Raw genomic sequence first — 71,101 nt, 5'->3', positions numbered from 1 at the left:
CTTACAGAAACAAAACGATCTGCGCAAGGGTAAATTAAAATATTTACTCACCAAATGAGTGTGCCAAGCACAAGAATCGCTGTTATGCTGACGATAATCACAAGTGCCGTTGAAGCGATGTTTAGGTCCAGCTCAATGATATCCAGCTTCATCTGGTCGGTCAGTTGCGGGCAAGACGTGACATACCGTTTGCAAAATTACGAATCCCGCCACGCCAAGACCCGCCTTACGAAGCAGCTTGATTGGTTGGGGATGATTGATTGATCTGCGCATGCTCACAGTGTCATAAACTTACTTTTTCTAAATGAATCCAGCTCAAGTAAACTGAGCTGGTAAGATTTTTCAACCTCAAAGTACAAGTAACTTACTAAAAGTGAGTGTTAATAGCAGGTTGATAAAAACTGATTAAGGTCAATTTACTATTTTTAATTAAATACCATGTTTGCATTTACAGTGTAGACTTTGTATGAAATTGTGTAGTGCAAAGAATAAATTACAGTAATTTATTTTATGTACTCATTACAGCTTTGACAATAAATAGCAAATTACTGTTCAACCATTACTGTCCCATCCACTCTGATGCTTTATGTTGCTAATTATAGAGACGTGCATTTTGAAGGCTGAAAACAATGATTTGGGCATCACCACACACTCCCACAGGCTGTCTGTCTTAAAAAGTTTTCAGAAAATGCTGGCCCTTTAAGGGAGTCAGGTGTTTGATTTGTTTACTGCTGAGTGTGCTTCATTCTCTGTCCATCAATTCAGATGTAGAGTCTGATATGTTTTAGGCTTTAAATAAGAATCTACAATGAGTAAGTAAAATGTGTTCAAATGTTTTTAAGGGTTTCTAAAATAAGGCTGTGTTTTAAGTTATATTGTTGTTATCTTGAACTGTGTACTTGAAAGCTACATTGTTAGCTAGTTAGCCCCTCCTCATATAACTTCTTACATTTATTGTATATTGCATACTGCCATAATGTACAGATGTTAACAGTTTTATGTATCTTTCTGGCAACTAAGCCAAAATTAAATTCCATCGCCTCAGTAAGGTAACATGTGCACAGAAATCATCACAGGGAATCACAAAAACATATGATACACTTAACCATCCACACACAAAAGCTCCACTGTCAGCTCCCAGGTTGTGAGTTTGTTGCTAAGTATTTTTCAGAGCTGTGTTTCCACCTATGAATTTATATTAGAAACAATAGAAAAGTTTGTTGTCATGAGATTTTTTAAGTAAATAATAATTATAACAATAAAATATTGGATTCTTTGGTTTTTCGGTGTTGCCGACTTTATTTTTGTTTATATAATTATTTGTAACTTTTTATTGAGAATTGAGTTTTTAATTATTTTAAACTTTAACATTTAAAATAATTAGTTTTTTTTTTTTTTTTGCATGGTCAGCATTGAGGAGAGAGTAACACATTTCACCGCAGCACTTTGTGTGTGTGTTTGTGTATAATACCTATACCTGCTGCAGTCAACCTAAAACCTACAGTAGGTTGACATAAAACGAAAATAACACCCATTCTTGTCTTAGGACATTTTATTTGGCAAATTTTAAAATGTAAGTATATGTGACATGTTAAATATATAGTATAATTTGCTGGTTTTAAACATACAGAATAATAATAAATATAGTTATGAAACAACCATAACACCAAATGTTGACTAATGAAAGTACATTTATAACAACTATTTATTTGTTAGACTTCTGTATTGTCAAACCATGTTGCATACAAATGCATTCAACAGACCTATATGACAGTGCATTGCTGTAGAGGACAAATAAAACACGAGACAGGTGTTTAGAAAGAGTATAGTTTATTTAGTTTGACATGCAAACTTATCTAAACAAGACACACTTTCAGAAAACAGCCCGGAAACATTATAATGCGCGCGCTCGTGAATATAACCCGCGGTTGTCTTCAACTGTTGTCTTCAATAGTCCTTCTTTGCTCAACAACTGAGCTGAAAAACAAAGCAAAACATTACAACAGTCAGACATGGAGCAAAGAGCATAGAATTACCAAGAGGCGACACTCTACAATTTGGGAAACAATAACGCGCTTTTTGAATAAAATAAATAAATAAAAAGCAGCTGCTTTCCATCGCGACAGCAATGACGAGCGATCGCTATCACTTGAAACTGGCGGAATCCGGGTCTGTTGCTCTTGGTCATTCTAAGCTCTTTGCTAAAGGTTTAATCATAACAGTTACCATGGTTTCTATTTCAAACTATAGTAAACTAAAGTTTGAAACTATAGTTTAAAATAGAAGATGAGTGGGCCTCGCTACTCCCACCCACCATAACCCTCGCAGCGAGGCCCCACTACCGGCCGCCCGTGTTTCCCCGAGGGTCCTCGGGGGTTGTGTTCTCCCTGCCTAGGGCTCAAAGGCCGCCTCGCTGACAGAGCACACGAGCTTTATAGGAATGCATATGCAAATTTTTACAAGGCACGTCACTGTTGTCTCGCTGTCATGGCGAGCGCTGAGGAGGGCTCACCTGATTGGACCAGGGAATCTGCGTCAGGGCGGGTTGCCGTCTGCTGTGGACAAAAAATATATTAAATATATTTAATATATATTTTTACATTTTTGGTGCTGTGTAATATTCTGAGATACTTTATACGGTTCCTTTTACAGCATCCATGGTGTAAATTAAGCGTTTCCGGCGAATTGAATGCCAATGCAAAATCCGGTGCGTTTAAGGTCTGTTTTCTTTCAAAATCAGCGATCTCCACAAGCTGAGTGATATCCGATTTAAAGTGGGTCTCAGATTGTACAAGAAGCACTGCATTAAATTACATTTCCCCCGCCATATCCTTATAATATGAGCAATATATTTTACCCCAGTATATTCAATGGAGCTTCTGCGTTAGCCTGCCGATTCTGACGGGCGCGTGCGAGTAAACAGCTTTTTGTCTCGTTTTACGCTTGAGCAACTAAATAAATGCAAAAGTTTATTTAACTGAATGTATGTTAATGACATTACAACATCGATGCTGTATAAGGAACCGTATAAAATGGAAAAAAAGTTCACAATAACAGGTCACCGGAAGTGTATCAGCATGGAAACAGCACTAGCTCGGCATATACCCTATTTAAATAGGAACTTATATACATCTAATATATCTAGAAAACTACAGGAGTATTACATACTAAGCAACAGAATCCTGTGGTGCCACAGAAATGTTTAAGTGATACCACACACTACCACAAGAATACCGCAGGAGTATTACATACTGTACAACACAGAATCCTGTGGTAAAACATCCCAAAAAAACAACAAAGTACTACACAATCATCACATGGTTTTTGTTTTGTACATTTGAAGGTTTACCACATGAAATACCACATGCTACCACAAAAATATTACAGGAATATAACAGTAATACCACACGCTCTACCACAAGAATATCCCAGGAATATTACATATTGTATAACAGAATCCTGTGGTAAATACTACCACAATATGAAAGTGATACACTACCACAAGAATACTACAGGAGTATCACATACTGTACAGCACAGAATCATGTGGTAAAACGTCCCAAAAAACAACAAAGTACTACACAGTTACCACATAACATTTGATGGTTTACCACATAGAATACCGCAGGTAATGTTTGTAATGGAGGGTGTCGGTCATCTTGTTGTTTCAATTGCAAATTTATTCCAGTACACAAACATTTGCACACTAAAAAGTTTTTACAATAAATATGAATACATGTGATGTTACTTTGTAAGAATAGGTATTTCTTAATTAAACGACTTAAATGCAGAACATACTGATTTTACCTTGCACTGAGAAAAAAAAAATGTTTTAGAAAAAACAGAACAAAAAAGCTAATTCTTGTGATATTGTACTGCAGAAATTGCTGTAGCAGTCCTGTGATATTTAGCTGTGTTGGTATTACCACACAAAAACAACAGAGAAACCACATACTTCATCCAATGGTAAATTCCTGTGAAATTTCACTGCAGAAAGTGCTGTAGTAATCCTGTCATATTTAGCTTTGCTCATTTTTTTGTGTGGTAAATTTATGTTGTACTGCTGAAATACCACAGGATTACCACAGGACATTTTTGTAAATCCGGTCGCACACCAGAAGCGAACTTAAGTCCAACTTTTGTGCTACAGAAAAGCCCAACAGTTTGTAACGACATAAGTGCATGTGCTAGCTAGACAATATTTTAAATGTCATCCTCTAGTATTAATTATCATAAAAATTCACATTTTCAAAAGAACTCCTCGTATTATAGTAAAACAGATAGTGAAGGGTTAACTAGTGAGTCTTTTCGTCATTTTATTTGATTTCTTTTTTATTACTACAGGTTTGGAACAACATGAGGATCAGATTATTTATTATTATTATTAATTTATTTTTTTGCTTTGGATGAAGTTTTTATATTTTTATTGTTTTTATTCAATGATATGTGCATGATTGTGATAAATGTAGGCAGTTCCTTTGAAAATATGCTATGTACCAGGGATGTCAAACTCCTGGAGGGCCGCAGCCCAGCAGAATTTAGTTCCAGCCCTGCTTCAACACACTACCTTTAGATTTAGTTTGATCAGGTGTGTTTAATTAGTATAACTGCAGTGTTACCCTGTAGATTGTGCAGTAAATAACTGTAAAATAGCCAGTGTTTTGCTGTAATAAAAGGAAACAGTATTTTACTGTAAAAGGAGTACACTGTAAAATGTAATTAGTTGACCTTACTTAAAAGTATGCAAACTCGTTGCCTCAAAAAAATTAAGCAAAGTAAACTTAAGATTGGTGAGTTAGAAAAGCTTGTTTTTTTTAAGTGTGCAGTACTAAATGAAGTAGTACCACTAACACGTTTTTTTAAGTTCATGTAACTTAATAGCCATGATTAGTGTTAACTTAATTTTTTCATTTTGTGTGGATTGCTTGATATAAATTTAACCCCACTTAGAATTACTAAATACCTACAACTTAACACTTTCAGTTCTGCTCACTAATTTTTCAAGTTCACTTAAATTAAAGAAACCAATTTCCTTTAATGGGTCCTTGTTGTAGCTGCCCAGGTTTGGGTCCAACATGTGGCCTTTTCTCTTCCCCATTTCTTATAAATTTTTGCTGTTACTATGTATTAAAGGCAAACACAACACAAACATATAATATAAAAGAACACTCACTGGGTTGATTCAGCTCCATTACAAAATTTATTCAATGCACATTCAAGTACAAAACAGCAGCTAAACAACAAAGTTGTGGTTTGTTCAACTGTATAAAATGAAAAGGAAAAATATAAAATAATTAAATAAAAACATTTCTGTGAGATAATTCTATGCATGTAACAGTCTCCCAATATTAAACAGGTAACTACTGGATGACTTCAGTGCATGCAAAATCAGTGCATTTCTGATCAAAACCGAAAGTACAACAAATGCTTTTGTTTCCCAAAGTGAGCAGTCAAAGGATTAAACCAACACAAATAAAAACATCACTCCTTGGAGTTTGTGTTTGTACTACATTACAACTATGAAAAGTTTTCCCAAAACACAAATGTAAACAGGATAACCTTGCTAGGTTATTTTCTGACATTATCATCTAATAACAACTAACAACTCATTGCAACACAACGTGGCATTATTTCCACCATTAGCATACCTTCATAACATGGTAGACTTTAATGGAATATTCTTTTTTTTTCCTTTGAGAACGTAAATAAGTGAGAACAGTTGCATGAAAGCATCAAACTTTCTCTGATAAGAGGAGAACATTAATGGCTGCAAAGCTTACAAAGTGCTATCTGACAGCCGACGGCTCTTTACTGTTCTAACCCAGAAGACTGTTCTTCAGAGTTAACAGTTTTGGTGGGAGGTTTTTCTTTCCCAGTCCAAGCATCACAGTCTGAATGAAGTTGAGAGTATTTGCCATGCATTTTGGGTAATCCAAATGCAATGCATATGTAAGACCAAACAAAAGACAAACTGCCTGAGGCAAGTTTTTAATATGATCCATGACAATAACTCCCTCCAGAATGATGGCAGTGGAGATGGGCTGGAGGTCCACTGAGCTTTGACCCTCGTGAGGATTATCTTCACTGACAACTGTCAGCACACCAACAGTGATGGATTCTAGGACCTTGTCTCTCTCTGTATCCTACAAAGACACACATTCTTCAGCATTGCAATTTATGCTGTTCTAAAACATTCTTTTTTTAGTGTTGTATTGTTATCAGAGAACATGGTTTTAAATGTTTTCACACTGGATTGTTACAATAAAGCAAACAAAATATATTTGTAATGGTTAAACTAAAGCTATGGAGATACAAAAAGGTCTATACATTCCCAAAGAGTGACACTGACTTTTCAACCTACAAAATACATCAATCACTGTACAAAATGTATATTGTATATTGAGCAGATAGAATTACACCTGTCAACGCAGGTATAGTTTTATGTTCATGCAGAGTGAAGGATTACAAATTTAAGAATATGTTTAAGATCTATGGAAGACATTTTCTGCCAAATTTAAATAAATTAAAGGACTAAAATGAAAATTTAAACCAGATTAACCATTTCATTACAAAAAACTGTATGCAAAATGTGTGACAAAATTGAGAATGAAATGAAATTATTTCATTCTCATGGTGACAGTGCATCATCCCAGTCAAATTGAAAAATAAAATGCAATTGGTGATTTCACATTTCATTTTTACTGCAGTCTCGAGGCAAGACAGCAAAATTAAAATGAAAAGCCAAACGTGAAAAAGAAATTACAAATAGTTTTACAAAGCTCTTTATTAACGCTCACGCAATAATAGTGACAACTCAAATTCAAATTGTAAATTTTAGTTTTCATTTTAATTCCTCTTTTATTTTGGTAAAGTATGTGTGTGTGTGTGTGTGTGTGTGTGTGTGTGTGTGTGTGTGTGTGTGTGTGTGTGTGTGTGTGTGTGTGTGTGTCTGAGTCTGTGTTTGAATCTGTGTGTGTGTCTGAGTCTGTGTTTGAGTGTGTGTGAGTGTGTCTGTGTTTGAATCTGTGTGTGCAAGTCTTTTTGAATGTGTGAGTGTGTGATTGCCTGTGTTGGAGTGTGTCAGTAAGTTTATGTGTGTCCACCTCCTGGTCCAGGTTGGTGCGAGTGTGTCCACCTCCAAGTTTGTGTGTGTGTGTGTGTGTGTGTATGAGTCTTTTTGAATGCGTGAGTGTGTGTGAGCCTGTGTTTGAGTGTGTGTGTGTGTGTGTGTCTGAGTCTGTGTGTGTTCAACTCCAGGTCGCTATGTTTGTCCATCTCCAGGTCCAGTGTCAGTTTGTGTGTGTGTGTGTGTGTGTGTGTGTGTGTGTGTGTGTGTGTGTGTGTGGTGTGAGTGTGCCCACCTCAATCTCCAGGTTTGTGTGTGTGTCTGAGTCTGTGTTTGAATCTGTGTGTGAGTCTTTTTGAATGTGTGACTGTGACTGTGTGTGTGTGTGTGTGTGTGTGTGTGAGAGTCTTTTTGAATGTGCGAGTGTGTGTGAGCCTGTGTTTGAGTGTGTGTGTGTGTGTGTGTGTTTGAATCTGTGTGTGTGAGTCTTTTTGAATGTGTGAGTGTGTGTGAGCCTGTGTTTGAGTGTGTCAGTAAGTTTGTGTGTGTGTGGGTGTGTCCACCTCCAGGTTGGTGGGTGTGTGTGTAAAATTTGTAGCAATAGCAATGTCTTTAAGTTATCTGACACTAAGTGTTGGCCATGGAAATGTATACTTGTCAATAATATTATATGATATATTTAACCCTTTTCTTGTGCCTTGATCAGACTTAACTGCAGCAGCTCGTGTTCTCAATAAAGAATCCTGCTGAAGAAAGAACCAAGTCTCCTGGTCTTCAATTCTAAGTGTCCTACAAGACCAAACTTTTTCTTATGTGCAAGTACTTACAGAGCAGGTCTTGTAGAATTCACTGGAGTCATCACCGAGTAAAATGGGAATGCCTTTGAGGACAACAGAGCGAAGTACTGTGACGTCTGGTGTCTAATGATACACAGAGAGAGAAAAGACCAGTTAACAATTTGCAAGGCACAAGCAGACAGGAAATAAAATAGGTTGGTCTGGATGGTCTCATTTAGAACTTGATTGATGAACTATCACACAGATCAAAAGCAAAATGAACCTACTTACCATCCAGCTCATGTGCTGCATCAGCTCCCTGAGTTTCTGGCCAACAGTTCCCTTTTTTGTTTTGAAAAGTTCAATGAAACGTGGGGCATACTGGTCCAGAGCCTCAAAGAAGTCTCCCTCAAGATTCTTACTGGCGATTCTATTAAACTCAGCAAACACCTGAAAAAGTAGAGAGGAGTGGGTAGGGATGGAGAGGTGGCAGAGGGATTAACATTTCAACAAGTATTTGGATTTCTAGTCACACACCTTGAATTTATTTTTAATTTTTCATTATTTTATTGGTTGAGAACAAAAATTGCTTACCTGTCTCTCTATGAAGAGTGCTGGCCATCGTTCAACCATGTTCTGTACAGCAGGCACCTTTTTTACAATTTCTTGTCTGCGTAGTGGGAATGATTGGTCCATCATTTGTGAAATGAGAGTGCCATTTGGTTGTTTTTTCTTTATTTCTTCCACTAAAACCATTCTGGCATTTTCTAGACTTGTTTCATCATGTCCTTCAGGTAAGTTAGGCAGGTAGTTTGCTTCACCTCTTCTTGGCCGCTTGATATTCTTGCTTGAGGAATCTCCTTCTGGGTTGCCTTTACTTCTTTTGCCTCCATTGATTGCTACATCCTCACATCCAGCTTTTCGAAGCTTTGTGCGATAATTGGCCATCTTAAATTTAAGGCTATTTTTCCAGCCATACCATCTGTGTGGTCCAGGCTCAGTGAGGCAGGGGTGTTTGCTAATCAGTGCTTTTGCAACACTGCTGAAGTTATCATCGTCAGGGTAAGCCTTGAAACTGTACATCGTCTCAGCAAGCTTTTCTAGTATGTCATGCTTCATATCTCGTGGTAGAGTCATATGTGTTTCATCTTTCATATAGGCAAGATCTGCCTGTCTGAGCCTATACTCAACATCTACTGAGAAATTGGGTATGTCAAAGAACTCTGGCCACTGTTGTCTTAGCGATGGTGATGCTCCTACAGGCGACAGGATCTCAGTGTCTGCTGTGCTGCCCTCAGTGTCTGATGTTGTGGTGGGTGATGACAATGCTGTTAAATGGAGAGCCACAAGAGGGATGATTTTGACTGTAGCTCTTTCAGGTAAATCAGTTATTTCAGTCAAATTGCAGAGGGCATTATTGAAGTCTTGATCTTCATACTGCAGTTTAAAGTCATACTGCAGTGACAGTTTATCCACCAGTTGCACTTTGAATTCTTCAATGGACTGTGGTCTCTTATTTAAAGTCAACTTCCTTATATCATCTTCAGCGATGATGACTCTCAGTAACAACCTCTGGTCCATTTTGATAACTGTTTGACTCTCTCAGCATAATATGTGCCGTTTCAGTGTGACAAGCTGCTTGTCTACAACTCTGTAAAGTGAAATCGGGAAAACATCATTTAATTCAGACAACTGAGTGACAGAGAACGTGGGCAAATGGCTACTACAGAGCTCGTACGCTCTAAGATGCTCATTGTACCATGATTTCATAAGTCTGCAGACAAATATTATGTCTGTATTGATCACCACAATCTTTGCTATTTGTCTGAAATCTGGCAGCCCTGAGCACGATCCAACGGAAATTACCATATTAGCACTGTACTTAATGCCATCTATGCAAACAGAAGCTGCTACAAGGACTGTGTTCTGGTTATTCCTGAGATGGAGACGGTTCTTCACATTTTCAGGAAATGAAGCAACCATTACAGACTTCACTTTGTTAATTTCAACAGATGGCTTGAAAAAGGAGGTAGCAGCTAAATGGAAGGCTATCATATGCTGGTGTCTGAGAGCTAAAGTAAGGGGTATGTTTTTGAAGTTGTGAATGTGACGCACAACTTTCTTGAAGAACTTGTGTTTGCCTTCAAAACGCATTGTCCACACATCACACAATGGACCAAAAGTTTGAATTAGTTGAGGATAGTGCTCAATGTAGTGGTGCTTCGGTCGTAGCTTCTCATTCGGGAAAACTTTCTGAAATATATCTCTATGTTCTGCAATCTTGCAGTCAAGAAAGCACACTGACTCCTCTGAGAAGCTTGCAGACACTGACAATTCCACTACATCTTTTAAGTTCATTAAAACCTCCCAGGTTTCATCCCCCTCGGGAATGTGATGACCTATCAGTAGTGGCAGAAGGCGAAGGAGTGTCCAATTTTCATGACCATTTCCTCCAATTGTTGCTTTGGAAGCAAAGTTCTTTGCGATGATCTGGGGTTGGTTTGTTCTGTCTGAAAATGTATATGGAAACTGTTTAATAGCCACATTCAGGATTTCAAGTGAGAAGTATCCCTTTGATATTAGTGCCTTTAAGCACAAAGCCAGTTCAGCCGGAACAACACCCTCCAGAAGATCATGCAAAAGGTCTGGAGGATACCCATTGACAACATGAAAATGTTCCAAGCTTTTACTAAGTGGGCAGCTTCTTTTCACGCCATATTGTTGAGCCATGGTAGGATCCTGCAATACATCTTGCACCTGTCTATCATGATTTTCTTTTGTTCTTGATGGAAATGAGCCTGTCCTCACTTCCTTGTGTTGTATTTCCTCCCGTTTGGCCATACAGAATCGGCACATCTGACTTACTGTGAAGCTCTCAAAGAACCCTCCCAAAGAATGGGCAGCTAAATTATCTGCTGCAACAAATAATACTGTGCCTTTTATGCTGGCTCCTAACTGTTCAACATATACACCCTGTTGCTCAAGAAAAACAAGGTCCTGAATGAGTGGACGGAGAATTTCCCCATAACCATGGTCTTTGAGACTGCTGACCTTGCAAAGTAGAGCAAGCTGAATGGAATGAAGAGAGGAGCGATATTTAGGGTGTAGATTTCCAAGTACCCAGTAAATGGCACATAGCTTGTGTTTCTTTCTGGAGGTTCCTAAGGGGTTAGCCACCTCAAAATCATCTATGTACAAGCAAAGAGCAATCCTGAATTCTTCCTCTGTCAAGAGAGAATTGTCTTTAAACCGGGAACCATCCCTGTGAGATCGGTATCCTTGTGACAAATTTGGCTCAGGTGACATGGCCTTATCTAAAATGTCTCCATTGTTTAGCAATGTCTGCAGCATTTTTAGTACGGGGATATACACAAATGTCTGCTTGTCATCTTTTAGGACAAACTCAACAGGCGTTACCACTGAGAATTCTTTTGAAATGTATGATGTTCGCTTGCTAGTGGTTGACAATGACCCCCCAGTAGAGGTGAATTTTAGGAATACATTATTCTCAGTAAATACTTTAACTATCTCACTCACTAAAGAGTCCTCAACATCTCCACAATGTTGATTTAGTATTTTTTTAACAGATGTATGTAACAATGGCTGTGAAAGCACATAAATTTGATTGATCTGCTCTATAACTTCTTGCAGGGCATTTTCAGAGATGTTAAGAATTGATTTCATTTTCAGAAATAGAGCAGCTACATTATGTTCCAACTGACTCTCCAAGTTCTCCACATCTTCACTGAGCTCAGTAACCTCAAACTCAACCTCATCAGTTTCAGGGGCACTATCCTCGGGTTGAATATTTGTATGAGGTGGAGGTTCCTCAAGTTCATTATGTGACACAATTTCAGGTTTGAATGCCATGTTATTGTGGTCTTGATGTTCTTTGCTTTTATGTGCATTAAAGGTTGAATAAACATTGCTCTGAAAGTTACAGCCTTGATATGGACAAGAAACCTTTTGCTTCAGCTTCAAATGTCTTCGTAAATGGGTAAAAAAGTCAGCATCAGTGCAAGGCTCCACAAAGTCACACAGCTGACAATGGAAAGCAGTTTCACCCACGTTCCCTAAGTCCTTTTGAGTGTGCCATGTTGATAAGTGGACTTTGAGTGCATTGAAAGATTTAAATGTGCACAGGCATTCCTTATGAAGGCATGGTAGTGGTGATATTCGAGTGTGGCACCCGTGTTTTAAGCGGTAATGTTTAAGTAAGTAGCCCCTCTTTTCAGCACAAAATGTGCAGTACTTACATGTCCACTGCATAGGAAACGGTTTGTCGTTTTGAAAAATCTGAAAAGAAAGAAAAGATAATTTTAGCATCAAGCCTAGCAACATAAAAAGACAAAAACACTAAAATGCAGTATCAGATTTGGAATACCAGAGCTATGGGTAAAACTAAATCCTTGCAAAAATCTAATTATCAAGCTTTTAATCAATGAACTTCTTTAAAACTATAGTTAAAAACTATTTGCTAATTTCAAGTTGTTAAATTAAAAATAACATTTTATTGTTACTAATTTTATTAAATAAATGTTTTCTTGATTGAAACAAAGCATTATTACTTAATAATTAATTTATTTTGTTGCAAATAAATTGTGTTGAAAATCATGTATCAAATTTGATACCTGTTGTATAAAATTATTTTCCGAACAATGATGTCACATTTTTGTAATGTAATCAATATAACGCCTACTACAATGCAAAAACACTGTTTTTGGATGATTAAATTAATATAAATAGAAACTGAAATACCATTTTAAAATACATTGTGTGTATTTTTACAATAATTTATAATCGATAAACTATATTGATCAATTTCTGTGTATTTTTAGATGTCAAAAGAATAGAGGAAGATATTACAAAAATTAAAGTGTCTTGAAAATGCCTTCAGCATAATAGTCTATGGCAATTAAAGTGACAGAGAGAAGTTAAGGAAAGAGGAGGATGCCTGACCATGCATGATAATGGTCATTCAGACAGCAGTGATGAGGAAGAATATCAAGAAGAAAATGTAGTTTAGACACGCACAGAAGTAAAGGTCCCAACTACACGAACACAGTCAGAAAGCAGTCAGCAAAGCAGACTCCATCCTTACTTATCTTCCTCTAACTGCACTATGGCACTTTAATTGCCATCTATTATTATGGACTCTGTATATGTAGAGTATTGAAATAGTTTGCCACTGATGAAATGCTACAGGACACTGGAGAACAAATAAGCCTGCACAATATATTCAAAGATGGCAAGTCTATAAACACAGATGCCAAATAAATTCAGAAAGTCCTAGGCATGTACATGAACATGCACCCCATAAAAGGTCCATGTTTATGTACATGTGCTTTTTTAATGTTACAAGGCATGATCCTGATCATTTTCCAACATGGAGAAACCTGACAGAGATAAAAACACTGCACAAGCAATGACTTCTCACTTCTGTGTACCGTGTAAATGTAAAGGGCATCTTTGCTTGAACAAGAACTGAAACTACTAGTGCGCCTACCACAATGTGAAATAATAAAACACTGTAAAATGCTTAATGTAACAAAAAATAAAGAGATAAACTGCCTAAAATGTTCTCTTTTGTCAAAAAGAGAAGGGCAAATTCATTTTTTTGTAATTAAAATTTTCTATGTTTTGAGCAAAAAGTTGCACAAACGCCTGATGTATCAAATGTGATACAAAATAAATATCATGAAAAAAATTTATATTTTTATATTTATATTTTATGTATAATCTGTAGTCCTGGTTATGATGGACTATAAATCGAACCCACAGTATCTATGGAGACAGTCCAGAAATACTAATTAAATCAAATAGTTGAAATTCTAAATATGCACAAAATATTCTGTATGATGAAATATACTATAATGAAATAATTTCAACACACAAGATTTTCTAAGCTTTTGTTGTAATCCAATTGCTCTGATGTAAGCATAACTTTTACTTTAGCATGCAATAATTATACAGTTATTAGTTGAAAATACCTTTTATTGCTGGGATTATGGAATGTGTGGATTGATCACCATCTGCTTGAGCCTGGAAGGGGGCAGTTAAAAAAAAATACAACAATTTAGCACAACCAAGTACATGTGAAACCTGTAACATAGGCCAATAACCCACAATGACAGCTCCCAGTATTAAAATGTACATATTATGTACAAGATGACCTTAAAGAACAATGTAAGCCACTGAGTATGCCAGCAAATATGTTCCCTATCATAGCAGACTATGATAAACTCAGTGTAAAGATCTTTTCAGACAGGTAAACACTCTTGTCTGTAGCGAACCAAGACGGATCTGGGTAGTAATATTAAAATATATTAAAATACTATATTAAAATAAAAGGATACATCCAGACTTGTTCTGATGTTCTGCCTGAGCTTACAAACAACAGTTATAAAACTCAGGAAACTCCCAAACCGCCGGGATCAGTCTCTCATCATCATGCTAGCTGCTAGTCAGTACTCGATGACAAATGTTACTTGCATGGCAGGTGGGCGCGTGCGCGTGACGAGCACGCCCGCGACCGTTAACGTTACTGCTACATTAAAGTTTTTCCTCAATTTTATCGTGACAAAAGTCTTGAAAGTTACCTATTTTCAACACAGAGGAAGTTATGGAAGTTTCATCAAAATAGAGTCACGTTATGTCCATAATATAGTTAGCTAGCGTTAGCCGACATTACTACACACATCATAGCAGGCACAAAACACTGGCGCTAACTTACAGAAACAAAACGATCTGCGCAAGGGTAAATTAAAATATTTACTCACCAAATGAGTGTGCCAAGCACAAGAATCGCTGTTATGCTGACGATAATCACAAGTGCCGTTGAAGCGATGTTTAGGTCCAGCTCAATGATATCCAGCTTCATCTGGTCGGTCAGTTGCGGGCAAGACGTGACATACCGTTTGCAAAATTACGAATCCCGCCACGCCAAGACCCGCCTTACGAAGCAGCTTGATTGGTTGGGGATGATTGATTGATCTGCGCATGCTCACAGTGTCATAAACTTACTTTTTCTAAATGAATCCAGCTCAAGTAAACTGAGCTGGTAAGATTTTTCAACCTCAAAGTACAAGTAACTTACTAAAAGTGAGTGTTAATAGCAGGTTGATAAAAACTGATTAAGGTCAATTTACTATTTTTAATTAAATACCATGTTTGCATTTACAGTGTAGACTTTGTATGAAATTGTGTAGTGCAAAGAATAAATTACAGTAATTTATTTTATGTACTCATTACAGCTTTGACAATAAATAGCAAATTACTGTTCAACCATTACTGTCCCATCCACTCTGATGCTTTATGTTGCTAATTATAGAGACGTGCATTTTGAAGGCTGAAAACAATGATTTGGGCATCACCACACACTCCCACAGGCTGTCTGTCTTAAAAAGTTTTCAGAAAATGCTGGCCCTTTAAGGGAGTCAGGTGTTTGATTTGTTTACTGCTGAGTGTGCTTCATTCTCTGTCCATCAATTCAGATGTAGAGTCTGATATGTTTTAGGCTTTAAATAAGAATCTACAATGAGTAAGTAAAATGTGTTCAAATGTTTTTAAGGGTTTCTAAAATAAGGCTGTGTTTTAAGTTATATTGTTGTTATCTTGAACTGTGTACTTGAAAGCTACATTGTTAGCTAGTTAGCCCCTCCTCATATAACTTCTTACATTTATTGTATATTGCATACTGCCATAATGTACAGATGTTAACAGTTTTATGTATCTTTCTGCACTCTTAAAAGTGATGTGTTAAAAATTTACACAAAATATGTGTTAAACAGGTCGTAACACATTTTGTGTTACTACGGACACATTGTGTGTTAATATTGTGCTTAACTGTTTACACATTGACTGTGTTAAACACATTTAAACAGTATGTTGGAATACAATGCATTTTTGCCTGTAGTCAAATGGCACTGTGTTATGAGTTTATGTAGTTTATTTATCATGATGGTAATATAAAATAAGCATTTGTGAGTATGTGGCTAAAAATTCTATATTTCGGGGTTTATACTGTGAATTTCTGCACGCGCATGCGCAGTGACGTTCTTTTTCAACTGACGCTCTCCCAGAGCTCTATCGGATAACGCACCTCTCTGCCTCAGGTGAGTGAAATTCATTAAAATTCGTCTACGATAGTAAATATTTCTTCCACTCTGCGTGAGAATGTTTTGTGTTAGTTGTCCAAGAAGTTATTTTTGTTACTTTTATTATGTTTTCATGTTTCGTACTCCTGATACACGGGACTTGGCAACTCTGTCATGTAACATTAACTTTAGCCGCGCAAGCTAACGCATCTGGCGCGTCTTTTGTAAAGCTGCGTTGGCACTTGGCAGAATTGTTAATAATAAGTTACATATAAGGCGAAAGACTTACCCTAAATATGTACTGCATTTTGGTGTAAGAGTTGCCGTCACTTTAAAAAGCCTCTGCGTCTCTGACACTCGAGGTAACGCTACCAGATATAATTTATGCATTTAACGTTACGTTATTATCATAAGGTTATTTAATATATAACCTTATATGAAGCTCTGCGGCAGGAATTTAAACATAAATCCCTTGTCGTAACGTTAGTTGGGTGCTTTGTACAGACACCAAATGGCGCCGAGGTGTGAGCAAATTCATAAACAATAGCTAAAATATGAAGATCTTTAATGTACTCAATTTTGCGCGCCATTTTGTGGTACCCTACTAGTCGCATACTATTTAAAAGTGTACTTTTTATTGTCATACACAGTTACAGGTGTTTGTTTTCTCATTGTGCTGTATGAATTTCTCTCTTAGGAGATGGAAGTCGAGGAACAAATTACACCGCGTTCTTGCAACTGTCTTCATAGACAGAAAGGAAATATGGAGAAAACTATTCACAGATGGCAATGTTGGAGATCTGATAGCCTTAGTCAAACAGGTCTCAACTATCTTTTGATTGAATATTGAAATTTGACAGATTTTCAAGTTCATTGACACTGATGTAAATGCAGGAGTAAAGGAGCTTGGCAAATTTCAAATATATTATATTGCAAGCAACACCCCGGACTCATTAGAAAGAAGTGTGCAGGTAAAACATTAATATATTTCTCCCTTTATATTACTATAGATAAACGTAAACAATTAAATAAATAAAATGTTTTGGCATTTCTTAGTGTCCTTTAACAGATTCAACTCAGACTGGCAACACAACTAGTTTGCTGACGCTGCTTGAAGAAAAGCCTCTTCAATCCTGAGAGAACATGAAGACTGTTAAAAAGTTGCTGTCAGTGTCCTTGTAGAGAAACATGGATTGTGAGTATGTGGTTTGTTTATTTCATGTAAGATGTATTTATTTGCAAATTAAATAAATTACATTTATTTAAATAAGTTATATATTAAAATAAATTCTACATTTAAAAAATATTTCAAATAAATACATATAACAATTTATCCCAATCAATTCTGAAGTACCACTGTTTAGTCAATTTTTTGTTTGTCAATGTTTGTGTATAAGCAATTTATGCAACTGTATTTGTTTTTTACTTTTTTAGCTATCCTTCTGGTATAGAAAAGCTGGTACTAGCAAAAGAGATTCTGTCATTGTTCCCCTCAGGTGCCCTTTGGTGAAAATGAGGGACATGAGAATGTAAGAATGTTTTTACATTATAAACTGAATTTATTAGGAATGTGTATATAAGTTGCTCATTTATTTGACTTTCATTAGTTCTGTTTTTACATTACTAATGTCAGGAGGATTTTTTTTTTTTTGCTAGGCCATCACACAGTCGGACGGAAGCTTCAACAGAGCCAATGGGTGTACAGTTTAAAACATCATCATTGTACACCGCAACCTTCTTCACCAAGTCCAGATGAAACCGTACCAAGTGAGTTGTTGTCTCTGATAAAGAAGATGCGACCAGACAATTTATCATCAATAAAGACTGCAATCAATCAAACCTTCAGTTACAGAAGAAGATGGATAACAACAAAATCCCTTCAAAATCTCTTGCTGAAATCTTCAAGGACTATCCCAGATTTCTTGACATGCCAGCTTTGGTAATAGACATGCTCAACTAAGACAGAACTTTACACAGACATTTATTTCATAATTGTAATATTAATATTTCTTTGTTTCTGATTTCTTTCTTTCTTTAAAGATGGACATTGAATTTTCCAAGCTCACAGATAGGAACGAAGACTTGTTTGTCCAGAAAAGGGAAGGGACGATAATTCCAGAACTCAAAGAAATAGCATCTTGGAGAAGAATATTGACATCAGACTCTTACTGAAGATGGCTGACAATCAGCATGATGGTATGAGTTTCAGCCAAAATATCTGTTGCATGTGCACACTTTTCTAAAAATAGTTTAAAAGATAAAACTTAATGTGAATATTAATATTCTATTAAAGATATTAATTTCTAATATATTTTGTTTAAATTCTTATTTTGCATGTGACCTGTATCTTCACTTCAAGATGAGCTGTTAAACTGTTAAAGATCCTTATTCATCTTCTTCCACCCACTGCCTCTGGGAGAAGTGTTGCTGGGAGTAAATGCTGTGTGACTTCTGCTGTGTCCTACCTGTTGGAGCAAGTGCCGGTATAGTTTTTATTGGTTTAGCTTATGATAAATAAAATGTTTCTAATGCAGCAACATTTTCTTATGCTTTTTATTGTTTCATTCCTGAAGGCTGGTACCACCGTTACATCTTTGCTCACTGAATCCATGAAAGGGACCCTGAAGTCAGCTCAGCCGCAGTTGGTTTCTATTGGTTGTCTAGGACATGGATCCTTGTACGTGTACGTGTACTTGTAGCTGTGGCAAAGAATGACTCTTTTGCTCTTCCACTCGATCCTGAAAGCCTGACCTGTGCTGTAGACAGACTTTTCAAATTCTTCTGGCTGTGCAATCTTCAGTATCCATGCCAACTGTCTTCTGTTTTTTTTTTTTTTTTGAGTATATATATATATATATATATATATATGACTTGTCCTTGTCCCAGTCATCTTGCACACGATTAAAGGTCATGGAATTAATTGCTAAGGTGCAGTCTTGTACCTAATTGAAATAAGCATGTACACCTATCCAAAGTGTCTTTAAAATGATTTTGTAATTTGGCATTTAAGGGAAATGCATGCACTCTCTTATAGTCACAACCTAACTTTAATTTGTAGTCAAAATCGTTGCCCTAGAACATATCATAATTTAAATTCCTTTTTAAAACATCTCAACAGATCATTTTAAAATTAATTCATGCCCTTCTGAAGAGTCAGGACACACAGGGAACAAGAGTTTTAAGAGTTAAGTATTTTGATGAACATATTTTTTTCTTCAGTGTTATCAGAACAAATCGTTTTCTCTTTGCTTTGCTGCCTGGGGACTTAATAGATTACAGACCTCTAGACATTTTGTGATCAGCAGTATGTATCTCCTAAATACAAAATATTGTTTTAAACATGTTAGTGATTGAAACTTTGGTAACACTTTATAATAACTACACACTATAAATCATTTATTAAGCATTAGCAAATGGTGAATTCATTAATTTGTAAAGCGTTAACTCTACATTATAAGACATTAGCGGTTTACAAATGCTGTATTCTTGACTTATAAGTAAATGTTTAATGTGCTTAATAATTGTACCTTCACACTTTGCTTCTGATTATTTTTTCACTACTAAATTAAGGACTGCATTATTTACAAACCATTTGTATTTGAAAGTATGAATTATAAAAGTACAATTGTTAGGCACATTATAAATGTGCTTATAAGTCAAGAAAACAGCCTTTGTAGCTGTATTTAGAAACCCATTACTAATGTCTTATAATGTAGATTTAATGCTTAACAAATAGTGAATCAACTACTGTACTTGCTAATGCTTAATAAATAATTTATATTGTGTCGTTACTATAAAGGGTTACCTAAATGTTTGAAGTGTTTTGACTATATTTGACAATGATTTATTTTGTTAAGACAAGCACCTTACATGTGGGTGAATGTATAATCAGTGTGCTATGGTTATTAATTTCTTTCACTAGAGAATAATTTTGAAAATGGATATGTTTCATACATATTTGACATTTTATTGGCATGCGTAACAGATACGAGTTCAATTTAATGAATACTTTTATAAAGTGAGTTTTTATATTATGTACAATGAATTGCTGTAAAACATTTGAATGCATTTGGGAAAATTAAACAGTATGTGAACAGTGTTTAATGTTTCCTGTGAGATTTTGTATATTGATTTTACATTTATAATATTTTTTACATTTAAAATTACAAAAAATGAATAGTAACACACAGTTGTGTTAAACATACAAAAATAACACATCTGTGTGTCAACTTATGCTGCACATTAATGTGTTACATTTTATGACACATTTTGTGTGTTAAACTTAACTCAACATGTGTTGTCCCTGAGCACACTCAGGACATGTGTTGAAAATAACACATGTTGTGTTGTTTTCAACACATTCCTTTTTAGAGTGTGGCAACTAAGCCAAAATTAAATTCCATCGCCTCAGTAAGGTAACATGTGCACAGAAATCATCACAGGGAATCACAAAAACATATGATACACTTAACCATCCACACACAAAAGCTCCACTGTCAGCTCCCAGGTTGTGAGTTTGTTGCTAAGTATTTTTCAGAGCTGTGTTTCCACCTATGAATTTATATTAGAAACAATAGAAAAGTTTGTTGTCATGAGATTTTTTAAGTATAAAATATTGGATTCTTTGGTTTTTCGGTGTTGCCGACTTTATTTTTGTTTATATAATTATTTGTAACTTTTTATTGAGAATTGAGTTTTTAATTATTTTAAACTTTATCCATTTAAAATAATTAGTTTTTTTTTTTTTTTTTTTTTTGCATGGTCAGCATTGAGGAGAGAGTAACACATTTCACCGCAGCACTTTGTGTGTGTGTTTGTGTATAAAACCTATACCTGCTGCAGTCAACCTAAAACCTACAGTAGGTTGACATAAAACGAAAATAACACCCATTCTTGTCTTAGGACATTTTATTTGGCAAATTTTAAAATAACAGTAAGTATATGTGACCTTTTAAATATATAGTATAATTTGCTGGTTTTAAACATACAGAATGATAATAAATATAGTTATGAAACAACTATAACACCAAATGTTGACTAATGAAAGTACATTTATAACAACTATTTATTTGTTAGACTTCTGTATTGTCAAACCATGTTGCATACAAATGCATTCAACAGACCTATATGACAGTGCATTGCTGTAGAGGACAAATAAAACACGAGACAGGTGTTTAGAAAGAGTATAGTTTATTTAGTTTGACATGCAAACTTATCTAAACAAGACACTTTCAGAAAACAGCCCGGAAACATTATAATGCGCGCGCTCGTGAATATAACCCGCGGTTGTCTTCAACTGTTGTCTTCAATAGTCCTTCTTTGCTCAACAACTGAGCTGAAAAACAAAGCAAAACATTACAACAGTCAGACATGGAGCAGAGAGCATAGAATTACCAAGAGGCGACACTCTACAATTTGGGAAACAATAACGCGCTTTTTGAATAAAATAAATAAATAAAAAGCAGCTGCTTTCCATCGCGACAGCAATGACGAGCGATCGCCATCACTTGAAACTGGCGGAATCCGGGTCTGTTGCTCTTGGTCATTCTAAGCTCTTTGCTAAAGGTTTAATCATAACAGTTACCATGGTTTCTATTTCAAACTATAGTAAACTAAAGTTTGAAACTATAGTTTAAAATAGAAGATGAGTGGGCCTCGCTACTCCCACCCACCATAACCCTCGCAGCGAGGCCCCACTACCGGCCGCCCGTGTTTCCCCGAGGGTCCTCGGGGGTTGTGTTCTCCCTGCCTAGGGCTCAAAGGCCGCCTCGCTGACAGAGCACACGAGCTTTATAGGAATGCATATGCAAATTTTTACAAGGCACGTCACTGTTGTCTCGCTGTCATGGCGAGCGCTGAGGAGGGCTCACCTGATTGGACCAGGGAATCTGCGTCAGGGCGGGTTGCCGTCTGCTGTGGACAAAAAATATATTAAATATATTTAATATATATTTTTACATTTTTGGTGCTGTGTAATATTCTGAGATACTTTATACGGTTCCTTTTACAGCATCCATGGTGTAAATTAAGCGTTTCCGGCGAATTGAATGCCAATGCAAAATCCGGTGCGTTTAAGGTCTGTTTTCTTTCAAAATCAGCGATCTCCACAAGCTGAGTGATATCCGATTTAAAGTGGGTCTCAGATTGTACAAGAAGCACTGCATTAAATTACATTTCCCCCGCCATATCCTTATAATATGAGCAATATATTTTACCCCAGTATATTCAATGGAGCTTCTGCGTTAGCCTGCCGATTCTGACGGGCGCGTGCGAGTAAACAGCTTTTTGTCTCGTTTTACGCTTGAGCAACTAAATAAATGCAAAAGTTTATTTAACTGAATGTATGTTAATGACATTACAACATCGATGCTGTATAAGGAACCGTATAAAATGGAAAAAAAGTTCACAATAACAGGTCACCGGAAGTGTATCAGCATGGAAACAGCACTAGCTCGGCATATACCCTATTTAAATAGGAACTTATATACATCTAATATATCTAGAAAACTACAGGAGTATTACATACTAAGCAACAGAATCCTGTGGTGCCACAGAAATGTTTAAGTGATACCACACACTACCACAAGAATACCGCAGGAGTATTACATACTGTACAACACAGAATCCTGTGGTAAAACATCCCCAAAAAACAACAAAGTACTACACAATCATCACATGGTTTTTGTTTTGTACATTTGAAGGTTTACCACATGAAATACCACATGCTACCACAAAAATATTACAGGAATATAACAGTAATACCACACGCTCTACCACAAGAATATCCCAGGAATATTACATATTGTATAACAGAATACTGTGGTAAATACTACCACAATATGAAAGTGATACACTACCACAAGTATACTACAGGAGTATCACATACTGTACAGCACAGAATCATGTGGTAAAACGTCCCAAAAAACAACAAAGTACTACACAGTTACCACATAACATTTGATGGTTTACCACATAGAATACCGCAGGTAATGTTTGTAATGGAGGGTGTCGGTCATCTTGTTGTTTCAATTGCAAATTTATTCCAGTACACAAACATTTGCACACTAAAAAGTTTTTACAATAAATATGAATACATGTGATGTTACTTTGTAAGAATAGGTATTTCTTAATTAAACGACTTAAATGCAGAACATACTGATTTTACCTTGCACTGAGAAAAAAAAATGTTTTAGAAAAAAACAGAACAAAAAAGCTAATTCTTGTGATATTGTACTGCAGAAATTGCTGTAGCAGTCCTGTGATATTTAGCTGTGTTGGTATTACCACACAAAAACAACAGAGAAACCACATACTTCATCCAATGGTAAATTCCTGTGAAATTTCACTGCAGAAAGTGCTGTAGTAATCCTGTCATATTTAGCTTTGCTCATTTTTTTGTGTGGTAAATTTATGTTGTACTGCTGAAATACCACAGGATTACCACAGGACATTTTTGTAAATCCGGTCGCACACCAGAAGCGAACTTAAGTCCAACTTTTGTGCTACAGAAAAGCCCAACAGTTTGTAACGACATAAGGGCATGTGCTAGCTAGACAATATTTTAAATGTCATCCTCTAGTATTAATTATCATAAAAATTCACATTTTCAAAAGAACTCCTCGTATTATAGTAAAACAGATAGTGAAGGGGTAACTAGTGAGTCTTTTCGTCATTTTATTTGATTTCTTTTTTATTACTACAGGTTTGGAACAACATGAGGATCAGATTATTTATTATTATTATTAATTTATTTTTTTGCTTTGGATGAAGTTTTTATATTTTTATTGTTTTTATTCAATGATATGTGCATGATTGTGATAAATGTAGGCAGTTCCTTTGAAAATATGCTATGTACCAGGGATGTCAAACTCCTGGAGGGCCGCAGCCCAGCAGAATTTAGTTCCAGCCCTGCTTCAACACACTACCTTTAGATTTAGTTTGATCAGGTGTGTTTAATTAGTATAACTGCAGTGTTACCCTGTAGATTGTGCAGTAAATAACTGTAAAATAGCCAGTGTTTTGCTGTAATAAAAGGAAACAGTATTTTACTGTAAAAGGAGTAGACTTTGTATGAAATAGTGTAGTGCAAAGAATAAATTACAGTAATTTATTTTATGTACTCATTACAGCTTTGACAATAAATAGCAAATTACTGTTCAACCATTACTGTCCCATCCACTCTGATGCTTTATGTTGCTAATTATAGAGACGTGCATTTTGAAGGCTGAAAACAATGATTTGGGCATCACCACACACTCCCACAGGCTGTCTGTCTTAAAAAGTTTTCAGAAAATGCTGGCCCTTTAAGGGAGTCAGGTGTTTGATTTGTTTACTGCTGAGTGTGCTTCATTCTCTGTCCATCAATTCAGATGTAGAGTCTGATATGTTTTAGGCTTTAAATAAGAATCTACAATGAGTAAGTAAAATGTGTTCAAATGTTTTTGAGGGTTTCTAAAATAAGGCTGTGTTTTAAGTTATATTGTTGTTATCTTGAACTGTGTACTTGAAAGCTACATTGTTAGCTAGTTAGCCCCTCCTCATATAACTTCTTACATTTATTGTATATTGCATACTGCCATAATGTACAGATGTTAACAGTTTTATGTATCTTTCTGGCAACTAAGCCAAAATTAAATTCCATCGCCTCAGTAAGGTAACATGTGCACAGAAATCATCACAGGGAATCACAAAAACATATGATACACTTAACCATCCACACACAAAAGCTCCACTGTCAGCTCCCAGGTTGTGAGTTTGTTGCTAAGTATTTTTCAGAGCTGTGTTTCCACCTATGAATTTATATTAGAAACAATAGAAAAGTTTGTTGTCATGAGATTTTTTAAGTATAAAATATTGGATTCTTTGGTTTTTCGGTGTTGCCGACTTTATTTTTGTTTATATAATTATTTGTAACTTTTTATTGAGAATTGAGTTTTTAATTATTTTAAACTTTAACATTTAAAATAATTAGTTTTTTTTTTTTTTTTTTTGCATGGTCAGCATTGAGGAGAGAGTAACACATTTCACCGCAGCACTTTGTGTGTGTGTTTGTGTATAATACCTATACCTGCTGCAGTCAACCTAAAACCTACAGTAGGTTGACATAAAACGAAAATAACACCCATTCTTGTCTTAGGACATTTTATTTGGCAAATTTTAAAATAACAGTAAGTATATGTGACATGTTAAATATATAGTATAATTTGCTGGTTTTAAACATACAGAATAATAATAAATATAGTTATGAAACAACCATAACACCAAATGTTGACTAATGAAAGTACATTTATAACAACTATTTATTTGTTAGACTTCTGTATTGTCAAACCATGTTGCATACAAATGCATTCAACAGACCTATATAACAGTGCATTGCTGTAGAGGACAAATAAAACACGAGACAGGTGTTTAGAAAGAGTATAGTTTATTTAGTTTGACATGCAAACTTATCTAAACAAGACACACTTTCAGAAAACAGCCCGGAAACATTATAATGCGCGCGCTCGTGAATATAACCCGCGGTTGTCTTCAACTGTTGTCTTCAATAGTCCTTCTTTGCTCAACAACTGAGCTGAAAAACAAAGCAAAACATTACAACAGTCAGACATGGAGCAAAGAGCATAGAATTACCAAGAGGCGACACTCTACAATTTGGGAAACAATAACGCGCTTTTTGAATAAAATAAATAAATAAAAAGCAGCTGCTTTCCATCGCGACAGCAATGACGAGCGATCGCTATCACTTGAAACTGGCGGAATCCGGGTCTGTTGCTCTTGGTCATTCTAAGCTCTTTGCTAAAGGTTTAATCATAACAGTTACCATGGTTTCTATTTCAAACTATAGTAAACTAAAGTTTGAAACTATAGTTTAAAATAGAAGATGAGTGGGCCTCGCTACTCCCACCCACCATAACCCTCGCAGCGAGGCCCCACTACCGGCCGCCCGTGTTTCCCCGAGGGTCCTCGGGGGTTGTGTTCTCCCTGCCTAGGGCTCAAAGGCCGCCTCGCTGACAGAGCACACGAGCTTTATAGGAATGCATATGCAAATTTTTACAAGGCACGTCACTGTTGTCTCGCTGTCATGGCGAGCGCTGAGGAGGGCTCACCTGATTGGACCAGGGAATCTGCGTCAGGGCGGGTTGCCGTCTGCTGTGGACAAAAAATATATTAAATATATTTAATATATATTTTTACATTTTTGGTGCTGTGTAATATTCTGAGATACTTTATACGGTTCCTTTTACAGCATCCATGGTGTAAATTAAGCGTTTCCGGCGAATTGAATGCCAATGCAAAATCCGGTGCGTTTAAGGTCTGTTTTCTTTCAAAATCAGCGATCTCCACAAGCTGAGTGATATCCGATTTAAAGTGGGTCTCAGATTGTACAAGAAGCACTGCATTAAATTACATTTCCCCCGCCATATCCTTATAATATGAGCAATATATTTTACCCCAGTATATTCAATGGAGCTTCTGCGTTAGCCTGCCGATTCTGACGGGCGCGTGCGAGTAAACAGCTTTTTGTCTCGTTTTACGCTTGAGCAACTAAATAAATGCAAAAGTTTATTTAACTGAATGTATGTTAATGACATTACAACATCGATGCTGTATAAGGAACCGTATAAAATGGAAAAAAAGTTCACAATAACAGGTCACCGGAAGTGTATCAGCATGGAAACAGCACTAGCTCGGCATATACCCTATTTAAATAGGAACTTATATACATCTAATATATCTAGAAAACTACAGGAGTATTACATACTAAGCAACAGAATCCTGTGGTGCCACAGAAATGTTTAAGTGATACCACACACTACCACAAGAATACCGCAGGAGTATTACATACTGTACAACACAGAATCCTGTGGTAAAACATCCCAAAAAAACAACAAAGTACTACACAATCATCACATGGTTTTTGTTTTGTACATTTGAAGGTTTACCACATGAAATACCACATGCTACCACAAAAATATTACAGGAATATAACAGTAATACCACACGCTCTACCACAAGAATATCCCAGGAATATTACATATTGTATAACAGAATCCTGTGGTAAATACTACCACAATATGAAAGTGATACACTACCACAAGAATACTACAGGAGTATCACATACTGTACAGCACAGAATCATGTGGTAAAACGTCCCAAAAAACAACAAAGTACTACACAGTTACCACATAACATTTGATGGTTTACCACATAGAATACCGCAGGTAATGTTTGTAATGGAGGGTGTCGGTCATCTTGTTGTTTCAATTGCAAATTTATTCCAGTACACAAACATTTGCACACTAAAAAGTTTTTACAATAAATATGAATACATGTGATGTTACTTTGTAAGAATAGGTATTTCTTAATTAAACGACTTAAATGCAGAACATACTGATTTTACCTTGCACTGAGAAAAAAAAAATGTTTTAGAAAAAACAGAACAAAAAAGCTAATTCTTGTGATATTGTACTGCAGAAATTGCTGTAGCAGTCCTGTGATATTTAGCTGTGTTGGTATTACCACACAAAAACAACAGAGAAACCACATACTTCATCCAATGGTAAATTCCTGTGAAATTTCACTGCAGAAAGTGCTGTAGTAATCCTGTCATATTTAGCTTTGCTCATTTTTTTGTGTGGTAAATTTATGTTGTACTGCTGAAATACCACAGGATTACCACAGGACATTTTTGTAAATCCGGTCGCACACCAGAAGCGAACTTAAGTCCAACTTTTGTGCTACAGAAAAGCCCAACAGTTTGTAACGACATAAGTGCATGTGCTAGCTAGACAATATTTTAAATGTCATCCTCTAGTATTAATTATCATAAAAATTCACATTTTCAAAAGAACTCCTCGTATTATAGTAAAACAGATAGTGAAGGGTTAACTAGTGAGTCTTTTCGTCATTTTATTTGATTTCTTTTTTATTACTACAGGTTTGGAACAACATGAGGATCAGATTATTTATTATTATTATTAATTTATTTTTTTGCTTTGGATGAAGTTTTTATATTTTTATTGTTTTTATTCAATGATATGTGCATGATTGTGATAAATGTAGGCAGTTCCTTTGAAAATATGCTATGTACCAGGGATGTCAAACTCCTGGAGGGCCGCAGCCCAGCAGAATTTAGTTCCAGCCCTGCTTCAACACACTACCTTTAGATTTAGTTTGATCAGGTGTGTTTAATTAGTATAACTGCAGTGTTACCCTGTAGATTGTGCAGTAAATAACTGTAAAATAGCCAGTGTTTTGCTGTAATAAAAGGAAACAGTATTTTACTGTAAAAGGAGTACACTGTAAAATGTAATTAGTTGACCTTACTTAAAAGTATGCAAACTCGTTGCCTCAAAAAAATTAAGCAAAGTAAACTTAAGATTGGTGAGTTAGAAAAGCTTGTTTTTTTTAAGTGTGCAGTACTAAATGAAGTAGTACCACTAACACGTTTTTTTAAGTTCATGTAACTTAATAGCCATGATTAGTGTTAACTTAATTTTTTCATTTTGTGTGGATTGCTTGATATAAATTTAACCCCACTTAGAATTACTAAATACCTACAACTTAACACTTTCAGTTCTGCTCACTAATTTTTCAAGTTCACTTAAATTAAAGAAACCAATTTCCTTTAATGGGTCCTTGTTGTAGCTGCCCAGGTTTGGGTCCAACATGTGGCCTTTTCTCTTCCCCATTTCTTATAAATTTTTGCTGTTACTATGTATTAAAGGCAAACACAACACAAACATATAATATAAAAGAACACTCACTGGGTTGATTCAGCTCCATTACAAAATTTATTCAATGCACATTCAAGTACAAAACAGCAGCTAAACAACAAAGTTGTGGTTTGTTCAACTGTATAAAATGAAAAGGAAAAATATAAAATAATTAAATAAAAACATTTCTGTGAGATAATTCTATGCATGTAACAGTCTCCCAATATTAAACAGGTAACTACTGGATGACTTCAGTGCATGCAAAATCAGTGCATTTCTGATCAAAACCGAAAGTACAACAAATGCTTTTGTTTCCCAAAGTGAGCAGTCAAAGGATTAAACCAACACAAATAAAAACATCACTCCTTGGAGTTTGTGTTTGTACTACATTACAACTATGAAAAGTTTTCCCAAAACACAAATGTAAACAGGATAACCTTGCTAGGTTATTTTCTGACATTATCATCTAATAACAACTAACAACTCATTGCAACACAACGTGGCATTATTTCCACCATTAGCATACCTTCATAACATGGTAGACTTTAATGGAATATTCTTTTTTTTTCCTTTGAGAACGTAAATAAGTGAGAACAGTTGCATGAAAGCATCAAACTTTCTCTGATAAGAGGAGAACATTAATGGCTGCAAAGCTTACAAAGTGCTATCTGACAGCCGACGGCTCTTTACTGTTCTAACCCAGAAGACTGTTCTTCAGAGTTAACAGTTTTGGTGGGAGGTTTTTCTTTCCCAGTCCAAGCATCACAGTCTGAATGAAGTTGAGAGTATTTGCCATGCATTTTGGGTAATCCAAATGCAATGCATATGTAAGACCAAACAAAAGACAAACTGCCTGAGGCAAGTTTTTAATATGATCCATGACAATAACTCCCTCCAGAATGATGGCAGTGGAGATGGGCTGGAGGTCCACTGAGCTTTGACCCTCGTGAGGATTATCTTCACTGACAACTGTCAGCACACCAACAGTGATGGATTCTAGGACCTTGTCTCTCTCTGTATCCTACAAAGACACACATTCTTCAGCATTGCAATTTATGCTGTTCTAAAACATTCTTTTTTTAGTGTTGTATTGTTATCAGAGAACATGGTTTTAAATGTTTTCACACTGGATTGTTACAATAAAGCAAACAAAATATATTTGTAATGGTTAAACTAAAGCTATGGAGATACAAAAAGGTCTATACATTCCCAAAGAGTGACACTGACTTTTCAACCTACAAAATACATCAATCACTGTACAAAATGTATATTGTATATTGAGCAGATAGAATTACACCTGTCAACGCAGGTATAGTTTTATGTTCATGCAGAGTGAAGGATTACAAATTTAAGAATATGTTTAAGATCTATGGAAGACATTTTCTGCCAAATTTAAATAAATTAAAGGACTAAAATGAAAATTTAAACCAGATTAACCATTTCATTACAAAAAACTGTATGCAAAATGTGTGACAAAATTGAGAATGAAATGAAATTATTTCATTCTCATGGTGACAGTGCATCATCCCAGTCAAATTGAAAAATAAAATGCAATTGGTGATTTCACATTTCATTTTTACTGCAGTCTCGAGGCAAGACAGCAAAATTAAAATGAAAAGCCAAACGTGAAAAAGAAATTACAAATAGTTTTACAAAGCTCTTTATTAACGCTCACGCAATAATAGTGACAACTCAAATTCAAATTGTAAATTTTAGTTTTCATTTTAATTCCTCTTTTATTTTGGTAAAGTATGTGTGTGTGTGTGTGTGTGTGTGTGTGTGTGTGTGTGTGTGTGTGTGTGTGTGTGTGTGTGTGTGTGTGTGTGTGTGTCTGAGTCTGTGTTTGAATCTGTGTGTGTGTCTGAGTCTGTGTTTGAGTGTGTGTGAGTGTGTCTGTGTTTGAATCTGTGTGTGCAAGTCTTTTTGAATGTGTGAGTGTGTGATTGCCTGTGTTGGAGTGTGTCAGTAAGTTTATGTGTGTCCACCTCCTGGTCCAGGTTGGTGCGAGTGTGTCCACCTCCAAGTTTGTGTGTGTGTGTGTGTGTGTGTATGAGTCTTTTTGAATGCGTGAGTGTGTGTGAGCCTGTGTTTGAGTGTGTGTGTGTGTGTGTGTCTGAGTCTGTGTGTGTTCAACTCCAGGTCGCTATGTTTGTCCATCTCCAGGTCCAGTGTCAGTTTGTGTGTGTGTGTGTGTGTGTGTGTGTGTGTGTGTGTGTGTGTGTGTGTGGTGTGAGTGTGCCCACCTCAATCTCCAGGTTTGTGTGTGTGTCTGAGTCTGTGTTTGAATCTGTGTGTGAGTCTTTTTGAATGTGTGACTGTGACTGTGTGTGTGTGTGTGTGTGTGTGTGTGTGAGAGTCTTTTTGAATGTGCGAGTGTGTGTGAGCCTGTGTTTGAGTGTGTGTGTGTGTGTGTGTGTTTGAATCTGTGTGTGTGAGTCTTTTTGAATGTGTGAGTGTGTGTGAGCCTGTGTTTGAGTGTGTCAGTAAGTTTGTGTGTGTGTGGGTGTGTCCACCTCCAGGTTGGTGGGTGTGTGTGTAAAATTTGTAGCAATAGCAATGTCTTTAAGTTATCTGACACTAAGTGTTGGCCATGGAAATGTATACTTGTCAATAATATTATATGATATATTTAACCCTTTTCTTGTGCCTTGATCAGACTTAACTGCAGCAGCTCGTGTTCTCAATAAAGAATCCTGCTGAAGAAAGAACCAAGTCTCCTGGTCTTCAATTCTAAGTGTCCTACAAGACCAAACTTTTTCTTATGTGCAAGTACTTACAGAGCAGGTCTTGTAGAATTCACTGGAGTCATCACCGAGTAAAATGGGAATGCCTTTGAGGACAACAGAGCGAAGTACTGTGACGTCTGGTGTCTAATGATACACAGAGAGAGAAAAGACCAGTTAACAATTTGCAAGGCACAAGCAGACAGGAAATAAAATAGGTTGGTCTGGATGGTCTCATTTAGAACTTGATTGATGAACTATCACACAGATCAAAAGCAAAATGAACCTACTTACCATCCAGCTCATGTGCTGCATCAGCTCCCTGAGTTTCTGGCCAACAGTTCCCTTTTTTGTTTTGAAAAGTTCAATGAAACGTGGGGCATACTGGTCCAGAGCCTCAAAGAAGTCTCCCTCAAGATTCTTACTGGCGATTCTATTAAACTCAGCAAACACCTGAAAAAGTAGAGAGGAGTGGGTAGGGATGGAGAGGTGGCAGAGGGATTAACATTTCAACAAGTATTTGGATTTCTAGTCACACACCTTGAATTTATTTTTAATTTTTCATTATTTTATTGGTTGAGAACAAAAATTGCTTACCTGTCTCTCTATGAAGAGTGCTGGCCATCGTTCAACCATGTTCTGTACAGCAGGCACCTTTTTTACAATTTCTTGTCTGCGTAGTGGGAATGATTGGTCCATCATTTGTGAAATGAGAGTGCCATTTGGTTGTTTTTTCTTTATTTCTTCCACTAAAACCATTCTGGCATTTTCTAGACTTGTTTCATCATGTCCTTCAGGTAAGTTAGGCAGGTAGTTTGCTTCACCTCTTCTTGGCCGCTTGATATTCTTGCTTGAGGAATCTCCTTCTGGGTTGCCTTTACTTCTTTTGCCTCCATTGATTGCTACATCCTCACATCCAGCTTTTCGAAGCTTTGTGCGATAATTGGCCATCTTAAATTTAAGGCTATTTTTCCAGCCATACCATCTGTGTGGTCCAGGCTCAGTGAGGCAGGGGTGTTTGCTAATCAGTGCTTTTGCAACACTGCTGAAGTTATCATCGTCAGGGTAAGCCTTGAAACTGTACATCGTCTCAGCAAGCTTTTCTAGTATGTCATGCTTCATATCTCGTGGTAGAGTCATATGTGTTTCATCTTTCATATAGGCAAGATCTGCCTGTCTGAGCCTATACTCAACATCTACTGAGAAATTGGGTATGTCAAAGAACTCTGGCCACTGTTGTCTTAGCGATGGTGATGCTCCTACAGGCGACAGGATCTCAGTGTCTGCTGTGCTGCCCTCAGTGTCTGATGTTGTGGTGGGTGATGACAATGCTGTTAAATGGAGAGCCACAAGAGGGATGATTTTGACTGTAGCTCTTTCAGGTAAATCAGTTATTTCAGTCAAATTGCAGAGGGCATTATTGAAGTCTTGATCTTCATACTGCAGTTTAAAGTCATACTGCAGTGACAGTTTATCCACCAGTTGCACTTTGAATTCTTCAATGGACTGTGGTCTCTTATTTAAAGTCAACTTCCTTATATCATCTTCAGCGATGATGACTCTCAGTAACAACCTCTGGTCCATTTTGATAACTGTTTGACTCTCTCAGCATAATATGTGCCGTTTCAGTGTGACAAGCTGCTTGTCTACAACTCTGTAAAGTGAAATCGGGAAAACATCATTTAATTCAGACAACTGAGTGACAGAGAACGTGGGCAAATGGCTACTACAGAGCTCGTACGCTCTAAGATGCTCATTGTACCATGATTTCATAAGTCTGCAGACAAATATTATGTCTGTATTGATCACCACAATCTTTGCTATTTGTCTGAAATCTGGCAGCCCTGAGCACGATCCAACGGAAATTACCATATTAGCACTGTACTTAATGCCATCTATGCAAACAGAAGCTGCTACAAGGACTGTGTTCTGGTTATTCCTGAGATGGAGACGGTTCTTCACATTTTCAGGAAATGAAGCAACCATTACAGACTTCACTTTGTTAATTTCAACAGATGGCTTGAAAAAGGAGGTAGCAGCTAAATGGAAGGCTATCATATGCTGGTGTCTGAGAGCTAAAGTAAGGGGTATGTTTTTGAAGTTGTGAATGTGACGCACAACTTTCTTGAAGAACTTGTGTTTGCCTTCAAAACGCATTGTCCACACATCACACAATGGACCAAAAGTTTGAATTAGTTGAGGATAGTGCTCAATGTAGTGGTGCTTCGGTCGTAGCTTCTCATTCGGGAAAACTTTCTGAAATATATCTCTATGTTCTGCAATCTTGCAGTCAAGAAAGCACACTGACTCCTCTGAGAAGCTTGCAGACACTGACAATTCCACTACATCTTTTAAGTTCATTAAAACCTCCCAGGTTTCATCCCCCTCGGGAATGTGATGACCTATCAGTAGTGGCAGAAGGCGAAGGAGTGTCCAATTTTCATGACCATTTCCTCCAATTGTTGCTTTGGAAGCAAAGTTCTTTGCGATGATCTGGGGTTGGTTTGTTCTGTCTGAAAATGTATATGGAAACTGTTTAATAGCCACATTCAGGATTTCAAGTGAGAAGTATCCCTTTGATATTAGTGCCTTTAAGCACAAAGCCAGTTCAGCCGGAACAACACCCTCCAGAAGATCATGCAAAAGGTCTGGAGGATACCCATTGACAACATGAAAATGTTCCAAGCTTTTACTAAGTGGGCAGCTTCTTTTCACGCCATATTGTTGAGCCATGGTAGGATCCTGCAATACATCTTGCACCTGTCTATCATGATTTTCTTTTGTTCTTGATGGAAATGAGCCTGTCCTCACTTCCTTGTGTTGTATTTCCTCCCGTTTGGCCATACAGAATCGGCACATCTGACTTACTGTGAAGCTCTCAAAGAACCCTCCCAAAGAATGGGCAGCTAAATTATCTGCTGCAACAAATAATACTGTGCCTTTTATGCTGGCTCCTAACTGTTCAACATATACACCCTGTTGCTCAAGAAAAACAAGGTCCTGAATGAGTGGACGGAGAATTTCCCCATAACCATGGTCTTTGAGACTGCTGACCTTGCAAAGTAGAGCAAGCTGAATGGAATGAAGAGAGGAGCGATATTTAGGGTGTAGATTTCCAAGTACCCAGTAAATGGCACATAGCTTGTGTTTCTTTCTGGAGGTTCCTAAGGGGTTAGCCACCTCAAAATCATCTATGTACAAGCAAAGAGCAATCCTGAATTCTTCCTCTGTCAAGAGAGAATTGTCTTTAAACCGGGAACCATCCCTGTGAGATCGGTATCCTTGTGACAAATTTGGCTCAGGTGACATGGCCTTATCTAAAATGTCTCCATTGTTTAGCAATGTCTGCAGCATTTTTAGTACGGGGATATACACAAATGTCTGCTTGTCATCTTTTAGGACAAACTCAACAGGCGTTACCACTGAGAATTCTTTTGAAATGTATGATGTTCGCTTGCTAGTGGTTGACAATGACCCCCCAGTAGAGGTGAATTTTAGGAATACATTATTCTCAGTAAATACTTTAACTATCTCACTCACTAAAGAGTCCTCAACATCTCCACAATGTTGATTTAGTATTTTTTTAACAGATGTATGTAACAATGGCTGTGAAAGCACATAAATTTGATTGATCTGCTCTATAACTTCTTGCAGGGCATTTTCAGAGATGTTAAGAATTGATTTCATTTTCAGAAATAGAGCAGCTACATTATGTTCCAACTGACTCTCCAAGTTCTCCACATCTTCACTGAGCTCAGTAACCTCAAACTCAACCTCATCAGTTTCAGGGGCACTATCCTCGGGTTGAATATTTGTATGAGGTGGAGGTTCCTCAAGTTCATTATGTGACACAATTTCAGGTTTGAATGCCATGTTATTGTGGTCTTGATGTTCTTTGCTTTTATGTGCATTAAAGGTTGAATAAACATTGCTCTGAAAGTTACAGCCTTGATATGGACAAGAAACCTTTTGCTTCAGCTTCAAATGTCTTCGTAAATGGGTAAAAAAGTCAGCATCAGTGCAAGGCTCCACAAAGTCACACAGCTGACAATGGAAAGCAGTTTCACCCACGTTCCCTAAGTCCTTTTGAGTGTGCCATGTTGATAAGTGGACTTTGAGTGCATTGAAAGATTTAAATGTGCACAGGCATTCCTTATGAAGGCATGGTAGTGGTGATATTCGAGTGTGGCACCCGTGTTTTAAGCGGTAATGTTTAAGTAAGTAGCCCCTCTTTTCAGCACAAAATGTGCAGTACTTACATGTCCACTGCATAGGAAACGGTTTGTCGTTTTGAAAAATCTGAAAAGAAAGAAAAGATAATTTTAGCATCAAGCCTAGCAACATAAAAAGACAAAAACACTAAAATGCAGTATCAGATTTGGAATACCAGAGCTATGGGTAAAACTAAATCCTTGCAAAAATCTAATTATCAAGCTTTTAATCAATGAACTTCTTTAAAACTATAGTTAAAAACTATTTGCTAATTTCAAGTTGTTAAATTAAAAATAACATTTTATTGTTACTAATTTTATTAAATAAATGTTTTCTTGATTGAAACAAAGCATTATTACTTAATAATTAATTTATTTTGTTGCAAATAAATTGTGTTGAAAATCATGTATCAAATTTGATACCTGTTGTATAAAATTATTTTCCGAACAATGATGTCACATTTTTGTAATGTAATCAATATAACGCCTACTACAATGCAAAAACACTGTTTTTGGATGATTAAATTAATATAAATAGAAACTGAAATACCATTTTAAAATACATTGTGTGTATTTTTACAATAATTTATAATCGATAAACTATATTGATCAATTTCTGTGTATTTTTAGATGTCAAAAGAATAGAGGAAGATATTACAAAAATTAAAGTGTCTTGAAAATGCCTTCAGCATAATAGTCTATGGCAATTAAAGTGACAGAGAGAAGTTAAGGAAAGAGGAGGATGCCTGACCATGCATGATAATGGTCATTCAGACAGCAGTGATGAGGAAGAATATCAAGAAGAAAATGTAGTTTAGACACGCACAGAAGTAAAGGTCCCAACTACACGAACACAGTCAGAAAGCAGTCAGCAAAGCAGACTCCATCCTTACTTATCTTCCTCTAACTGCACTATGGCACTTTAATTGCCATCTATTATTATGGACTCTGTATATGTAGAGTATTGAAATAGTTTGCCACTGATGAAATGCTACAGGACACTGGAGAACAAATAAGCCTGCACAATATATTCAAAGATGGCAAGTCTATAAACACAGATGCCAAATAAATTCAGAAAGTCCTAGGCATGTACATGAACATGCACCCCATAAAAGGTCCATGTTTATGTACATGTGCTTTTTTAATGTTACAAGGCATGATCCTGATCATTTTCCAACATGGAGAAACCTGACAGAGATAAAAACACTGCACAAGCAATGACTTCTCACTTCTGTGTACCGTGTAAATGTAAAGGGCATCTTTGCTTGAACAAGAACTGAAACTACTAGTGCGCCTACCACAATGTGAAATAATAAAACACTGTAAAATGCTTAATGTAACAAAAAATAAAGAGATAAACTGCCTAAAATGTTCTCTTTTGTCAAAAAGAGAAGGGCAAATTCATTTTTTTGTAATTAAAATTTTCTATGTTTTGAGCAAAAAGTTGCACAAACGCCTGATGTATCAAATGTGATACAAAATAAATATCATGAAAAAAATTTATATTTTTATATTTATATTTTATGTATAATCTGTAGTCCTGGTTATGATGGACTATAAATCGAACCCACAGTATCTATGGAGACAGTCCAGAAATACTAATTAAATCAAATAGTTGAAATTCTAAATATGCACAAAATATTCTGTATGATGAAATATACTATAATGAAATAATTTCAACACACAAGATTTTCTAAGCTTTTGTTGTAATCCAATTGCTCTGATGTAAGCATAACTTTTACTTTAGCATGCAATAATTATACAGTTATTAGTTGAAAATACCTTTTATTGCTGGGATTATGGAATGTGTGGATTGATCACCATCTGCTTGAGCCTGGAAGGGGGCAGTTAAAAAAAAATACAACAATTTAGCACAACCAAGTACATGTGAAACCTGTAACATAGGCCAATAACCCACAATGACAGCTCCCAGTATTAAAATGTACATATTATGTACAAGATGACCTTAAAGAACAATGTAAGCCACTGAGTATGCCAGCAAATATGTTCCCTATCATAGCAGACTATGATAAACTCAGTGTAAAGATCTTTTCAGACAGGTAAACACTCTTGTCTGTAGCGAACCAAGACGGATCTGGGTAGTAATATTAAAATATATTAAAATACTATATTAAAATAAAAGGATACATCCAGACTTGTTCTGATGTTCTGCCTGAGCTTACAAACAACAGTTATAAAACTCAGGAAACTCCCAAACCGCCGGGATCAGTCTCTCATCATCATGCTAGCTGCTAGTCAGTACTCGATGACAAATGTTACTTGCATGGCAGGTGGGCGCGTGCGCGTGACGAGCACGCCCGCGACCGTTAACGTTACTGCTACATTAAAGTTTTTCCTCAATTTTATCGTGACAAAAGTCTTGAAAGTTACCTATTTTCAACACAGAGGAAGTTATGGAAGTTTCATCAAAATAGAGTCACGTTATGTCCATAATATAGTTAGCTAGCGTTAGCCGACATTACTACACACATCATAGCAGGCACAAAACACTGGCGCTAACTTACAGAAACAAAACGATCTGCGCAAGGGTAAATTAAAATATTTACTCACCAAATGAGTGTGCCAAGCACAAGAATCGCTGTTATGCTGACGATAATCACAAGTGCCGTTGAAGCGATGTTTAGGTCCAGCTCAATGATATCCAGCTTCATCTGGTCGGTCAGTTGCGGGCAAGACGTGACATACCGTTTGCAAAATTACGAATCCCGCCACGCCAAGACCCGCCTTACGAAGCAGCTTGATTGGTTGGGGATGATTGATTGATCTGCGCATGCTCACAGTGTCATAAACTTACTTTTTCTAAATGAATCCAGCTCAAGTAAACTGAGCTGGTAAGATTTTTCAACCTCAAAGTACAAGTAACTTACTAAAAGTGAGTGTTAATAGCAGGTTGATAAAAACTGATTAAGGTCAATTTACTATTTTTAATTAAATACCATGTTTGCATTTACAGTGTAGACTTTGTATGAAATTGTGTAGTGCAAAGAATAAATTACAGTAATTTATTTTATGTACTCATTACAGCTTTGACAATAAATAGCAAATTACTGTTCAACCATTACTGTCCCATCCACTCTGATGCTTTATGTTGCTAATTATAGAGACGTGCATTTTGAAGGCTGAAAACAATGATTTGGGCATCACCACACACTCCCACAGGCTGTCTGTCTTAAAAAGTTTTCAGAAAATGCTGGCCCTTTAAGGGAGTCAGGTGTTTGATTTGTTTACTGCTGAGTGTGCTTCATTCTCTGTCCATCAATTCAGATGTAGAGTCTGATATGTTTTAGGCTTTAAATAAGAATCTACAATGAGTAAGTAAAATGTGTTCAAATGTTTTTAAGGGTTTCTAAAATAAGGCTGTGTTTTAAGTTATATTGTTGTTATCTTGAACTGTGTACTTGAAAGCTACATTGTTAGCTAGTTAGCCCCTCCTCATATAACTTCTTACATTTATTGTATATTGCATACTGCCATAATGTACAGATGTTAACAGTTTTATGTATCTTTCTGGCAACTAAGCCAAAATTAAATTCCATCGCCTCAGTAAGGTAACATGTGCACAGAAATCATCACAGGGAATCACAAAAACATATGATACACTTAACCATCCACACACAAAAGCTCCACTGTCAGCTCCCAGGTTGTGAGTTTGTTGCTAAGTATTTTTCAGAGCTGTGTTTCCACCTATGAATTTATATTAGAAACAATAGAAAAGTTTGTTGTCATGAGATTTTTTAAGTAAATAATAATTATAACAATAAAATATTGGATTCTTTGGTTTTTCGGTGTTGCCGACTTTATTTTTGTTTATATAATTATTTGTAACTTTTTATTGAGAATTGAGTTTTTAATTATTTTAAACTTTAACATTTAAAATAATTAGTTTTTTTTTTTTTTTTGCATGGTCAGCATTGAGGAGAGAGTAACACATTTCACCGCAGCACTTTGTGTGTGTGTTTGTGTATAATACCTATACCTGCTGCAGTCAACCTAAAACCTACAGTAGGTTGACATAAAACGAAAATAACACCCATTCTTGTCTTAGGACATTTTATTTGGCAAATTTTAAAATGTAAGTATATGTGACATGTTAAATATATAGTATAATTTGCTGGTTTTAAACATACAGAATAATAATAAATATAGTTATGAAACAACCATAACACCAAATGTTGACTAATGAAAGTACATTTATAACAACTATTTATTTGTTAGACTTCTGTATTGTCAAACCATGTTGCATACAAATGCATTCAACAGACCTATATGACAGTGCATTGCTGTAGAGGACAAATAAAACACGAGACAGGTGTTTAGAAAGAGTATAGTTTATTTAGTTTGACATGCAAACTTATCTAAACAAGACACACTTTCAGAAAACAGCCCGGAAACATTATAATGCGCGCGCTCGTGAATATAACCCGCGGTTGTCTTCAACTGTTGTCTTCAATAGTCCTTCTTTGCTCAACAACTGAGCTGAAAAACAAAGCAAAACATTACAACAGTCAGACATGGAGCAAAGAGCATAGAATTACCAAGAGGCGACACTCTACAATTTGGGAAACAATAACGCGCTTTTTGAATAAAATAAATAAATAAAAAGCAGCTGCTTTCCATCGCGACAGCAATGACGAGCGATCGCTATCACTTGAAACTGGCGGAATCCGGGTCTGTTGCTCTTGGTCATTCTAAGCTCTTTGCTAAAGGTTTAATCATAACAGTTACCATGGTTTCTATTTCAAACTATAGTAAACTAAAGTTTGAAACTATAGTTTAAAATAGAAGATGAGTGGGCCTCGCTACTCCCACCCACCATAACCCTCGCAGCGAGGCCCCACTACCGGCCGCCCGTGTTTCCCCGAGGGTCCTCGGGGGTTGTGTTCTCCCTGCCTAGGGCTCAAAGGCCGCCTCGCTGACAGAGCACACGAGCTTTATAGGAATGCATATGCAAATTTTTACAAGGCACGTCACTGTTGTCTCGCTGTCATGGCGAGCGCTGAGGAGGGCTCACCTGATTGGACCAGGGAATCTGCGTCAGGGCGGGTTGCCGTCTGCTGTGGACAAAAAATATATTAAATATATTTAATATATATTTTTACATTTTTGGTGCTGTGTAATATTCTGAGATACTTTATACGGTTCCTTTTACAGCATCCATGGTGTAAATTAAGCGTTTCCGGCGAATTGAATGCCAATGCAAAATCCGGTGCGTTTAAGGTCTGTTTTCTTTCAAAATCAGCGATCTCCACAAGCTGAGTGATATCCGATTTAAAGTGGGTCTCAGATTGTACAAGAAGCACTGCATTAAATTACATTTCCCCCGCCATATCCTTATAATATGAGCAATATATTTTACCCCAGTATATTCAATGGAGCTTCTGCGTTAGCCTGCCGATTCTGACGGGCGCGTGCGAGTAAACAGCTTTTTGTCTCGTTTTACGCTTGAGCAACTAAATAAATGCAAAAGTTTATTTAACTGAATGTATGTTAATGACATTACAACATCGATGCTGTATAAGGAACCGTATAAAATGGAAAAAAAGTTCACAATAACAGGTCACCGGAAGTGTATCAGCATGGAAACAGCACTAGCTCGGCATATACCCTATTTAAATAGGAACTTATATACATCTAATATATCTAGAAAACTACAGGAGTATTACATACTAAGCAACAGAATCCTGTGGTGCCACAGAAATGTTTAAGTGATACCACACACTACCACAAGAATACCGCAGGAGTATTACATACTGTACAACACAGAATCCTGTGGTAAAACATCCCAAAAAAACAACAAAGTACTACACAATCATCACATGGTTTTTGTTTTGTACATTTGAAGGTTTACCACATGAAATACCACATGCTACCACAAAAATATTACAGGAATATAACAGTAATACCACACGCTCTACCACAAGAATATCCCAGGAATATTACATATTGTATAACAGAATCCTGTGGTAAATACTACCACAATATGAAAGTGATACACTACCACAAGAATACTACAGGAGTATCACATACTGTACAGCACAGAATCATGTGGTAAAACGTCCCAAAAAACAACAAAGTACTACACAGTTACCACATAACATTTGATGGTTTACCACATAGAATACCGCAGGTAATGTTTGTAATGGAGGGTGTCGGTCATCTTGTTGTTTCAATTGCAAATTTATTCCAGTACACAAACATTTGCACACTAAAAAGTTTTTACAATAAATATGAATACATGTGATGTTACTTTGTAAGAATAGGTATTTCTTAATTAAACGACTTAAATGCAGAACATACTGATTTTACCTTGCACTGAGAAAAAAAAAATGTTTTAGAAAAAACAGAACAAAAAAGCTAATTCTTGTGATATTGTACTGCAGAAATTGCTGTAGCAGTCCTGTGATATTTAGCTGTGTTGGTATTACCACACAAAAACAACAGAGAAACCACATACTTCATCCAATGGTAAATTCCTGTGAAATTTCACTGCAGAAAGTGCTGTAGTAATCCTGTCATATTTAGCTTTGCTCATTTTTTTGTGTGGTAAATTTATGTTGTACTGCTGAAATACCACAGGATTACCACAGGACATTTTTGTAAATCCGGTCGCACACCAGAAGCGAACTTAAGTCCAACTTTTGTGCTACAGAAAAGCCCAACAGTTTGTAACGACATAAGTGCATGTGCTAGCTAGACAATATTTTAAATGTCATCCTCTAGTATTAATTATCATAAAAATTCACATTTTCAAAAGAACTCCTCGTATTATAGTAAAACAGATAGTGAAGGGTTAACTAGTGAGTCTTTTCGTCATTTTATTTGATTTCTTTTTTATTACTACAGGTTTGGAACAACATGAGGATCAGATTATTTATTATTATTATTAATTTATTTTTTTGCTTTGGATGAAGTTTTTATATTTTTATTGTTTTTATTCAATGATATGTGCATGATTGTGATAAATGTAGGCAGTTCCTTTGAAAATATGCTATGTACCAGGGATGTCAAACTCCTGGAGGGCCGCAGCCCAGCAGAATTTAGTTCCAGCCCTGCTTCAACACACTACCTTTAGATTTAGTTTGATCAGGTGTGTTTAATTAGTATAACTGCAGTGTTACCCTGTAGATTGTGCAGTAAATAACTGTAAAATAGCCAGTGTTTTGCTGTAATAAAAGGAAACAGTATTTTACTGTAAAAGGAGTACACTGTAAAATGTAATTAGTTGACCTTACTTAAAAGTATGCAAACTCGTTGCCTCAAAAAAATTAAGCAAAGTAAACTTAAGATTGGTGAGTTAGAAAAGCTTGTTTTTTTTAAGTGTGCAGTACTAAATGAAGTAGTACCACTAACACGTTTTTTTAAGTTCATGTAACTTAATAGCCATGATTAGTGTTAACTTAATTTTTTCATTTTGTGTGGATTGCTTGATATAAATTTAACCCCACTTAGAATTACTAAATACCTACAACTTAACACTTTCAGTTCTGCTCACTAATTTTTCAAGTTCACTTAAATTAAAGAAACCAATTTCCTTTAATGGGTCCTTGTTGTAGCTGCCCAGGTTTGGGTCCAACATGTGGCCTTTTCTCTTCCCCATTTCTTATAAATTTTTGCTGTTACTATGTATTAAAGGCAAACACAACACAAACATATAATATAAAAGAACACTCACTGGGTTGATTCAGCTCCATTACAAAATTTATTCAATGCACATTCAAGTACAAAACAGCAGCTAAACAACAAAGTTGTGGTTTGTTCAACTGTATAAAATGAAAAGGAAAAATATAAAATAATTAAATAAAAACATTTCTGTGAGATAATTCTATGCATGTAACAGTCTCCCAATATTAAACAGGTAACTACTGGATGACTTCAGTGCATGCAAAATCAGTGCATTTCTGATCAAAACCGAAAGTACAACAAATGCTTTTGTTTCCCAAAGTGAGCAGTCAAAGGATTAAACCAACACAAATAAAAACATCACTCCTTGGAGTTTGTGTTTGTACTACATTACAACTATGAAAAGTTTTCCCAAAACACAAATGTAAACAGGATAACCTTGCTAGGTTATTTTCTGACATTATCATCTAATAACAACTAACAACTCATTGCAACACAACGTGGCATTATTTCCACCATTAGCATACCTTCATAACATGGTAGACTTTAATGGAATATTCTTTTTTTTTCCTTTGAGAACGTAAATAAGTGAGAACAGTTGCATGAAAGCATCAAACTTTCTCTGATAAGAGGAGAACATTAATGGCTGCAAAGCTTACAAAGTGCTATCTGACAGCCGACGGCTCTTTACTGTTCTAACCCAGAAGACTGTTCTTCAGAGTTAACAGTTTTGGTGGGAGGTTTTTCTTTCCCAGTCCAAGCATCACAGTCTGAATGAAGTTGAGAGTATTTGCCATGCATTTTGGGTAATCCAAATGCAATGCATATGTAAGACCAAACAAAAGACAAACTGCCTGAGGCAAGTTTTTAATATGATCCATGACAATAACTCCCTCCAGAATGATGGCAGTGGAGATGGGCTGGAGGTCCACTGAGCTTTGACCCTCGTGAGGATTATCTTCACTGACAACTGTCAGCACACCAACAGTGATGGATTCTAGGACCTTGTCTCTCTCTGTATCCTACAAAGACACACATTCTTCAGCATTGCAATTTATGCTGTTCTAAAACATTCTTTTTTTAGTGTTGTATTGTTATCAGAGAACATGGTTTTAAATGTTTTCACACTGGATTGTTACAATAAAGCAAACAAAATATATTTGTAATGGTTAAACTAAAGCTATGGAGATACAAAAAGGTCTATACATTCCCAAAGAGTGACACTGACTTTTCAACCTACAAAATACATCAATCACTGTACAAAATGTATATTGTATATTGAGCAGATAGAATTACACCTGTCAACGCAGGTATAGTTTTATGTTCATGCAGAGTGAAGGATTACAAATTTAAGAATATGTTTAAGATCTATGGAAGACATTTTCTGCCAAATTTAAATAAATTAAAGGACTAAAATGAAAATTTAAACCAGATTAACCATTTCATTACAAAAAACTGTATGCAAAATGTGTGACAAAATTGAGAATGAAATGAAATTATTTCATTCTCATGGTGACAGTGCATCATCCCAGTCAAATTGAAAAATAAAATGCAATTGGTGATTTCACATTTCATTTTTACTGCAGTCTCGAGGCAAGACAGCAAAATTAAAATGAAAAGCCAAACGTGAAAAAGAAATTACAAATAGTTTTACAAAGCTCTTTATTAACGCTCACGCAATAATAGTGACAACTCAAATTCAAATTGTAAATTTTAGTTTTCATTTTAATTCCTCTTTTATTTTGGTAAAGTATGTGTGTGTGTGTGTGTGTGTGTGTGTGTGTGTGTGTGTGTGTGTGTGTGTGTGTGTGTGTGTGTGTGTGTGTCTGAGTCTGTGTTTGAATCTGTGTGTGTGTCTGAGTCTGTGTTTGAGTGTGTGTGAGTGTGTCTGTGTTTGAATCTGTGTGTGCAAGTCTTTTTGAATGTGTGAGTGTGTGATTGCCTGTGTTGGAGTGTGTCAGTAAGTTTATGTGTGTCCACCTCCTGGTCCAGGTTGGTGCGAGTGTGTCCACCTCCAAGTTTGTGTGTGTGTGTGTGTGTGTGTGTATGAGTCTTTTTGAATGCGTGAGTGTGTGTGAGCCTGTGTTTGAGTGTGTGTGTGTGTGTGTGTCTGAGTCTGTGTGTGTTCAACTCCAGGTCGCTATGTTTGTCCATCTCCAGGTCCAGTGTCAGTTTGTGTGTGTGTGTGTGTGTGTGTGTGTGTGTGTGTGTGTGTGTGTGTGTGGTGTGAGTGTGCCCACCTCAATCTCCAGGTTTGTGTGTGTGTCTGAGTCTGTGTTTGAATCTGTGTGTGAGTCTTTTTGAATGTGTGACTGTGACTGTGTGTGTGTGTGTGTGTGTGTGTGTGAGAGTCTTTTTGAATGTGCGAGTGTGTGTGAGCCTGTGTTTGAGTGTGTGTGTGTGTGTGTGTGTTTGAATCTGTGTGTGTGAGTCTTTTTGAATGTGTGAGTGTGTGTGAGCCTGTGTTTGAGTGTGTCAGTAAGTTTGTGTGTGTGTGGGTGTGTCCACCTCCAGGTTGGTGGGTGTGTGTGTAAAATTTGTAGCAATAGCAATGTCTTTAAGTTATCTGACACTAAGTGTTGGCCATGGAAATGTATACTTGTCAATAATATTATATGATATATTTAACCCTTTTCTTGTGCCTTGATCAGACTTAACTGCAGCAGCTCGTGTTCTCAATAAAGAATCCTGCTGAAGAAAGAACCAAGTCTCCTGGTCTTCAATTCTAAGTGTCCTACAAGACCAAACTTTTTCTTATGTGCAAGTACTTACAGAGCAGGTCTTGTAGAATTCACTGGAGTCATCACCGAGTAAAATGGGAATGCCTTTGAGGACAACAGAGCGAAGTACTGTGACGTCTGGTGTCTAATGATACACAGAGAGAGAAAAGACCAGTTAACAATTTGCAAGGCACAAGCAGACAGGAAATAAAATAGGTTGGTCTGGATGGTCTCATTTAGAACTTGATTGATGAACTATCACACAGATCAAAAGCAAAATGAACCTACTTACCATCCAGCTCATGTGCTGCATCAGCTCCCTGAGTTTCTGGCCAACAGTTCCCTTTTTTGTTTTGAAAAGTTCAATGAAACGTGGGGCATACTGGTCCAGAGCCTCAAAGAAGTCTCCCTCAAGATTCTTACTGGCGATTCTATTAAACTCAGCAAACACCTGAAAAAGTAGAGAGGAGTGGGTAGGGATGGAGAGGTGGCAGAGGGATTAACATTTCAACAAGTATTTGGATTTCTAGTCACACACCTTGAATTTATTTTTAATTTTTCATTATTTTATTGGTTGAGAACAAAAATTGCTTACCTGTCTCTCTATGAAGAGTGCTGGCCATCGTTCAACCATGTTCTGTACAGCAGGCACCTTTTTTACAATTTCTTGTCTGCGTAGTGGGAATGATTGGTCCATCATTTGTGAAATGAGAGTGCCATTTGGTTGTTTTTTCTTTATTTCTTCCACTAAAACCATTCTGGCATTTTCTAGACTTGTTTCATCATGTCCTTCAGGTAAGTTAGGCAGGTAGTTTGCTTCACCTCTTCTTGGCCGCTTGATATTCTTGCTTGAGGAATCTCCTTCTGGGTTGCCTTTACTTCTTTTGCCTCCATTGATTGCTACATCCTCACATCCAGCTTTTCGAAGCTTTGTGCGATAATTGGCCATCTTAAATTTAAGGCTATTTTTCCAGCCATACCATCTGTGTGGTCCAGGCTCAGTGAGGCAGGGGTGTTTGCTAATCAGTGCTTTTGCAACACTGCTGAAGTTATCATCGTCAGGGTAAGCCTTGAAACTGTACATCGTCTCAGCAAGCTTTTCTAGTATGTCATGCTTCATATCTCGTGGTAGAGTCATATGTGTTTCATCTTTCATATAGGCAAGATCTGCCTGTCTGAGCCTATACTCAACATCTACTGAGAAATTGGGTATGTCAAAGAACTCTGGCCACTGTTGTCTTAGCGATGGTGATGCTCCTACAGGCGACAGGATCTCAGTGTCTGCTGTGCTGCCCTCAGTGTCTGATGTTGTGGTGGGTGATGACAATGCTGTTAAATGGAGAGCCACAAGAGGGATGATTTTGACTGTAGCTCTTTCAGGTAAATCAGTTATTTCAGTCAAATTGCAGAGGGCATTATTGAAGTCTTGATCTTCATACTGCAGTTTAAAGTCATACTGCAGTGACAGTTTATCCACCAGTTGCACTTTGAATTCTTCAATGGACTGTGGTCTCTTATTTAAAGTCAACTTCCTTATATCATCTTCAGCGATGATGACTCTCAGTAACAACCTCTGGTCCATTTTGATAACTGTTTGACTCTCTCAGCATAATATGTGCCGTTTCAGTGTGACAAGCTGCTTGTCTACAACTCTGTAAAGTGAAATCGGGAAAACATCATTTAATTCAGACAACTGAGTGACAGAGAACGTGGGCAAATGGCTACTACAGAGCTCGTACGCTCTAAGATGCTCATTGTACCATGATTTCATAAGTCTGCAGACAAATATTATGTCTGTATTGATCACCACAATCTTTGCTATTTGTCTGAAATCTGGCAGCCCTGAGCACGATCCAACGGAAATTACCATATTAGCACTGTACTTAATGCCATCTATGCAAACAGAAGCTGCTACAAGGACTGTGTTCTGGTTATTCCTGAGATGGAGACGGTTCTTCACATTTTCAGGAAATGAAGCAACCATTACAGACTTCACTTTGTTAATTTCAACAGATGGCTTGAAAAAGGAGGTAGCAGCTAAATGGAAGGCTATCATATGCTGGTGTCTGAGAGCTAAAGTAAGGGGTATGTTTTTGAAGTTGTGAATGTGACGCACAACTTTCTTGAAGAACTTGTGTTTGCCTTCAAAACGCATTGTCCACACATCACACAATGGACCAAAAGTTTGAATTAGTTGAGGATAGTGCTCAATGTAGTGGTGCTTCGGTCGTAGCTTCTCATTCGGGAAAACTTTCTGAAATATATCTCTATGTTCTGCAATCTTGCAGTCAAGAAAGCACACTGACTCCTCTGAGAAGCTTGCAGACACTGACAATTCCACTACATCTTTTAAGTTCATTAAAACCTCCCAGGTTTCATCCCCCTCGGGAATGTGATGACCTATCAGTAGTGGCAGAAGGCGAAGGAGTGTCCAATTTTCATGACCATTTCCTCCAATTGTTGCTTTGGAAGCAAAGTTCTTTGCGATGATCTGGGGTTGGTTTGTTCTGTCTGAAAATGTATATGGAAACTGTTTAATAGCCACATTCAGGATTTCAAGTGAGAAGTATCCCTTTGATATTAGTGCCTTTAAGCACAAAGCCAGTTCAGCCGGAACAACACCCTCCAGAAGATCATGCAAAAGGTCTGGAGGATACCCATTGACAACATGAAAATGTTCCAAGCTTTTACTAAGTGGGCAGCTTCTTTTCACGCCATATTGTTGAGCCATGGTAGGATCCTGCAATACATCTTGCACCTGTCTATCATGATTTTCTTTTGTTCTTGATGGAAATGAGCCTGTCCTCACTTCCTTGTGTTGTATTTCCTCCCGTTTGGCCATACAGAATCGGCACATCTGACTTACTGTGAAGCTCTCAAAGAACCCTCCCAAAGAATGGGCAGCTAAATTATCTGCTGCAACAAATAATACTGTGCCTTTTATGCTGGCTCCTAACTGTTCAACATATACACCCTGTTGCTCAAGAAAAACAAGGTCCTGAATGAGTGGACGGAGAATTTCCCCATAACCATGGTCTTTGAGACTGCTGACCTTGCAAAGTAGAGCAAGCTGAATGGAATGAAGAGAGGAGCGATATTTAGGGTGTAGATTTCCAAGTACCCAGTAAATGGCACATAGCTTGTGTTTCTTTCTGGAGGTTCCTAAGGGGTTAGCCACCTCAAAATCATCTATGTACAAGCAAAGAGCAATCCTGAATTCTTCCTCTGTCAAGAGAGAATTGTCTTTAAACCGGGAACCATCCCTGTGAGATCGGTATCCTTGTGACAAATTTGGCTCAGGTGACATGGCCTTATCTAAAATGTCTCCATTGTTTAGCAATGTCTGCAGCATTTTTAGTACGGGGATATACACAAATGTCTGCTTGTCATCTTTTAGGACAAACTCAACAGGCGTTACCACTGAGAATTCTTTTGAAATGTATGATGTTCGCTTGCTAGTGGTTGACAATGACCCCCCAGTAGAGGTGAATTTTAGGAATACATTATTCTCAGTAAATACTTTAACTATCTCACTCACTAAAGAGTCCTCAACATCTCCACAATGTTGATTTAGTATTTTTTTAACAGATGTATGTAACAATGGCTGTGAAAGCACATAAATTTGATTGATCTGCTCTATAACTTCTTGCAGGGCATTTTCAGAGATGTTAAGAATTGATTTCATTTTCAGAAATAGAGCAGCTACATTATGTTCCAACTGACTCTCCAAGTTCTCCACATCTTCACTGAGCTCAGTAACCTCAAACTCAACCTCATCAGTTTCAGGGGCACTATCCTCGGGTTGAATATTTGTATGAGGTGGAGGTTCCTCAAGTTCATTATGTGACACAATTTCAGGTTTGAATGCCATGTTATTGTGGTCTTGATGTTCTTTGCTTTTATGTGCATTAAAGGTTGAATAAACATTGCTCTGAAAGTTACAGCCTTGATATGGACAAGAAACCTTTTGCTTCAGCTTCAAATGTCTTCGTAAATGGGTAAAAAAGTCAGCATCAGTGCAAGGCTCCACAAAGTCACACAGCTGACAATGGAAAGCAGTTTCACCCACGTTCCCTAAGTCCTTTTGAGTGTGCCATGTTGATAAGTGGACTTTGAGTGCATTGAAAGATTTAAATGTGCACAGGCATTCCTTATGAAGGCATGGTAGTGGTGATATTCGAGTGTGGCACCCGTGTTTTAAGCGGTAATGTTTAAGTAAGTAGCCCCTCTTTTCAGCACAAAATGTGCAGTACTTACATGTCCACTGCATAGGAAACGGTTTGTCGTTTTGAAAAATCTGAAAAGAAAGAAAAGATAATTTTAGCATCAAGCCTAGCAACATAAAAAGACAAAAACACTAAAATGCAGTATCAGATTTGGAATACCAGAGCTATGGGTAAAACTAAATCCTTGCAAAAATCTAATTATCAAGCTTTTAATCAATGAACTTCTTTAAAACTATAGTTAAAAACTATTTGCTAATTTCAAGTTGTTAAATTAAAAATAACATTTTATTGTTACTAATTTTATTAAATAAATGTTTTCTTGATTGAAACAAAGCATTATTACTTAATAATTAATTTATTTTGTTGCAAATAAATTGTGTTGAAAATCATGTATCAAATTTGATACCTGTTGTATAAAATTATTTTCCGAACAATGATGTCACATTTTTGTAATGTAATCAATATAACGCCTACTACAATGCAAAAACACTGTTTTTGGATGATTAAATTAATATAAATAGAAACTGAAATACCATTTTAAAATACATTGTGTGTATTTTTACAATAATTTATAATCGATAAACTATATTGATCAATTTCTGTGTATTTTTAGATGTCAAAAGAATAGAGGAAGATATTACAAAAATTAAAGTGTCTTGAAAATGCCTTCAGCATAATAGTCTATGGCAATTAAAGTGACAGAGAGAAGTTAAGGAAAGAGGAGGATGCCTGACCATGCATGATAATGGTCATTCAGACAGCAGTGATGAGGAAGAATATCAAGAAGAAAATGTAGTTTAGACACGCACAGAAGTAAAGGTCCCAACTACACGAACACAGTCAGAAAGCAGTCAGCAAAGCAGACTCCATCCTTACTTATCTTCCTCTAACTGCACTATGGCACTTTAATTGCCATCTATTATTATGGACTCTGTATATGTAGAGTATTGAAATAGTTTGCCACTGATGAAATGCTACAGGACACTGGAGAACAAATAAGCCTGCACAATATATTCAAAGATGGCAAGTCTATAAACACAGATGCCAAATAAATTCAGAAAGTCCTAGGCATGTACATGAACATGCACCCCATAAAAGGTCCATGTTTATGTACATGTGCTTTTTTAATGTTACAAGGCATGATCCTGATCATTTTCCAACATGGAGAAACCTGACAGAGATAAAAACACTGCACAAGCAATGACTTCTCACTTCTGTGTACCGTGTAAATGTAAAGGGCATCTTTGCTTGAACAAGAACTGAAACTACTAGTGCGCCTACCACAATGTGAAATAATAAAACACTGTAAAATGCTTAATGTAACAAAAAATAAAGAGATAAACTGCCTAAAATGTTCTCTTTTGTCAAAAAGAGAAGGGCAAATTCATTTTTTTGTAATTAAAATTTTCTATGTTTTGAGCAAAAAGTTGCACAAACGCCTGATGTATCAAATGTGATACAAAATAAATATCATGAAAAAAATTTATATTTTTATATTTATATTTTATGTATAATCTGTAGTCCTGGTTATGATGGACTATAAATCGAACCCACAGTATCTATGGAGACAGTCCAGAAATACTAATTAAATCAAATAGTTGAAATTCTAAATATGCACAAAATATTCTGTATGATGAAATATACTATAATGAAATAATTTCAACACACAAGATTTTCTAAGCTTTTGTTGTAATCCAATTGCTCTGATGTAAGCATAACTTTTACTTTAGCATGCAATAATTATACAGTTATTAGTTGAAAATACCTTTTATTGCTGGGATTATGGAATGTGTGGATTGATCACCATCTGCTTGAGCCTGGAAGGGGGCAGTTAAAAAAAAATACAACAATTTAGCACAACCAAGTACATGTGAAACCTGTAACATAGGCCAATAACCCACAATGACAGCTCCCAGTATTAAAATGTACATATTATGTACAAGATGACCTTAAAGAACAATGTAAGCCACTGAGTATGCCAGCAAATATGTTCCCTATCATAGCAGACTATGATAAACTCAGTGTAAAGATCTTTTCAGACAGGTAAACACTCTTGTCTGTAGCGAACCAAGACGGATCTGGGTAGTAATATTAAAATATATTAAAATACTATATTAAAATAAAAGGATACATCCAGACTTGTTCTGATGTTCTGCCTGAGCTTACAAACAACAGTTATAAAACTCAGGAAACTCCCAAACCGCCGGGATCAGTCTCTCATCATCATGCTAGCTGCTAGTCAGTACTCGATGACAAATGTTACTTGCATGGCAGGTGGGCGCGTGCGCGTGACGAGCACGCCCGCGACCGTTAACGTTACTGCTACATTAAAGTTTTTCCTCAATTTTATCGTGACAAAAGTCTTGAAAGTTACCTATTTTCAACACAGAGGAAGTTATGGAAGTTTCATCAAAATAGAGTCACGTTATGTCCATAATATAGTTAGCTAGCGTTAGCCGACATTACTACACACATCATAGCAGGCACAAAACACTGGCGCTAACTTACAGAAACAAAACGATCTGCGCAAGGGTAAATTAAAATATTTACTCACCAAATGAGTGTGCCAAGCACAAGAATCGCTGTTATGCTGACGATAATCACAAGTGCCGTTGAAGCGATGTTTAGGTCCAGCTCAATGATATCCAGCTTCATCTGGTCGGTCAGTTGCGGGCAAGACGTGACATACCGTTTGCAAAATTACGAATCCCGCCACGCCAAGACCCGCCTTACGAAGCAGCTTGATTGGTTGGGGATGATTGATTGATCTGCGCATGCTCACAGTGTCATAAACTTTTTCTAAATGAATCCAGCTCAAGTAAACTGAGCTGGTAAGATTTTTCAACCTCAAAGTACAAGTAACTTACTAAAAGTGAGTGTTAATAGCAGGTTGATAAAAACTGATTAAGGTCAATTTACTATTTTTAATTAAATACCATGTTTGCATTTACAGTGTAGACTTTGTATGAAATTGTGTAGTGCAAAGAATAAATTACAGTAATTTATTTTATGTACTCATTACAGCTTTGACAATAAATAGCAAATTACTGTTCAACCATTACTGTCCCATCCACTCTGATGCTTTATGTTGCTAATTATAGAGACGTGCATTTTGAAGGCTGAAAACAATGATTTGGGCATCACCACACACTCCCACAGGCTGTCTGTCTTAAAAAGTTTTCAGAAAATGCTGGCCCTTTAAGGGAGTCAGGTGTTTGATTTGTTTACTGCTGAGTGTGCTTCATTCTCTGTCCATCAATTCAGATGTAGAGTCTGATATGTTTTAGGCTTTAAATAAGAATCTACAATGAGTAAGTAAAATGTGTTCAAATGTTTTTAAGGGTTTCTAAAATAAGGCTGTGTTTTAAGTTATATTGTTGTTATCTTGAACTGTGTACTTGAAAGCTACATTGTTAGCTAGTTAGCCCCTCCTCATATAACTTCTTACATTTATTGTATATTGCATACTGCCATAATGTACAGATGTTAACAGTTTTATGTATCTTTCTGGCAACTAAGCCAAAATTAAATTCCATCGCCTCAGTAAGGTAACATGTGCACAGAAATCATCACAGGGAATCACAAAAACATATGATACACTTAACCATCCACACACAAAAGCTCCACTGTCAGCTCCCAGGTTGTGAGTTTGTTGCTAAGTATTTTTCAGAGCTGTGTTTCCACCTATGAATTTATATTAGAAACAATAGAAAAGTTTGTTGTCATGAGATTTTTTAAGTATAAAATATTGGATTCTTTGGTTTTTCGGTGTTGCCGACTTTATTTTTGTTTATATAATTATTTGTAACTTTTTATTGAGAATTGAGTTTTTAATTATTTTAAACTTTATCCATTTAAAATAATTAGTTTTTTTTTTTTTTTTTTTTTTGCATGGTCAGCATTGAGGAGAGAGTAACACATTTCACCGCAGCACTTTGTGTGTGTGTTTGTGTATAAAACCTATACCTGCTGCAGTCAACCTAAAACCTACAGTAGGTTGACATAAAACGAAAATAACACCCATTCTTGTCTTAGGACATTTTATTTGGCAAATTTTAAAATAACAGTAAGTATATGTGACCTTTTAAATATATAGTATAATTTGCTGGTTTTAAACATACAGAATGATAATAAATATAGTTATGAAACAACTATAACACCAAATGTTGACTAATGAAAGTACATTTATAACAACTATTTATTTGTTAGACTTCTGTATTGTCAAACCATGTTGCATACAAATGCATTCAACAGACCTATATGACAGTGCATTGCTGTAGAGGACAAATAAAACACGAGACAGGTGTTTAGAAAGAGTATAGTTTATTTAGTTTGACATGCAAACTTATCTAAACAAGACACTTTCAGAAAACAGCCCGGAAACATTATAATGCGCGCGCTCGTGAATATAACCCGCGGTTGTCTTCAACTGTTGTCTTCAATAGTCCTTCTTTGCTCAACAACTGAGCTGAAAAACAAAGCAAAACATTACAACAGTCAGACATGGAGCAGAGAGCATAGAATTACCAAGAGGCGACACTCTACAATTTGGGAAACAATAACGCGCTTTTTGAATAAAATAAATAAATAAAAAGCAGCTGCTTTCCATCGCGACAGCAATGACGAGCGATCGCCATCACTTGAAACTGGCGGAATCCGGGTCTGTTGCTCTTGGTCATTCTAAGCTCTTTGCTAAAGGTTTAATCATAACAGTTACCATGGTTTCTATTTCAAACTATAGTAAACTAAAGTTTGAAACTATAGTTTAAAATAGAAGATGAGTGGGCCTCGCTACTCCCACCCACCATAACCCTCGCAGCGAGGCCCCACTACCGGCCGCCCGTGTTTCCCCGAGGGTCCTCGGGGGTTGTGTTCTCCCTGCCTAGGGCTCAAAGGCCGCCTCGCTGACAGAGCACACGAGCTTTATAGGAATGCATATGCAAATTTTTACAAGGCACGTCACTGTTGTCTCGCTGTCATGGCGAGCGCTGAGGAGGGCTCACCTGATTGGACCAGGGAATCTGCGTCAGGGCGGGTTGCCGTCTGCTGTGGACAAAAAATATATTAAATATATTTAATATATATTTTTACATTTTTGGTGCTGTGTAATATTCTGAGATACTTTATACGGTTCCTTTTACAGCATCCATGGTGTAAATTAAGCGTTTCCGGCGAATTGAATGCCAATGCAAAATCCGGTGCGTTTAAGGTCTGTTTTCTTTCAAAATCAGCGATCTCCACAAGCTGAGTGATATCCGATTTAAAGTGGGTCTCAGATTGTACAAGAAGCACTGCATTAAATTACATTTCCCCCGCCATATCCTTATAATATGAGCAATATATTTTACCCCAGTATATTCAATGGAGCTTCTGCGTTAGCCTGCCGATTCTGACGGGCGCGTGCGAGTAAACAGCTTTTTGTCTCGTTTTACGCTTGAGCAACTAAATAAATGCAAAAGTTTATTTAACTGAATGTATGTTAATGACATTACAACATCGATGCTGTATAAGGAACCGTATAAAATGGAAAAAAAGTTCACAATAACAGGTCACCGGAAGTGTATCAGCATGGAAACAGCACTAGCTCGGCATATACCCTATTTAAATAGGAACTTATATACATCTAATATATCTAGAAAACTACAGGAGTATTACATACTAAGCAACAGAATCCTGTGGTGCCACAGAAATGTTTAAGTGATACCACACACTACCACAAGAATACCGCAGGAGTATTACATACTGTACAACACAGAATCCTGTGGTAAAACATCCCCAAAAAACAACAAAGTACTACACAATCATCACATGGTTTTTGTTTTGTACATTTGAAGGTTTACCACATGAAATACCACATGCTACCACAAAAATATTACAGGAATATAACAGTAATACCACACGCTCTACCACAAGAATATCCCAGGAATATTACATATTGTATAACAGAATACTGTGGTAAATACTACCACAATATGAAAGTGATACACTACCACAAGTATACTACAGGAGTATCACATACTGTACAGCACAGAATCATGTGGTAAAACGTCCCAAAAAACAACAAAGTACTACACAGTTACCACATAACATTTGATGGTTTACCACATAGAATACCGCAGGTAATGTTTGTAATGGAGGGTGTCGGTCATCTTGTTGTTTCAATTGCAAATTTATTCCAGTACACAAACATTTGCACACTAAAAAGTTTTTACAATAAATATGAATACATGTGATGTTACTTTGTAAGAATAGGTATTTCTTAATTAAACGACTTAAATGCAGAACATACTGATTTTACCTTGCACTGAGAAAAAAAAATGTTTTAGAAAAAAACAGAACAAAAAAGCTAATTCTTGTGATATTGTACTGCAGAAATTGCTGTAGCAGTCCTGTGATATTTAGCTGTGTTGGTATTACCACACAAAAACAACAGAGAAACCACATACTTCATCCAATGGTAAATTCCTGTGAAATTTCACTGCAGAAAGTGCTGTAGTAATCCTGTCATATTTAGCTTTGCTCATTTTTTTGTGTGGTAAATTTATGTTGTACTGCTGAAATACCACAGGATTACCACAGGACATTTTTGTAAATCCGGTCGCACACCAGAAGCGAACTTAAGTCCAACTTTTGTGCTACAGAAAAGCCCAACAGTTTGTAACGACATAAGGGCATGTGCTAGCTAGACAATATTTTAAATGTCATCCTCTAGTATTAATTATCATAAAAATTCACATTTTCAAAAGAACTCCTCGTATTATAGTAAAACAGATAGTGAAGGGGTAACTAGTGAGTCTTTTCGTCATTTTATTTGATTTCTTTTTTATTACTACAGGTTTGGAACAACATGAGGATCAGATTATTTATTATTATTATTAATTTATTTTTTTGCTTTGGATGAAGTTTTTATATTTTTATTGTTTTTATTCAATGATATGTGCATGATTGTGATAAATGTAGGCAGTTCCTTTGAAAATATGCTATGTACCAGGGATGTCAAACTCCTGGAGGGCCGCAGCCCAGCAGAATTTAGTTCCAGCCCTGCTTCAACACACTACCTTTAGATTTAGTTTGATCAGGTGTGTTTAATTAGTATAACTGCAGTGTTACCCTGTAGATTGTGCAGTAAATAACTGTAAAATAGCCAGTGTTTTGCTGTAATAAAAGGAAACAGTATTTTACTGTAAAAGGAGTAGACTTTGTATGAAATAGTGTAGTGCAAAGAATAAATTACAGTAATTTATTTTATGTACTCATTACAGCTTTGACAATAAATAGCAAATTACTGTTCAACCATTACTGTCCCATCCACTCTGATGCTTTATGTTGCTAATTATAGAGACGTGCATTTTGAAGGCTGAAAACAATGATTTGGGCATCACCACACACTCCCACAGGCTGTCTGTCTTAAAAAGTTTTCAGAAAATGCTGGCCCTTTAAGGGAGTCAGGTGTTTGATTTGTTTACTGCTGAGTGTGCTTCATTCTCTGTCCATCAATTCAGATGTAGAGTCTGATATGTTTTAGGCTTTAAATAAGAATCTACAATGAGTAAGTAAAATGTGTTCAAATGTTTTTGAGGGTTTCTAAAATAAGGCTGTGTTTTAAGTTATATTGTTGTTATCTTGAACTGTGTACTTGAAAGCTACATTGTTAGCTAGTTAGCCCCTCCTCATATAACTTCTTACATTTATTGTATATTGCATACTGCCATAATGTACAGATGTTAACAGTTTTATGTATCTTTCTGGCAACTAAGCCAAAATTAAATTCCATCGCCTCAGTAAGGTAACATGTGCACAGAAATCATCACAGGGAATCACAAAAACATATGATACACTTAACCATCCACACACAAAAGCTCCACTGTCAGCTCCCAGGTTGTGAGTTTGTTGCTAAGTATTTTTCAGAGCTGTGTTTCCACCTATGAATTTATATTAGAAACAATAGAAAAGTTTGTTGTCATGAGATTTTTTAAGTATAAAATATTGGATTCTTTGGTTTTTCGGTGTTGCCGACTTTATTTTTGTTTATATAATTATTTGTAACTTTTTATTGAGAATTGAGTTTTTAATTATTTTAAACTTTAACATTTAAAATAATTAGTTTTTTTTTTTTTTTTTTTGCATGGTCAGCATTGAGGAGAGAGTAACACATTTCACCGCAGCACTTTGTGTGTGTGTTTGTGTATAATACCTATACCTGCTGCAGTCAACCTAAAACCTACAGTAGGTTGACATAAAACGAAAATAACACCCATTCTTGTCTTAGGACATTTTATTTGGCAAATTTTAAAATAACAGTAAGTATATGTGACATGTTAAATATATAGTATAATTTGCTGGTTTTAAACATACAGAATAATAATAAATATAGTTATGAAACAACCATAACACCAAATGTTGACTAATGAAAGTACATTTATAACAACTATTTATTTGTTAGACTTCTGTATTGTCAAACCATGTTGCATACAAATGCATTCAACAGACCTATATAACAGTGCATTGCTGTAGAGGACAAATAAAACACGAGACAGGTGTTTAGAAAGAGTATAGTTTATTTAGTTTGACATGCAAACTTATCTAAACAAGACACACTTTCAGAAAACAGCCCGGAAACATTATAATGCGCGCGCTCGTGAATATAACCCGCGGTTGTCTTCAACTGTTGTCTTCAATAGTCCTTCTTTGCTCAACAACTGAGCTGAAAAACAAAGCAAAACATTACAACAGTCAGACATGGAGCAAAGAGCATAGAATTACCAAGAGGCGACACTCTACAATTTGGGAAACAATAACGCGCTTTTTGAATAAAATAAATAAATAAAAAGCAGCTGCTTTCCATCGCGACAGCAATGACGAGCGATCGCTATCACTTGAAACTGGCGGAATCCGGGTCTGTTGCTCTTGGTCATTCTAAGCTCTTTGCTAAAGGTTTAATCATAACAGTTACCATGGTTTCTATTTCAAACTATAGTAAACTAAAGTTTGAAACTATAGTTTAAAATAGAAGATGAGTGGGCCTCGCTACTCCCACCCACCATAACCCTCGCAGCGAGGCCCCACTACCGGCCGCCCGTGTTTCCCCGAGGGTCCTCGGGGGTTGTGTTCTCCCTGCCTAGGGCTCAAAGGCCGCCTCGCTGACAGAGCACACGAGCTTTATAGGAATGCATATGCAAATTTTTACAAGGCACGTCACTGTTGTCTCGCTGTCATGGCGAGCGCTGAGGAGGGCTCACCTGATTGGACCAGGGAATCTGCGTCAGGGCGGGTTGCCGTCTGCTGTGGACAAAAAATATATTAAATATATTTAATATATATTTTTACATTTTTGGTGCTGTGTAATATTCTGAGATACTTTATACGGTTCCTTTTACAGCATCCATGGTGTAAATTAAGCGTTTCCGGCGAATTGAATGCCAATGCAAAATCCGGTGCGTTTAAGGTCTGTTTTCTTTCAAAATCAGCGATCTCCACAAGCTGAGTGATATCCGATTTAAAGTGGGTCTCAGATTGTACAAGAAGCACTGCATTAAATTACATTTCCCCCGCCATATCCTTATAATATGAGCAATATATTTTACCCCAGTATATTCAATGGAGCTTCTGCGTTAGCCTGCCGATTCTGACGGGCGCGTGCGAGTAAACAGCTTTTTGTCTCGTTTTACGCTTGAGCAACTAAATAAATGCAAAAGTTTATTTAACTGAATGTATGTTAATGACATTACAACATCGATGCTGTATAAGGAACCGTATAAAATGGAAAAAAAGTTCACAATAACAGGTCACCGGAAGTGTATCAGCATGGAAACAGCACTAGCTCGGCATATACCCTATTTAAATAGGAACTTATATACATCTAATATATCTAGAAAACTACAGGAGTATTACATACTAAGCAACAGAATCCTGTGGTGCCACAGAAATGTTTAAGTGATACCACACACTACCACAAGAATACCGCAGGAGTATTACATACTGTACAACACAGAATCCTGTGGTAAAACATCCCAAAAAAACAACAAAGTACTACACAATCATCACATGGTTTTTGTTTTGTACATTTGAAGGTTTACCACATGAAATACCACATGCTACCACAAAAATATTACAGGAATATAACAGTAATACCACACGCTCTACCACAAGAATATCCCAGGAATATTACATATTGTATAACAGAATCCTGTGGTAAATACTACCACAATATGAAAGTGATACACTACCACAAGAATACTACAGGAGTATCACATACTGTACAGCACAGAATCATGTGGTAAAACGTCCCAAAAAACAACAAAGTACTACACAGTTACCACATAACATTTGATGGTTTACCACATAGAATACCGCAGGTAATGTTTGTAATGGAGGGTGTCGGTCATCTTGTTGTTTCAATTGCAAATTTATTCCAGTACACAAACATTTGCACACTAAAAAGTTTTTACAATAAATATGAATACATGTGATGTTACTTTGTAAGAATAGGTATTTCTTAATTAAACGACTTAAATGCAGAACATACTGATTTTACCTTGCACTGAGAAAAAAAAAATGTTTTAGAAAAAACAGAACAAAAAAGCTAATTCTTGTGATATTGTACTGCAGAAATTGCTGTAGCAGTCCTGTGATATTTAGCTGTGTTGGTATTACCACACAAAAACAACAGAGAAACCACATACTTCATCCAATGGTAAATTCCTGTGAAATTTCACTGCAGAAAGTGCTGTAGTAATCCTGTCATATTTAGCTTTGCTCATTTTTTTGTGTGGTAAATTTATGTTGTACTGCTGAAATACCACAGGATTACCACAGGACATTTTTGTAAATCCGGTCGCACACCAGAAGCGAACTTAAGTCCAACTTTTGTGCTACAGAAAAGCCCAACAGTTTGTAACGACATAAGTGCATGTGCTAGCTAGACAATATTTTAAATGTCATCCTCTAGTATTAATTATCATAAAAATTCACATTTTCAAAAGAACTCCTCGTATTATAGTAAAACAGATAGTGAAGGGTTAACTAGTGAGTCTTTTCGTCATTTTATTTGATTTCTTTTTTATTACTACAGGTTTGGAACAACATGAGGATCAGATTATTTATTATTATTATTAATTTATTTTTTTGCTTTGGATGAAGTTTTTATATTTTTATTGTTTTTATTCAATGATATGTGCATGATTGTGATAAATGTAGGCAGTTCCTTTGAAAATATGCTATGTACCAGGGATGTCAAACTCCTGGAGGGCCGCAGCCCAGCAGAATTTAGTTCCAGCCCTGCTTCAACACACTACCTTTAGATTTAGTTTGATCAGGTGTGTTTAATTAGTATAACTGCAGTGTTACCCTGTAGATTGTGCAGTAAATAACTGTAAAATAGCCAGTGTTTTGCTGTAATAAAAGGAAACAGTATTTTACTGTAAAAGGAGTACACTGTAAAATGTAATTAGTTGACCTTACTTAAAAGTATGCAAACTCGTTGCCTCAAAAAAATTAAGCAAAGTAAACTTAAGATTGGTGAGTTAGAAAAGCTTGTTTTTTTTAAGTGTGCAGTACTAAATGAAGTAGTACCACTAACACGTTTTTTTAAGTTCATGTAACTTAATAGCCATGATTAGTGTTAACTTAATTTTTTCATTTTGTGTGGATTGCTTGATATAAATTTAACCCCACTTAGAATTACTAAATACCTACAACTTAACACTTTCAGTTCTGCTCACTAATTTTTCAAGTTCACTTAAATTAAAGAAACCAATTTCCTTTAATGGGTCCTTGTTGTAGCTGCCCAGGTTTGGGTCCAACATGTGGCCTTTTCTCTTCCCCATTTCTTATAAATTTTTGCTGTTACTATGTATTAAAGGCAAACACAACACAAACATATAATATAAAAGAACACTCACTGGGTTGATTCAGCTCCATTACAAAATTTATTCAATGCACATTCAAGTACAAAACAGCAGCTAAACAACAAAGTTGTGGTTTGTTCAACTGTATAAAATGAAAAGGAAAAATATAAAATAATTAAATAAAAACATTTCTGTGAGATAATTCTATGCATGTAACAGTCTCCCAATATTAAACAGGTAACTACTGGATGACTTCAGTGCATGCAAAATCAGTGCATTTCTGATCAAAACCGAAAGTACAACAAATGCTTTTGTTTCCCAAAGTGAGCAGTCAAAGGATTAAACCAACACAAATAAAAACATCACTCCTTGGAGTTTGTGTTTGTACTACATTACAACTATGAAAAGTTTTCCCAAAACACAAATGTAAACAGGATAACCTTGCTAGGTTATTTTCTGACATTATCATCTAATAACAACTAACAACTCATTGCAACACAACGTGGCATTATTTCCACCATTAGCATACCTTCATAACATGGTAGACTTTAATGGAATATTCTTTTTTTTTCCTTTGAGAACGTAAATAAGTGAGAACAGTTGCATGAAAGCATCAAACTTTCTCTGATAAGAGGAGAACATTAATGGCTGCAAAGCTTACAAAGTGCTATCTGACAGCCGACGGCTCTTTACTGTTCTAACCCAGAAGACTGTTCTTCAGAGTTAACAGTTTTGGTGGGAGGTTTTTCTTTCCCAGTCCAAGCATCACAGTCTGAATGAAGTTGAGAGTATTTGCCATGCATTTTGGGTAATCCAAATGCAATGCATATGTAAGACCAAACAAAAGACAAACTGCCTGAGGCAAGTTTTTAATATGATCCATGACAATAACTCCCTCCAGAATGATGGCAGTGGAGATGGGCTGGAGGTCCACTGAGCTTTGACCCTCGTGAGGATTATCTTCACTGACAACTGTCAGCACACCAACAGTGATGGATTCTAGGACCTTGTCTCTCTCTGTATCCTACAAAGACACACATTCTTCAGCATTGCAATTTATGCTGTTCTAAAACATTCTTTTTTTAGTGTTGTATTGTTATCAGAGAACATGGTTTTAAATGTTTTCACACTGGATTGTTACAATAAAGCAAACAAAATATATTTGTAATGGTTAAACTAAAGCTATGGAGATACAAAAAGGTCTATACATTCCCAAAGAGTGACACTGACTTTTCAACCTACAAAATACATCAATCACTGTACAAAATGTATATTGTATATTGAGCAGATAGAATTACACCTGTCAACGCAGGTATAGTTTTATGTTCATGCAGAGTGAAGGATTACAAATTTAAGAATATGTTTAAGATCTATGGAAGACATTTTCTGCCAAATTTAAATAAATTAAAGGACTAAAATGAAAATTTAAACCAGATTAACCATTTCATTACAAAAAACTGTATGCAAAATGTGTGACAAAATTGAGAATGAAATGAAATTATTTCATTCTCATGGTGACAGTGCATCATCCCAGTCAAATTGAAAAATAAAATGCAATTGGTGATTTCACATTTCATTTTTACTGCAGTCTCGAGGCAAGACAGCAAAATTAAAATGAAAAGCCAAACGTGAAAAAGAAATTACAAATAGTTTTACAAAGCTCTTTATTAACGCTCACGCAATAATAGTGACAACTCAAATTCAAATTGTAAATTTTAGTTTTCATTTTAATTCCTCTTTTATTTTGGTAAAGTATGTGTGTGTGTGTGTGTGTGTGTGTGTGTGTGTGTGTGTGTGTGTGTGTGTGTGTGTGTGTGTGTGTGTGTGTGTCTGAGTCTGTGTTTGAATCTGTGTGTGTGTCTGAGTCTGTGTTTGAGTGTGTGTGAGTGTGTCTGTGTTTGAATCTGTGTGTGCAAGTCTTTTTGAATGTGTGAGTGTGTGATTGCCTGTGTTGGAGTGTGTCAGTAAGTTTATGTGTGTCCACCTCCTGGTCCAGGTTGGTGCGAGTGTGTCCACCTCCAAGTTTGTGTGTGTGTGTGTGTGTGTGTATGAGTCTTTTTGAATGCGTGAGTGTGTGTGAGCCTGTGTTTGAGTGTGTGTGTGTGTGTGTGTCTGAGTCTGTGTGTGTTCAACTCCAGGTCGCTATGTTTGTCCATCTCCAGGTCCAGTGTCAGTTTGTGTGTGTGTGTGTGTGTGTGTGTGTGTGTGTGTGTGTGTGTGTGTGTGGTGTGAGTGTGCCCACCTCAATCTCCAGGTTTGTGTGTGTGTCTGAGTCTGTGTTTGAATCTGTGTGTGAGTCTTTTTGAATGTGTGACTGTGACTGTGTGTGTGTGTGTGTGTGTGTGTGTGAGAGTCTTTTTGAATGTGCGAGTGTGTGTGAGCCTGTGTTTGAGTGTGTGTGTGTGTGTGTGTGTTTGAATCTGTGTGTGTGAGTCTTTTTGAATGTGTGAGTGTGTGTGAGCCTGTGTTTGAGTGTGTCAGTAAGTTTGTGTGTGTGTGGGTGTGTCCACCTCCAGGTTGGTGGGTGTGTGTGTAAAATTTGTAGCAATAGCAATGTCTTTAAGTTATCTGACACTAAGTGTTGGCCATGGAAATGTATACTTGTCAATAATATTATATGATATATTTAACCCTTTTCTTGTGCCTTGATCAGACTTAACTGCAGCAGCTCGTGTTCTCAATAAAGAATCCTGCTGAAGAAAGAACCAAGTCTCCTGGTCTTCAATTCTAAGTGTCCTACAAGACCAAACTTTTTCTTATGTGCAAGTACTTACAGAGCAGGTCTTGTAGAATTCACTGGAGTCATCACCGAGTAAAATGGGAATGCCTTTGAGGACAACAGAGCGAAGTACTGTGACGTCTGGTGTCTAATGATACACAGAGAGAGAAAAGACCAGTTAACAATTTGCAAGGCACAAGCAGACAGGAAATAAAATAGGTTGGTCTGGATGGTCTCATTTAGAACTTGATTGATGAACTATCACACAGATCAAAAGCAAAATGAACCTACTTACCATCCAGCTCATGTGCTGCATCAGCTCCCTGAGTTTCTGGCCAACAGTTCCCTTTTTTGTTTTGAAAAGTTCAATGAAACGTGGGGCATACTGGTCCAGAGCCTCAAAGAAGTCTCCCTCAAGATTCTTACTGGCGATTCTATTAAACTCAGCAAACACCTGAAAAAGTAGAGAGGAGTGGGTAGGGATGGAGAGGTGGCAGAGGGATTAACATTTCAACAAGTATTTGGATTTCTAGTCACACACCTTGAATTTATTTTTAATTTTTCATTATTTTATTGGTTGAGAACAAAAATTGCTTACCTGTCTCTCTATGAAGAGTGCTGGCCATCGTTCAACCATGTTCTGTACAGCAGGCACCTTTTTTACAATTTCTTGTCTGCGTAGTGGGAATGATTGGTCCATCATTTGTGAAATGAGAGTGCCATTTGGTTGTTTTTTCTTTATTTCTTCCACTAAAACCATTCTGGCATTTTCTAGACTTGTTTCATCATGTCCTTCAGGTAAGTTAGGCAGGTAGTTTGCTTCACCTCTTCTTGGCCGCTTGATATTCTTGCTTGAGGAATCTCCTTCTGGGTTGCCTTTACTTCTTTTGCCTCCATTGATTGCTACATCCTCACATCCAGCTTTTCGAAGCTTTGTGCGATAATTGGCCATCTTAAATTTAAGGCTATTTTTCCAGCCATACCATCTGTGTGGTCCAGGCTCAGTGAGGCAGGGGTGTTTGCTAATCAGTGCTTTTGCAACACTGCTGAAGTTATCATCGTCAGGGTAAGCCTTGAAACTGTACATCGTCTCAGCAAGCTTTTCTAGTATGTCATGCTTCATATCTCGTGGTAGAGTCATATGTGTTTCATCTTTCATATAGGCAAGATCTGCCTGTCTGAGCCTATACTCAACATCTACTGAGAAATTGGGTATGTCAAAGAACTCTGGCCACTGTTGTCTTAGCGATGGTGATGCTCCTACAGGCGACAGGATCTCAGTGTCTGCTGTGCTGCCCTCAGTGTCTGATGTTGTGGTGGGTGATGACAATGCTGTTAAATGGAGAGCCACAAGAGGGATGATTTTGACTGTAGCTCTTTCAGGTAAATCAGTTATTTCAGTCAAATTGCAGAGGGCATTATTGAAGTCTTGATCTTCATACTGCAGTTTAAAGTCATACTGCAGTGACAGTTTATCCACCAGTTGCACTTTGAATTCTTCAATGGACTGTGGTCTCTTATTTAAAGTCAACTTCCTTATATCATCTTCAGCGATGATGACTCTCAGTAACAACCTCTGGTCCATTTTGATAACTGTTTGACTCTCTCAGCATAATATGTGCCGTTTCAGTGTGACAAGCTGCTTGTCTACAACTCTGTAAAGTGAAATCGGGAAAACATCATTTAATTCAGACAACTGAGTGACAGAGAACGTGGGCAAATGGCTACTACAGAGCTCGTACGCTCTAAGATGCTCATTGTACCATGATTTCATAAGTCTGCAGACAAATATTATGTCTGTATTGATCACCACAATCTTTGCTATTTGTCTGAAATCTGGCAGCCCTGAGCACGATCCAACGGAAATTACCATATTAGCACTGTACTTAATGCCATCTATGCAAACAGAAGCTGCTACAAGGACTGTGTTCTGGTTATTCCTGAGATGGAGACGGTTCTTCACATTTTCAGGAAATGAAGCAACCATTACAGACTTCACTTTGTTAATTTCAACAGATGGCTTGAAAAAGGAGGTAGCAGCTAAATGGAAGGCTATCATATGCTGGTGTCTGAGAGCTAAAGTAAGGGGTATGTTTTTGAAGTTGTGAATGTGACGCACAACTTTCTTGAAGAACTTGTGTTTGCCTTCAAAACGCATTGTCCACACATCACACAATGGACCAAAAGTTTGAATTAGTTGAGGATAGTGCTCAATGTAGTGGTGCTTCGGTCGTAGCTTCTCATTCGGGAAAACTTTCTGAAATATATCTCTATGTTCTGCAATCTTGCAGTCAAGAAAGCACACTGACTCCTCTGAGAAGCTTGCAGACACTGACAATTCCACTACATCTTTTAAGTTCATTAAAACCTCCCAGGTTTCATCCCCCTCGGGAATGTGATGACCTATCAGTAGTGGCAGAAGGCGAAGGAGTGTCCAATTTTCATGACCATTTCCTCCAATTGTTGCTTTGGAAGCAAAGTTCTTTGCGATGATCTGGGGTTGGTTTGTTCTGTCTGAAAATGTATATGGAAACTGTTTAATAGCCACATTCAGGATTTCAAGTGAGAAGTATCCCTTTGATATTAGTGCCTTTAAGCACAAAGCCAGTTCAGCCGGAACAACACCCTCCAGAAGATCATGCAAAAGGTCTGGAGGATACCCATTGACAACATGAAAATGTTCCAAGCTTTTACTAAGTGGGCAGCTTCTTTTCACGCCATATTGTTGAGCCATGGTAGGATCCTGCAATACATCTTGCACCTGTCTATCATGATTTTCTTTTGTTCTTGATGGAAATGAGCCTGTCCTCACTTCCTTGTGTTGTATTTCCTCCCGTTTGGCCATACAGAATCGGCACATCTGACTTACTGTGAAGCTCTCAAAGAACCCTCCCAAAGAATGGGCAGCTAAATTATCTGCTGCAACAAATAATACTGTGCCTTTTATGCTGGCTCCTAACTGTTCAACATATACACCCTGTTGCTCAAGAAAAACAAGGTCCTGAATGAGTGGACGGAGAATTTCCCCATAACCATGGTCTTTGAGACTGCTGACCTTGCAAAGTAGAGCAAGCTGAATGGAATGAAGAGAGGAGCGATATTTAGGGTGTAGATTTCCAAGTACCCAGTAAATGGCACATAGCTTGTGTTTCTTTCTGGAGGTTCCTAAGGGGTTAGCCACCTCAAAATCATCTATGTACAAGCAAAGAGCAATCCTGAATTCTTCCTCTGTCAAGAGAGAATTGTCTTTAAACCGGGAACCATCCCTGTGAGATCGGTATCCTTGTGACAAATTTGGCTCAGGTGACATGGCCTTATCTAAAATGTCTCCATTGTTTAGCAATGTCTGCAGCATTTTTAGTACGGGGATATACACAAATGTCTGCTTGTCATCTTTTAGGACAAACTCAACAGGCGTTACCACTGAGAATTCTTTTGAAATGTATGATGTTCGCTTGCTAGTGGTTGACAATGACCCCCCAGTAGAGGTGAATTTTAGGAATACATTATTCTCAGTAAATACTTTAACTATCTCACTCACTAAAGAGTCCTCAACATCTCCACAATGTTGATTTAGTATTTTTTTAACAGATGTATGTAACAATGGCTGTGAAAGCACATAAATTTGATTGATCTGCTCTATAACTTCTTGCAGGGCATTTTCAGAGATGTTAAGAATTGATTTCATTTTCAGAAATAGAGCAGCTACATTATGTTCCAACTGACTCTCCAAGTTCTCCACATCTTCACTGAGCTCAGTAACCTCAAACTCAACCTCATCAGTTTCAGGGGCACTATCCTCGGGTTGAATATTTGTATGAGGTGGAGGTTCCTCAAGTTCATTATGTGACACAATTTCAGGTTTGAATGCCATGTTATTGTGGTCTTGATGTTCTTTGCTTTTATGTGCATTAAAGGTTGAATAAACATTGCTCTGAAAGTTACAGCCTTGATATGGACAAGAAACCTTTTGCTTCAGCTTCAAATGTCTTCGTAAATGGGTAAAAAAGTCAGCATCAGTGCAAGGCTCCACAAAGTCACACAGCTGACAATGGAAAGCAGTTTCACCCACGTTCCCTAAGTCCTTTTGAGTGTGCCATGTTGATAAGTGGACTTTGAGTGCATTGAAAGATTTAAATGTGCACAGGCATTCCTTATGAAGGCATGGTAGTGGTGATATTCGAGTGTGGCACCCGTGTTTTAAGCGGTAATGTTTAAGTAAGTAGCCCCTCTTTTCAGCACAAAATGTGCAGTACTTACATGTCCACTGCATAGGAAACGGTTTGTCGTTTTGAAAAATCTGAAAAGAAAGAAAAGATAATTTTAGCATCAAGCCTAGCAACATAAAAAGACAAAAACACTAAAATGCAGTATCAGATTTGGAATACCAGAGCTATGGGTAAAACTAAATCCTTGCAAAAATCTAATTATCAAGCTTTTAATCAATGAACTTCTTTAAAACTATAGTTAAAAACTATTTGCTAATTTCAAGTTGTTAAATTAAAAATAACATTTTATTGTTACTAATTTTATTAAATAAATGTTTTCTTGATTGAAACAAAGCATTATTACTTAATAATTAATTTATTTTGTTGCAAATAAATTGTGTTGAAAATCATGTATCAAATTTGATACCTGTTGTATAAAATTATTTTCCGAACAATGATGTCACATTTTTGTAATGTAATCAATATAACGCCTACTACAATGCAAAAACACTGTTTTTGGATGATTAAATTAATATAAATAGAAACTGAAATACCATTTTAAAATACATTGTGTGTATTTTTACAATAATTTATAATCGATAAACTATATTGATCAATTTCTGTGTATTTTTAGATGTCAAAAGAATAGAGGAAGATATTACAAAAATTAAAGTGTCTTGAAAATGCCTTCAGCATAATAGTCTATGGCAATTAAAGTGACAGAGAGAAGTTAAGGAAAGAGGAGGATGCCTGACCATGCATGATAATGGTCATTCAGACAGCAGTGATGAGGAAGAATATCAAGAAGAAAATGTAGTTTAGACACGCACAGAAGTAAAGGTCCCAACTACACGAACACAGTCAGAAAGCAGTCAGCAAAGCAGACTCCATCCTTACTTATCTTCCTCTAACTGCACTATGGCACTTTAATTGCCATCTATTATTATGGACTCTGTATATGTAGAGTATTGAAATAGTTTGCCACTGATGAAATGCTACAGGACACTGGAGAACAAATAAGCCTGCACAATATATTCAAAGATGGCAAGTCTATAAACACAGATGCCAAATAAATTCAGAAAGTCCTAGGCATGTACATGAACATGCACCCCATAAAAGGTCCATGTTTATGTACATGTGCTTTTTTAATGTTACAAGGCATGATCCTGATCATTTTCCAACATGGAGAAACCTGACAGAGATAAAAACACTGCACAAGCAATGACTTCTCACTTCTGTGTACCGTGTAAATGTAAAGGGCATCTTTGCTTGAACAAGAACTGAAACTACTAGTGCGCCTACCACAATGTGAAATAATAAAACACTGTAAAATGCTTAATGTAACAAAAAATAAAGAGATAAACTGCCTAAAATGTTCTCTTTTGTCAAAAAGAGAAGGGCAAATTCATTTTTTTGTAATTAAAATTTTCTATGTTTTGAGCAAAAAGTTGCACAAACGCCTGATGTATCAAATGTGATACAAAATAAATATCATGAAAAAAATTTATATTTTTATATTTATATTTTATGTATAATCTGTAGTCCTGGTTATGATGGACTATAAATCGAACCCACAGTATCTATGGAGACAGTCCAGAAATACTAATTAAATCAAATAGTTGAAATTCTAAATATGCACAAAATATTCTGTATGATGAAATATACTATAATGAAATAATTTCAACACACAAGATTTTCTAAGCTTTTGTTGTAATCCAATTGCTCTGATGTAAGCATAACTTTTACTTTAGCATGCAATAATTATACAGTTATTAGTTGAAAATACCTTTTATTGCTGGGATTATGGAATGTGTGGATTGATCACCATCTGCTTGAGCCTGGAAGGGGGCAGTTAAAAAAAAATACAACAATTTAGCACAACCAAGTACATGTGAAACCTGTAACATAGGCCAATAACCCACAATGACAGCTCCCAGTATTAAAATGTACATATTATGTACAAGATGACCTTAAAGAACAATGTAAGCCACTGAGTATGCCAGCAAATATGTTCCCTATCATAGCAGACTATGATAAACTCAGTGTAAAGATCTTTTCAGACAGGTAAACACTCTTGTCTGTAGCGAACCAAGACGGATCTGGGTAGTAATATTAAAATATATTAAAATACTATATTAAAATAAAAGGATACA

At 36.6% G+C, this 71,101-nt stretch overlaps 5 protein-coding genes and 5 long non-coding RNA genes across 32 annotated transcripts in view; 2 read left to right on the top strand and 8 right to left on the bottom strand.

Moving 5' to 3' along the window:
• Positions 1–154, bottom strand: part of LOC141377765 (sterile alpha motif domain-containing protein 3-like) — a 9,547-nt gene extending 9,393 nt beyond the window's left edge. For 3 of the 6 annotated variants that reach the window (XM_073923392.1, XM_073923394.1, XM_073923390.1), the window contains exon 1: positions 1–154. This exon is cut by the window's left edge and continues 372 nt beyond it. The gene's annotated coding sequence lies outside the window, so the exon portion shown is untranslated. The other 3 variants (XM_073923391.1, XM_073923393.1, XM_073923389.1) reach the window with 1 other exon arrangement.
• Positions 1–1,347, bottom strand: part of LOC141377768 (uncharacterized) — a 15,765-nt gene extending 14,418 nt beyond the window's left edge. Inside the window, exon 1 of the long non-coding RNA XR_012390634.1 lies at positions 1,186–1,347. This is a non-coding gene — a long non-coding RNA (uncharacterized lncRNA). The remainder of the gene's footprint in view (positions 1–1,185) is intronic.
• A 3,830-nt stretch (positions 1,348–5,177) lies between these two features.
• On the bottom strand, positions 5,178–14,724 carry LOC793824 (sterile alpha motif domain-containing protein 3). 6 transcript variants are annotated; one of them, XM_073923400.1, is made up of 7 exons: positions 14,199–14,724; positions 13,833–13,884; positions 12,099–12,138; positions 8,437–9,170; positions 8,134–8,292; positions 7,894–7,986; positions 5,178–6,143 (listed from the first exon to the last, which is right to left on the bottom strand). In XM_073923400.1, the coding sequence occupies exons 3-7, from the start codon at positions 12,109–12,111 to the stop codon at positions 5,817–5,819; spliced, it is 1,326 nt and encodes a 441-aa protein (XP_073779501.1). In that variant the 5' UTR covers positions 12,112–12,138; positions 13,833–13,884; positions 14,199–14,724; the 3' UTR covers positions 5,178–5,816. The 6 variants fall into 6 exon arrangements, with proteins under 6 accessions (XP_073779501.1, XP_001333660.5, XP_073779500.1 ...); XM_001333624.10 differs by having other exon boundaries at positions 8,437–9,493; positions 14,622–14,724; XM_073923399.1 differs by having other exon boundaries at positions 14,622–14,724.
• Positions 14,725–17,010: 2,286 nt separating this feature from the next.
• On the top strand, positions 17,011–17,697 carry LOC141377767 (uncharacterized). Its single transcript, XR_012390633.1, has 3 exons — positions 17,011–17,133; positions 17,373–17,467; positions 17,595–17,697. It is a non-coding gene; the product is annotated as an uncharacterized lncRNA (long non-coding RNA).
• A 332-nt stretch (positions 17,698–18,029) lies between these two features.
• On the top strand, positions 18,030–18,643 carry LOC141377766 (uncharacterized). The gene is made up of 3 exons (XR_012390632.1): positions 18,030–18,134; positions 18,298–18,421; positions 18,512–18,643. It is a non-coding gene; the product is annotated as an uncharacterized lncRNA (long non-coding RNA).
• Positions 18,644–23,684: 5,041 nt separating this feature from the next.
• On the bottom strand, positions 23,685–39,462 carry LOC141377769 (uncharacterized). The gene is made up of 2 exons (XR_012390635.1): positions 39,294–39,462; positions 23,685–24,727 (listed from the first exon to the last, which is right to left on the bottom strand). It is a non-coding gene; the product is annotated as an uncharacterized lncRNA (long non-coding RNA).
• Positions 28,710–38,262, bottom strand: LOC141377764 (sterile alpha motif domain-containing protein 3-like). Of its 6 annotated transcripts, none has more exons than XM_073923385.1 (7): positions 37,737–38,262; positions 37,371–37,422; positions 35,637–35,676; positions 31,975–33,031; positions 31,672–31,830; positions 31,432–31,524; positions 28,710–29,675 (listed from the first exon to the last, which is right to left on the bottom strand). In XM_073923385.1, the coding sequence occupies exons 4-7, from the start codon at positions 32,959–32,961 to the stop codon at positions 29,349–29,351; spliced, it is 1,566 nt and encodes a 521-aa protein (XP_073779486.1). In that variant the 5' UTR covers positions 32,962–33,031; positions 35,637–35,676; positions 37,371–37,422; positions 37,737–38,262; the 3' UTR covers positions 28,710–29,348. The 6 variants fall into 6 exon arrangements, with proteins under 6 accessions (XP_073779486.1, XP_073779488.1, XP_073779485.1 ...); XM_073923387.1 differs by having other exon boundaries at positions 31,975–32,708; XM_073923384.1 differs by having other exon boundaries at positions 38,160–38,262.
• Positions 39,463–43,285: 3,823 nt separating the features above from the next.
• On the bottom strand, positions 43,286–52,832 carry LOC141377763 (sterile alpha motif domain-containing protein 3-like). 6 transcript variants are annotated; one of them, XM_073923379.1, is made up of 7 exons: positions 52,307–52,832; positions 51,941–51,992; positions 50,207–50,246; positions 46,545–47,601; positions 46,242–46,400; positions 46,002–46,094; positions 43,286–44,251 (listed from the first exon to the last, which is right to left on the bottom strand). In XM_073923379.1, the coding sequence occupies exons 4-7, from the start codon at positions 47,529–47,531 to the stop codon at positions 43,925–43,927; spliced, it is 1,566 nt and encodes a 521-aa protein (XP_073779480.1). In that variant the 5' UTR covers positions 47,532–47,601; positions 50,207–50,246; positions 51,941–51,992; positions 52,307–52,832; the 3' UTR covers positions 43,286–43,924. The 6 variants fall into 6 exon arrangements, with proteins under 6 accessions (XP_073779480.1, XP_073779482.1, XP_073779479.1 ...); XM_073923381.1 differs by having other exon boundaries at positions 46,545–47,278; XM_073923378.1 differs by having other exon boundaries at positions 52,730–52,832.
• Positions 52,833–57,054: 4,222 nt separating this feature from the next.
• The window catches only part of LOC141377770 (uncharacterized), a 15,774-nt gene continuing 1,727 nt past the window's right edge, over positions 57,055–71,101 (bottom strand). The window contains exon 2 of the long non-coding RNA XR_012390636.1: positions 57,055–58,097. This is a non-coding gene — a long non-coding RNA (uncharacterized lncRNA). The remainder of the gene's footprint in view (positions 58,098–71,101) is intronic.
• The window catches only part of LOC141375031 (sterile alpha motif domain-containing protein 3-like), a 9,547-nt gene continuing 525 nt past the window's right edge, over positions 62,080–71,101 (bottom strand). The window contains exons 2-7 of one of the 3 annotated variants that reach the window (XM_073923403.1): positions 70,735–70,786; positions 69,001–69,040; positions 65,339–66,395; positions 65,036–65,194; positions 64,796–64,888; positions 62,080–63,045 (exon numbers count right to left, since the gene is read on the bottom strand). In XM_073923403.1, coding sequence (XP_073779504.1) covers positions 62,719–63,045; positions 64,796–64,888; positions 65,036–65,194; positions 65,339–66,325 — 1,566 coding nt within the window. In that variant the 5' untranslated portion in view covers positions 66,326–66,395; positions 69,001–69,040; positions 70,735–70,786 and the 3' untranslated portion in view covers positions 62,080–62,718. Of the gene's footprint in view, positions 63,046–64,795; positions 64,889–65,035; positions 65,195–65,269; positions 69,041–70,734; positions 70,787–71,100 lie in introns of those variants that run through there. The other 2 variants (XM_073923402.1, XM_073923401.1) reach the window with 2 other exon arrangements.

This window comes from Danio rerio, chromosome 15, assembly GCF_049306965.1.
Source record: "Danio rerio strain Tuebingen ecotype United States chromosome 15, GRCz12tu, whole genome shotgun sequence".
NCBI classification, from domain to species: domain Eukaryota; kingdom Metazoa; phylum Chordata; class Actinopteri; order Cypriniformes; family Danionidae; genus Danio; species Danio rerio.
This window is presented reverse-complemented; position numbering and strand designations above follow the sequence as displayed.

What these genes read in the sequence shown, in the direction of transcription:
- LOC793824 (XM_073923396.1), bottom strand. Translation starts at nt 12,111, where the DNA reads ATGCAGTGGACATGTAAGTACTGCACATTTTGTGCTGAAAAGAGGGGC.
- LOC141377764 (XM_073923383.1), bottom strand. Translation starts at nt 35,649, where the DNA reads ATGCAGTGGACATGTAAGTACTGCACATTTTGTGCTGAAAAGAGGGGC.
- LOC141377763 (XM_073923377.1), bottom strand. Translation starts at nt 50,219, where the DNA reads ATGCAGTGGACATGTAAGTACTGCACATTTTGTGCTGAAAAGAGGGGC.